General features: G+C 37.9%; 1 non-coding gene across 1 annotated transcript; it reads left to right on the forward strand.

The window, feature by feature from the left end:
* Window positions 1–26,622: 26,622 nt before the first annotated feature.
* On the forward strand, window positions 26,623–26,729 carry LOC114690871. The gene has a single exon (XR_003734142.1). It is a non-coding gene; the product is annotated as a U6 spliceosomal RNA (small nuclear RNA).
* The last annotated feature ends 45,360 nt before the right edge of the window (window positions 26,730–72,089 follow it).

Raw genomic sequence — 72,089 nt, forward strand, 5'->3', positions numbered from 1 at the left:
GCTCAGTGATGAGGTATTCGAGGTTGTGTAGAAGTGTTCTAGTTATGAACAGGAGTGTTGGGGGAGGTTGTAAAGGGAGAGGAACAGTAGGACCTAAGTCATCAGAGAAATATAGGACACATGGGAAAAGAAGAAGGAACATGGAGTTGCTTGACATGGATGTTTTTCTGAAGACAAGTTAAAATGAAATGAAATGAAATAAAATAAGAATCAGCCTCTAAGAGAAAGGGAAGTTGTCAGATTACTCCAGAATGAATGCTATATTGGTCTGATTTCTGCCCACATAATGTAGCATCACAGGCTGGGGAAAATGTGAGTAATGGAAAGTTATTTGGTTTATGGTTCTAGAGACTAAGAATTCTAAGACAGGGGCTACAGTTGGTCAGTGAATAGAAGAAAACATCACATCTTAATGTTAGCCAGCAAGAAAAAAAAACCCTTCTCTTCCATAACATACCCATTCATTAATAGCCTTAATACATTCATGACCAGGTGACCCGTCTAACTGACCATGTAAGACTCCAACACTCCCCCCCCAAAAAAAAAAACTGCTGCCACAGGCATTAAATTCCACTGTGAATTATAGGGGTGGTATTCAAATCATGACAGTGGCTAAACCTGTGGAAAGGTTTCAGTTCTAACAAGAAGAGGTCTTCTTGCTTTTCTGGAAAGAGTCAATGGAGTCACAGTTCTGTGTCTGCTCATTGTGCATGAATGTGACTCAGAATAATTAGACCTAAAATCCTGGGGGTCTAGTTAGTAGTTTGACCATAAAGTCCAGTCATATCACAGACCCCAGTTTTCCTTTACACTTTGAGAAACTGTAATAGCCACGAGAATTATATATTTTTAGGTGGAAAATGAGATGTATCTTAAAATATTTCCCCAAAGACTTTATTTTGCTAAACTTTCTACTTTCAATTCAAACAGCACTGTTCTAAAAATCAATTTTATTACCAAAAAATAAAAAGCAATTTTATTTTTAAGTTTGTTTTGCCAGACAATTTAGCATGGATAAGGAGGAACTGTGAAAAGAGCATAGATTTCTAAATACTTTGGTACAATGTTCTCCAAGCATCCTGAAGCTGAAAAAGAGAAGGAAGATGACCTTAGGGCACAGAGAATGCACAGTCCTGGGGAGTCACTTACATACACCACAAAAGAAGCTTCCAATCTCTTAAGGGCTGAGTTTTCAGAAGATACTATTTCTTCCTAACAGAGAAAAAGAGCAAGAATAGAAAAGGGGCTAACCCTACAGTTCCTATTATTTTGCCAAGTTCTAAAGAAAGCATGCTTCCTTAATGCCGTTCATTGATACATGGAATCTGCAATATATTCCATTTTTTCTTTTTCTTTCCTTTTCACCCATTCTTTTCACTCCCTTCCTTTGTCTTTTCTCCCTGCCTCTATTCCTTTTACCAAGAAGTGGCCAAAGTCAGCATGAGAAATTTGCAGTCATAATATCTAACTGATGCCTCTAATGGAATGTGAAGATGCTTCCTGTCAAAAAACATACATAGACACCACTTCACAATTATCTTGATGAGGTCCATAAGATGCAAATCCTCAGTATCCTAGGCTCCTTTTTTTTTTTTTAACTGACCCACACAAGCTCTGGCAAATTATAGAGCCCCTTTAGCTATACACTGACATAAAAATATTTTCTTTTAAAAAAGCTCTAACACAAACCTGCACATCCAACATGCACACCACACACACACACACACACACACACACACACACACACACACACACACACACACGAGGGGGGGCATCTCATACTAAAAGCTAAGAAAGCAATATATCAACCAAGTGAGAGTAATTTATGCCTCAAAATGTTGAATCGTGTCTCTAAAAGGAAGAGACCATTGCACCCAGGATGAAGCAGTGGCAGCATGGTCAGATTGATGACTTTGATGAAACCACACAGCAATAGATAGCAGAGCTAGAATTTGAATCTAGTGGAGTAAAGGGTCTTGGAGTCTCATGCTTGCACCACACTGTCACAAACCAAAGAACACAAAGAGATCAAGGCTGAAGTGTTGTACAACTAGCAGTCAGATGATAAAGAGGACATTTTATTATTTCAACTGGGACTTCATTGCTTACCCACTTGCCAGGGCAAACACCTGTCCCAACTCCAAAAGGTATATGAAATTTTACTATTCTGTGTCCCTCTACAGTTTGTACCTGAACGTGTACATAGGCATAACCCAGTTGTGAAATCACACTGGATTGTGAGGCTATGGAATACCTGGAATCTTTTAAAAGAGCGATTTGAAACAGACACAGACTAAAGAAGTTGATGTGAAGAGAGATGCAGAATTTGAATTATGGTGTCATAAGTCAAAAGATGCAAAGAATTGCTGTGAACAATAAGAACTGGAAAAGTCAGTGTCATATTCCTCCCTAGAATCTTTGGAGGGAGCATGACTTTGATAAACCTTCATTTTGAATGTCTAGCCTCCAACATTTACAGGAAATTTTTTCCTTTGGTTTTAAAGTACATGGTTTGAGAGTATTTGTGATAGCATCTCTCAGAAATGAACACAAATTCTAGTACTCGGGTTGAAAAATACATCCTACCTGTAGTGAGCTAATGATGGTTCCTAAGAATATGCACACATCCGGAATCCAGAATCTTAGTGCTGTTATTTGAATTTTTTTCAGATATGTTTAAAAATGTTAGATGTAGAAATACTGCTGTGTTATCAAGAGAGATCCTAACTGCTATCGTCTGTATCATTATGAAAGATAAGCAGAGGGGAATTTGATGCATATAGAAGAGAAAGTCGTATGAAGATTGAGGTTAGATAAGAAGGATATAGTCATGAGCAAGGTACACCAACAGTTACAGAAGCTGGAAAAGACCAGGAATGAACTCCTTTAAGTTTGATAGTGAGTGGAAGCATAGACCTTCTGACACTTTACATTGCTACATTTGACCTCCAGAGATATGAGGGCATAATATTTCTGTTCCTGAAGTTACAAACTTGCATCAGCCAAAGGAAACCAGTACACTCCAGTTATCTAAAGCAGAAAGATATTCAATATAGAAATATGCTGTCCACAAAAATTATGAGAAGAGCTTGACTGTAGATGTTAGGGGAGGTGTTCAGGTGATTAGAGGCCTGGAGACAAAAGGAGGTTGTTTTCCTCACTTGTCATTGTTCTTTAATTCTGGAACCAGTGACTAGATAGTGGAATAAGGACTTTGACCTGTGGCAAGGTAGAGAAAGACCTGCAAAAGGGAAGGAGAAGAATGCAACAAGCTAGATCCAGCACCACTCAGAGGATCTCGATTTAAATGTTATACAACTGGTGACTATAGATGCGCGAGGACAGAGGGCAATGGGCTATATACAACCATGCAGATTGGCTACATACCAGCTCCTCTCACATCAAAGACAGAGGGCAGTGGGATATGCACAACCATGCAGGTGAGTGTAGGAGGGCACAAGGTCCTTGTGCTCTCAGATAAGCACTAGAGAAACCCGAATTGTTAAACATGTAGGCTTTTTTTCTTCAGTGGAAGAAATTGACATCTGTTCATTGACATCCAGAAGTTTTAGATCAGCTTATTGATGAATCTACATCTTGGTTAGATATCCACCAATTCCATGCTGAGTTGGAATGTAGACTGTTAATATTGAACAGAATCCATCTGGTCAAAAATTTCCATATAAATGTTAAGTGTAAGGTAAGCTTTTCATGTACATACTTTTTTCCTTGCTTCTAAGATGTCATCCACTTTTTTGAGGTTTATTTATTACTTTGGATATTGTGTGTATGGGTGTTTTGCCTACATGCATGTCCATAAACTACATGTCTACCTGTGTCCACAGAAGAGAGTGTCAGATTCCTTGGAACTGTAGTTACAGATGATTGTGAGCTGCTATGTAGGTGCTGAGACTTGAACATGGATCCTCTAGAAGAGCAGCCAGTGCTATCAAACCTTAAACCACCTCTCCTGTCACCGCATGAAGCCACCAATTTTAAGACATCATTATTCATGCATCACTGAGAAAGAAAAGAGATGCTGTCAGTTAGCTTTGTGGGACTCATTATAATGCATATTTCAATTGAGATCTTAAAATGTGGAAAGGTAACTTATTCTTTTTCAAGAATGAAAGATGAGGAGTCAAAGGCAGTGTGAAATGACTCCTTTTTAATGACTCACTGAGCATGATTTCAATAGAAAAATTCTCAATAAAAAAGTCAAAACACAAAACAATATTGTTTCATTTTCATTCTTTTGTAAGTTTTATTTTTTATAATAAATATAATAGCTAATTATTGAACACTGCAAGGAAAGCAATCAAAATTATGCAAGTGGGTCTATGGGGGTCCTTGGAAAAATCATGGTGATGGAAACAAAACCAAGGGAAATAATGCAATTCCTGTTCCAGCTGTCTTCCTTTTTACTGCATCAAAGGGAAATTTTTCAAAAGATTACAAGACAGGAAGTATTGCTACCTTTGATTTTGCCTAATAAGTTTCCCTTGACTCCTGTTTCTGGGTAATGTAGGTCATTCTCTGAGCTACCTTCCTTTTAATAGATAGCTGAGTTTATAACACACCAGTATTATACTTGAATGAACACAATTTGACTGGTGTGTCAATTCTGAAAACACCTGCTCATTTGGCACAGCTAGTTATTTGGCTAGAACTATTTCTACATACTGCATGATTTCCCTTATCTTTGTATAGCCATATTGGTGTTTTAAAAGACATTTTTCTATTAGTAAAATAATTACTTTAAAAATTCTGATTCACAGCCTGCTGCAAAGGGCATGCTCATGAAATGGTTTTTAGTGCTTTTGAAAGAAAATGGCCCCCAAATGGAGTGGCACTATTAGGAGGTGTGACTTTGTTGGAAGAGGTCTGGCCTTGTTGGAGGAAGTATGTCATTGTGGGGGTGGGCTTTGATGTCTTCTATGCTCAAACTATGCTCAGTGTAGACACAATTCACTTTCTGGTGCCTGCAGATCAAGATGTAGAACTCTCAGCTCCTTCTCCAGCACCATGTCTGCCTGCTTACCCTCATGCTTCCACTTCCCACCATTATGATAATGGACTCACATCTGAATAGTAAGCCAGCCCCAATTAAATGGTTTCCTTTATAAGAGTTGATGTGGTCATGGTGTCTCTTCACAGCAATGAAAACAATAACTAAGCCAATGCTCAAATTGACAAAGTTCCCTATTTGAAAGGGCAGCACTCTGTAAACAATGATTTGAGAGCTGATCAGATGTAAATGCTGTGGCTTCTATGTGCACCATTAATAGCTGTGGAAGTGACCAGAGCTACATAAGCCTTGGCTTCCTTAGGAAGAAGGAACAAATTTTAAAGTCACTCTGAAACAGTCACTTTAGTAACGTAATGAAGTATATCAGCATGTCTAGAGTTGTTCCTCTTTCTTGTTTCTGTGATGGAAATGTTTATTGAATTTTGTAGCCAATGGGATAACTCAATTCTAAATATCATCCAGGCATGGGCTTTCTTCCTGCTATAAATTCAATAGTTAGAATGCTGCCTAGAGGAGGTGATGTAGTGAGAAAATGCTGAGAAAGCCGTATCTTATTGACTTCACTGTGAGGCCATGTCACAAAGATGAGAAACAGATTAAAAAAGGGCTGATGGAAAAATCAGGCACAAATATAGGCCTAGTTCTCTTGGTTATAAACTGTTTCTTGATAAATTGCTCTCAAACTTACTGATTTTACATAAAACCCCATGTTACCAAAAGCCAGAAATTGACATGTAGTTTTTCACACCACATATGGTATTATCCAGTAGGCTATAGTCAAGCCTTAGTGTGGTCTCAATCTGAAGGTCCTGCTGGAATCATTCAAGTTGCTATAGACAACATCTCACCCTTTTTCTTGAGGAAACTCTCATGCCATTGCAGCTACCTTTTGCTAAAGAATCTTAGAAAAAAAAAAAGGAATAAAACAGGCCAACCAAAATGAGCTAAATGTATTGATTCACAGTTCTGGGTGCTAGAAGTCTAAAAGCAATGTGTCAGCAGCTGCCTTTACCCTGAGGGCACTTGAAAAGAATCTTTTTGTTTCCATTTCTGTTGACTGTTGGCAAGTCCTGGGATTCTCCAGCTTATAGATTGTCCCTTCATGGTCATGCCCTGTGACTTTGTCTATATGTCCCTCCATTTACAAAGACAGCAGCAAATGGATTAGGCCCACTCTACTTCAGAAGGTCCTTTTCCCGACTTGACTCCATCTACAAAGACCCATTTACAATCTCCAGGGATTAAAACTTAAACACATCTCCTTTGAAGGTTATAATTCAACCAGCACACGGGACTGGGAACTATTTGGAACAAGGAAAATCTCTAAAGGGTTCCTACAATTATCTGTAAGTGTTCACTTTTGATTAAACACTATCTATGGTAAAAATAGATTTAAAAAAATACAAAGAAAACAATGTACTTTTTTCTTTGTGACTTCACCTCCTAAGAAGAAGACCAAAAGTGAAGGTAGAAGGATGTGAGTAGTTTGTGCAATGGGCTTTCTCTGGGTCCAAGCAGCTCAGTACATGGAAGCTTCCTTTGCTGAAAGGCACTTGTAGCAGGAAGCAGAGCCCTGGGCCTCTTCCAGTACAGAGACAGCACACTTTTTCTAACTTATAGACAGTCACAGATTTCCAAAGCAAGAAAGAGTACACTGGTTGTTATGTATCTATTCAACAGGAAGGTAACATTCTCAACACTTAGAGCAAATAATTTCCTTGAAATGTGTTTACCTAAGCAACAAGAGAATTTCAGAGAACTGTTGATTGATCTTTCTACTAAGAAAACAGTAGAACCATGGATTTTGAAGAGAAAAAAAATTTGAGAGTAATGAAAATGAAAAGCATCAATGCCATGGCAAAAGTAGTACACAATTATACTTACCTGGAGTGGGAGATACCACGATTACAGAGATGTTTTCTCAGATGGGAGAAAACTGGATGGTACCTTGTTTCTTTTTTACTTTTTTTTCATTTTTCTTTATTAAGAAATTTTCTACTCATTCCACATACCACCCACAGATCCCACCTCCTCCCACCCTCCAGCCCTCTCTCCCAAGCTACCCCATATCCCCCAAATCAAGGTCTCCCATGGGAAGCCTGCAGAGCCCGGGACACTGAGCCTAGGCAGGTCTAAGCCCCTTCCCACTGCACCAAGACTGTGCAAGGCATCACACCACAGGCACCGGATTCCCAGAAGCCTACCCATGCACCAGGGATGAATCCCGATCCTCTTGCCTGGGTGTTCCCCCAAACAGTTAGAGTCAAACAACTGTCTTCTTTATCCAGAGGGCCTAGTCCAGTTCCATGGGGACTCCACAGCCACCAGTCCACAGTTCATGGGCTTCCACTAGTGTGGCCCGTCATCTCTGCACGTCTTCCCATCATGATCTCGACATCACCCGCCAGAATCCCTTCTCTCTCTCATCAGTTGGATTCCTGGAGCTCAGCCTGGTGCCTGGCCATGGATCTCTACATCTGCCTCCATCAGCCCCTGGACAAAGGCTCTATGATGACAGGTTATTCGCTAGACTAGTCACGAGAATAAGCCAGTCCAGGTACCCTCTGGACCACTGCCAGCAGTCCAAGGTGGGGTCATCCTTGTAGACTCCTGAGAGCCTCCCCAGCACCCTGCCTCTTCCTATTCCCATGATATCCTCATCTATCATGGTATCTCCCTCCCTGCCCTACTCTGTCCCTGTTCCAGCTTTACCCTCCCATTTCCCTATGTTCTCATCCCCCACTCCCCCCACACACACCCTAGTCCACTCATGTAGGTCTCATCCACTTCTCCTTCACAAGGTCATCCATGAGTCCCTCCTAGGGTCTTACCCTGTTAGCTAGCCTCTCTGGAGCTGTGGGTTGCAATCTGGCCATCCCTTCCCTCACATCTAGTATCCACTTATGAGTGAGTACATACTTAGTTTGTCCTTCTGAGTCTGGGTTACCTCACTCAAGATGATATTTCCTCATTTCATCCATTAGCCTGCAAATTTCATGATATCATTGTTTTTTTAACTGCTGAGTAGTACCTTGTGTCATAGTGTGCCTTGCTGCTGCTATGACATTTTATTCTCAGATTTCCCTGTGCTACCTGTGGTCAGTATTCGATTTTTGTTGAGTCAGATTAACCCTTAAAAATACCTCCTTTTATTTGTTTTCTTTTCCACTCTCCTCTTCTGATCCTCCCATAATCCATAATTTTGGTCAGCTTGATGATATCCCGTAATTCCCTTTAAAGTTAGTCATTTTAAGCCCCCCTTTTCCTTTTTGCTTGGGTAATCAATACTGGTCAGCTAGGGCTAAAAATTGCTATGACTAATAAGAGATCAGCATCATTGAGGCAAAATCTTCTGGGAAGTGTTTTGTTGGGGTCAGAACATAGAAGCTGTGGTCCCAGAGGGTAGCAAGACTGTACCTCATGCTGGCTATTGAATTTGGTAATATATAAGGCTTTCTCATGTGATACTCAGTTTTTAAGGCATGGAAGGGCCATGTAGAGTTGCTGAGGCTTGTCTCTATGAGAGGTCATTGGTGAAGGTACAGCCTCAGTTTCAGTAGAAGCCCAAGAATTGAAGGGGCCATGGAGAATTGGCACCATGTAGTATCGTCAGAGTCCCTGAAGAGAGCCCATGAAAACCTATTGATGAATGTGCAGGACAGTTGCTATAGAGAACTCAGCATACTCAGCATATTAGAGATAGAAGTACCTTGGGATGATCACCAAGAACAGACAACCTTAGGAATGAAATGGAGCTTGTCTGAGCTTAGAGACAAGCTGTATGTGCTGTGGATGACAGAGCCAGAGAAGTGGTATTGTCTAGATCCATTGGAGCCCAGGTGATTATGAGTTCAAGACATTAGATATAGACTTTTTACACAGATGCACTTTGGATTTTCTTTGATTTGAATGCAAACCTACCCTAGTTCTTCCCTTTTGGAGTAAGAATTATTTAATTCAGTTTTGATTTTGATTGAAATCCACAATAAAGAGGCTTTGTATATTTTAAAGATACTGACCTTTAATGTGCTTGGGTTTTGATAGACTGGGATTGCAATATTATCTGTGTTTTATGTGGTGATATTATTAAATATGAAACCTTGAGGATTAAAAAAGAGGAGAGATTATGGTTTAATAGTGTGTTTGTATGTCAACTTGACAAATGGTCAATTGTTCTGGCTGGTTTTTGTTTATTTGACATGAACCTAGACATTTTAGAAGATGGGATCTTAATTGGGAAAATGGAGCCATCAGACTGGCCTATAAAGTAGCCTATACAGCATTTTCTTGATTATTGATTGGTGTGGGAGTGCCAAGATCAATGAGGGTGTTGCCACTCTTGGGCAGGTGATCCTGGATGGTATTAGAAAGCAGGATAAGCAATCCATTAACAAGCAAGACAGTAAACAATGATCTGTGATGGTCTCTGCTTCAGTTCCTACCTCCAGTTTCCTGCTTTGATTTCCTTTCCTCACTTCCCTCAATGAAGTGTGACCTGGGATATGTAAGGCAAATAAATCCTTTTCTACCCCAGTTAAATATATAGGCATAATGATATATGGTTAGGAGTTGATTTAATACTATGGCAATTTAGCAGAATAATACAAGTAATTCCTCCTAGGTCCTGTGACCTCTATAGTCAGAGGTTCTTGGGACCAACAAAGGTACTAGGTATCTGTTTCAATTTGTGGTGCAGATTTTAAATCCAATAAGAAAGTAGTTGATTATTTCCATGATATTTGTGCCACTATTGTACTAGTGGACATCTTTCTAGGGCCTTCAATTTTCAAAGCTTGAGGTGTTCAAACCTGGGATAAGACTGATGATTATTTTTCTCTTCTGTTAGCATGCATAGATTCAAATTATTCTTCACCATTTTTGAAAATTGCTTCTGTCTAGATATCTTGACTGGATAGGAAAAAAGATCCAGCAATTAAAAATCCTTTTCTAAAACAGCAGCACTGCAAAGTAGTTAAGGAAATTGATGCAAACCAGTTGTATAATATAGAATGTTAAGCAGTAAACTTGTCTCTTTCTGGACAAAATTGATTTTAAAACTCTTCAAATAACCAAGAACTTTAAACAGTGTTGGAGGTACTATAACACTTTGGTGCCCAAATGCTTTCATGCTGAAAATTCAAAAATTGTTGAGTATCTGTTTGGACTTGGAGCTACTTGTTCATCCATTACTGGCCTAATATCATCATCAAATATAAAGTGTCTAATGAAGCTCTAGTACTAGCCCTGAGTTTGAGCAGAGGGACTCATGTCAGTAAATAGTGAAAATGCAATAGTATTCACAACAAGATAAATAGTTAGGGTCTTGTATTAGTCAGAGTCCTGTAGGGGAACAGAAAATATAGAATGAATATAAACAATGGCTATCTGCCAGGGGAAGGTCTAAAAATCCAGTGCTTGTTCAGTTCATGAGGCTGGATGTCTCAGATGGTATTCAGCATACAAAGAAGTAGACTATAATGCCAATGAAGGAATGGATTTCTAATAAGAGAAAACAGTGAGATAGATAGATAGATAGATAGATAGATAGATAGATAGATAGATAGATAGATAAATAGAGGGCAAGCTTCCTTTTTTTATATCCTTTATGTAGGCTACCAGCAGATGGTGTGGGCTAGATTAAAAGTGGATCTTCCCACCTCAAAAGATCTGGATTAGAAGTGGGTCTTCCCTCTTTACATGATTCCAACAAGAAAAAGCCCTTCTCAGGTGTGTCCAGTCATTTGGGTTCTAGCTAATTCAAGCTATAGTCAAGTTGACAATCAAGAGTAGCTACTTGTCAATTTGACATGCAATCATATCTCCTTATGTCATACTTAACTTGCAAATGAAAACAATAACCAGGTCATAATAAGCCTAAAATGATATTACTAATCCTTGTACAATTGCAAACATATTATATGATTTAACCAGGACATAATTACACCTAACTATTCCTTATACAACTGCAAACTCAATATAAATTTAGAATAGGTGGTAATGTTTCTTGAGGGGCATTCTTTTAGTATCCTAAACTTAAATATGATAACTGTGTGATGACTCATTCCTAACAGGCTTGAGGGCCAGTCAGTCCAAACCAGTAAAAAAGATATTTATTGAGAGCCAATCTGGGTCTGTTTAATGGCCTTAGCAATACCAGCTGAGACATGATCTGGAGATGACCTGGACCAATGAGAGGCAGCCATGTCACACCAGCAGATGCATATTCATCAGACCTTCCCCCAGGGAGTTGTTGTTTCAAAATTCTGCTAGAGTCTGTGTGGTTTGTCTCTGGGTCTACTTGGCTCCTTTCCTCCCCCCCCCCCAAAAAAAAAAAACCAGGACAGGACCCTGCCACAGATAATCACTGATATTCTCATACTTGATGTTCTGTTTATTATGAAATCAGAAATCAGGTGAAGAAAGCACAAATATCTGTACAAACACAGTCTTAACAAAATATGATAGAAATACTAATGTAAAATTATAATCCTCATTTCTGCAACTGGTCACATTGCCTTAACTGGTATTTACCTCCCTGTACTGCCCATCCTATATTTCCTCCATGATGCAATATTGTTTTGGTTCACTATTTCCCCTGGCCAACTATATAAACTTTCATTTATTCTGTCCCACCTCAATAGCCCTCACCAATGGATGAATCAATGTGAGAATTCTGCCAATTTCTAAGCATATCTCTCCCAATTATACATTCTGGGACTGGGGCAATAATCACAGGATGAGTTCGGGGACCTACTAGACTTAGTGTGAGTTGCGGTTCAGGCAAAACTCTATTAATCATCTGACCTCCAAATACCCCTACTTTAACTGGAGGGCCACAATGTTTCTTTGGGTCTCCTGGAATCAGCATCAATTCAGAACCAGTATCCAAGAGAACCTAGAAAGTTTTATTGTCTCTTTTCTCCCAGTGTACAATTACTCTTGTAAAATGCTGTTGGTACCTCTGGGGAAGGACTGGAGAAAGGCTGAAAGTAAAACTTTTAGGTATTCTATCAAGGTCCTTCCTTAGGTCAAACTAACCATCTGTTCATTCAAGGGGTTCTGGGTCTGGAAACTGGCTCATGTTTGGAAATTGGTTCACAGGCTGAGATTCCCTTTTGCCATGATCCAATGGAGTCTTTCTTTCATTTGTTTGAGAATTTTTCTGATTATATGGATCAAACAAAAATTCAATAGGCTTCTGATCTTTTCATGCCTGGAGACCACATGACTGACTAGGCAGTACCAAAAATTCTCACATGTCCTAACACCATAAAATTCACTTTGCCTGTGCTGATCGTTACTGGTCAGGCCAGTATGGACATTGCTTTGTCTATGCTGCTCATTAAGGTAACTATGATCATCTTGCCTTTGGCTGTTCAGTGATGCCACATGGTCCCTACTATTTCAGACACAGTTAAAACCACTGCATGTAATCCATCCAACTGAGCACCATAGTCTGTAATCCTAAGGTCTGCCACAAGATAAAGAGCAAGAATAAAGCTCTTCAAATGTGTTGGTGCCCCTCTTACCATTTTCTGTGTTCTGTTGAAGGGCATGACTTCTGGGTCTACCCATTGAGAGAGATTAGATTTTACACAGTGTACATACTCTAGTATTGCAGTTTCCCTGGGCCTTAAAATCCCTTCACCCACACTAAGACAAGGGTAATGGGCATCTCTAGTTCACTTTCATGAGGCCATTTTTAAACAAAAATTTCAGCCAACCATTAAAACAAACTTTTGATATCTTTTTTAAAACTGTGTGGGCTTCCATAGCAAACCTATAATCTTCACTCAGTGGGCCCATATCAATAAATTCAGCCTGATCCAATCTCATGTTCTGCATACCATTATCCTATATCCTTAAATTACATTCTAACACATATTCCCCAGACTTCTACTTGAAGGCATTGTCAAACTAACTATGGTCTTTAGTAGTGTAACATACATTCTCATGGACTACTCTTTTTATTTCCCCTCAAGAAGCCTATTTAGCCTTAAATATAATTACAGATTTAGAGGCCACTATTGGTGGGCCCCGAGGGATATCAATATTATCTTGCCTAGCATCTCTTTCAGCAAAAGGCACTCTCGTTTAATAAACTTCCTCAGTCAAAAGTGTAAAAGGCATTGTTTTGGGAGATAGGGATGTAAGTACATCTTCTGCTGAGGGTGGAACAATCACTTACTCGGGTAAGATAAAGTCAAGATTCTGAAGGCTCCAAGTTCTCAGCTTTGATAGAGTCCTCCCACAGATACCATCTGAAGTCATAAGATCCCATTCTTTAACAATTAATGCATTACTTTAACTGCTGGCATACTCCTTGGCTAGGACCTAAATTTTCACTGTAATTCAGCCACCCTTACACTGAGGGCTTTGGTTTGATTTTCTACAACTTGAATTCTGTGGCAGCTGGAGAAAGTATCCTCATTCAGAGCACACTTTAGAAACCTTTAGACTGTTTATGAACATCTGGAGCCAGTCAATTACATCACTGAGTGTGTTGTTGTCTTTCACCCTATTCTGAGAGGTTTGAAGCTGGTTAATTTTATCACAGAGCTCATTCTTTTCCTTTGTCAAATTATCTGGAGATGCTAGGAACAACCAACCAGCTTCATCATTTTCCTTATTTGTTCATAAAATGTCAAAAGTTTTATATTTAGAGTTACCAAATCTGTTGCCTCTCAAAATTGATGAATCAGAATAACCGTATACATTTATCTCCTCATGTTTGTAAAATAGTTCACACCATGGGCTTTTAGTACTCTCCAAGCTTTCAAGTGAGGCTTCAGGAACTGAAGAGACTTCAGTAACTGTAGGTGTTGGCGAGTTGGAAAGCCTATTCCAGATACTTTAAAAAATCATCCTTATACTTCTGTGGCTCTAAAACCCTACTCCTGGTACCAAAATCTGTATTAGTCAAAGGGATTTATTAGAATGGCTTATAAGCTGTAGTCCAGCTAGTCCATCAATGGCTGTCTACAAATGGAGCATCCAAGAATCCAGTAGTTGTTCAGCTCATGAAGCTTGATATCTCAGCTGGTCTTTCAGTACACAGCAAAATCCCAAAGAAGTAGGTTCTAATGTCAGGAATGGATTTGCTGGCAAGAGTGAGAGTAAGAGTGAGCAAAAAAAAAAAAAAAAAAAAAAAAAGAGATAGGAATCTTCCCTTTTCTATTTCCTTTATACAGGCTGACACCAAAATGTTTGGTGCCTGGATGTTTATAAAAAGTTGTTCATTAGTGAATGTGAGAACCATAGGAATATAAAGTTGGAGAACCAAATACTCAGGAGGTCAACTGACCTGGAACACAAGATGGTTTCTAACAAGAAATCATGCCTGCTCCCATGAGTGCTTTGTTGGAACTCAGCAAATCACACCAGTGATCCATTCATCCAAGAGGCCATTATGTAATAGCCTCACTGAAAAATATGCCAGAAAGCAGGTACTTCTAAAGACACTGATAATCTAACATAGGTGAGTGGTAAGGCATGTTGGTATTATGCTTTTTTCTTTTTTAAGGAAATTGCCATTAGAGTCACACCCTTCTAAATTTGAAGTTTTGACTGCTACTGGTTTGCTCCCTCCTCTTTAAAAACAATTGTTGTCTGAGACAGATTTTTAATATGCAGCCTGGGCTTTCCTGAAACTCTCTATGTAGACTAGACTGGTTTTGAACTGGTGGCACTCTTCTTACCCTTGCCTCCAAGTGCCAGGATTATAGGTATGAACCATGATACCTAATGATTTTCATATTTTTAATGGACAGGGTAATAGTATATGATTTTTTTTCTAAAATCTATTGGACACACAATGGGCATCTGACATAGTTTTGTTTGTTTTATTTTTCATATTACAAACACATATTTAACAATTTAAACCAACATCATCTTCTTTTGTGTAAGAGGTGAGTCATCTTTAAAACTGTCACAGAGAATAAATGTGGTGTTGTTTTTGTTTGGTACTTGTGTTGTGGGTTTTTTGTTGTTAGATTTTTGTGTCACTTTAAAGTCACATTTCACATTTCTCTAATTTTTTGATGTCTATTAATAAGTCTAAACAGATTTATATCCATTTCTGATAGCAATCTCTTTACGACCATGTTGCCTTCACTGACCAATCTCACTCACTTTGATATCATGTTTTGTTGTAGCCTAGAACTACTTCCCTTGTGCAAGATATGGGCAGCTTTCTATTACTGTGATAGAATCAACTTGGAACAACGGAAGTTTATTTCACTCATAGTTTTCATATGTTCCTGTCCTTAGTCATCACTCCTCTTCTTTGAGCCTGTGGCAACATAGTACCTCATGGTGACAGTATGTGACAGAGGAAACCTAGTGACCTCAGGGTGGTCAGAAATTGAAGAGAGAAAGGAAATGAGAATAGACCATCCAGCAAGGGTATTCCTTAAATAACTTAATACCTTTCTACTTGGCCCTACTTCCTGAAAAATTCCACCACCTCTCTCTGACACAATAGGGGGACAATCAAGCTGTTAATACTGAAACTTTTGGGAGATGTCAAAGTCCAAACTATAGATGCGACTTATGCTGAGAAGGGTTAGAATTTGCATTCAGAAAGACAAGGAGTATGCTATGTTGCCTTGACAGATTAATGGCATCCTATTCTGAAGGGTCAGTCAGGAGGGGTAGGCTTGGGCTCCACAATGCCAGTAAGGCTAACAAGAGAAATGCTGATTGGAATGAAGCAGGAAGAAGTTATATGGTGGTGGGTCCCAGGCAAGAGAAATGAAGAAATAATAAATATGAGCTGGTGAGATATGTTATGCTCACACATGATATCTCCAGTCTATTTCATAGAACTGAATTTCATTCATGTCCAGTGTAACAGACTGCCATGCCTACCATAGGCACCAAGAAGACAGAAAAGCAGTTGTAAGTGTACACCCTGAAGGTCCAAGGATTCTTAGGATCTGGAAGTAAAATATAAGGTCAGATTGTGAGTTCTATCAAAGTAAGCTGATGTCTTATCCTTATAGTAAGAAAAGAAAATTGATTCAAAGACCAAATGTTCAGGTTTTGTATTTGAGAACCCAACTGACTGGCAATTAATCAGGCTTAGTGTTCCAAAACCAAACTCTTATCCTCAGAAATAATGTTTGCATAAATAATCTGCTCATTTATTCATTAGCTACCTTTCTGTGGCTGGAATAAAATACCATGATCGAGGCATTTATAGAAGAAAGGGATCTTTGGCTGTGGTCCAGAGGAATAAGAATCCATCATGGTGGGAGGCATGCCAACAAGAAGAAGACATGGGACAAAGAGCAGGAGACAGAGAACTCACAACTTCAAACCTAAGTACAAAGCAGTGCTCAAACTGGAAATAAGACAAGGCTTTATACACTCAACCTCCTTTCCACCTACCCCTAACATACTTCCTTCAACAAAGCTACACCTTCAAAGCCTCCCCAAACAGCACCACCAACTAAGAACCAGGTATTTGAATATTATGGGAAACTTCTCTCATTCAAACACTGTAATTACGACCAAGGATTATGTTTTGTCTTTCACATCATAAGCACCTATTGGATGCCCTTAATATTGATTGAATTGCAGCTAAATTTAACCCAACTCAATATTCAAGAACAAATTCCATTTTGTCATGTGTTTTGTTTTTTTTTTTTTTACCTCGGAATTTCTGACTTCAAATTCTGCAGAGGAAAACAAAAGTGACTCTTTCTATTTATTTATTTAACTATTTATTTATTTATATTATAAGCTTGATACAGTAAATTTTCTTATTCTAATAGTGAAATGTTTCATTGAGGCTTGCCCATTAATTGAGTAAAATCAAAACTTATTATAAGCCACAGTCATCCTAGGGTTTCCCCCTGCTATATAGCCTCCCTGGTTCTGTGGGTTACAGTTTGATTGTTCTTTGCTTTATATCTAGTATCCACTTATGCTGTGGATATTGTTCTATATAAATAAAACACTGATGGCCAATGACCAGGCAGGAGGTAGGTGGGACAAGGAGAGAGGAGAATTCTGGGAAGCAGAAGGCTGAGGGAGAGACACTGCAGCCGCCGCCAGGACAAGCAGCATGTAGAGACTCTGGTAAGCCACCAGCCACGTGGCAAGGTATAGATTTATAGAAATGGGTTAATTTAAGATCAAAGAACAGTTAGCAAGAAGCCTGCCACGGCCATACAGTTTATAGGTAATATAAGCGTCTGAGTGATTATTTTATACGTGGATTGTGGGACTGCGGGGCTTGGGGAACCTGGAGAGAAGCCCTCCAGCTACAAATGGCGCCCAACGGCTCGAGTTTCCACCTTAAACCTGAGAATATTTAATAACCAATTCTAAACAGAGCCAAAACCAGGTTCCTGCTTCTTGTCTCATACGGCAGCTAGACGCCGCAAAACGCAGGTTTGAACACTGGCGGGTTCCTGGCCAGTGCGTTTGACCGGCAGTATGGCAGAAATGAGGCGTCTGCCAGCGGCACATTACGCTGTGTGGTAGATTTAGTCTTTACTATTAAAAAAAAAAAAAAAGGTTTCTGGGCTACACGCTGCTTTGATAAAAGCTTAGACCCACTATTTCTGAGACTTAATGACTCACAGAACTGGCAGAAAACGTACAGCCGCCATGTTGGGAAGCTGAAGTGGGCGGAGCCAGCAGCCACAGCGCTGTTTCAGGCTTAGAAGGATGCAGTTTAAAGCAATAGGCTCACAAAAAGACTGATTCAGATAACATCGTTTACAATGTGTGTAAAATATACGTAGGCTTGAAAGAGACAAAAAATTAATGTAAAAAGACACGTAAAGATGAATATTACACAGACAATCTGGATTGTGTTGTCTTTGGGATTTTTAACTGCAAAAAAACATTTGATCAAAAAAGATGTTGAATTAAACCAATATGTATATTTTAAAGGTAACTTGACTTCAAATTTTGGATTTAAGGATATGTTGCTTTGGAAAAGAGGTTCTGGTTTTGTTTCCACAGAAAGCCAGAGGCTATGGATTTGTTCCAGATTAAGATACATCAGGTTTCACCAGCCAAGACCCCCTGAAAGGTCTCCGATGACACCATGGCCCAGATGATCCAACATCCAGAGCGGTTTCAAGGCAACTGGTTCAAACAATACAGCCTCACGGACTACCCCATAGGTCTAAAATTTTCTTTGCATCCCCATAAGATACAGCGCCCCCCTCCAGCAGGAAGTAGTAAGAGATGCTACGCCCAAATTCCCAAATATACCAAGCTGGCTTTAGAGGTGGAATTGGCTCACTCCCCCTCTAAACCCAGACATATTGCTTTAAAAAAAAAATGGTTAAGAGATTCTTGTGTCCCAAATCAGAAGAGCCCTCTGGTGTGGGACAGAGAGAAACCAATATTTTTATTTAAAACAGGTTGATTATAAATGTGATCTCTTTCTAAAAAAGAAAAGGGGATATAATATAGATATATAGGAGGATATGGAGATGATAAGATAAAAGGGTAGATTAATGAACCTACTTTTAAAGAACAACTTGTTTAAAATGTTTTACATTGGTATAGATTTTAGTTTATGTTTAAAATGTTTTACATTGGTAAAAATTTTAGTTTATTAATACAAACTTAAAGTTAATTTTGTTATACTGTATATATATATATTTCTATTCTTGTTTGAGGTATTATGTTTAACTCATTTAAAATTGTAATGGATGATTAAAAATAGATTAATAATCAGTCATCTATGATAATCATATTTGTAGCCATGTTAGTTAAGTCTTCTAGGTATACATAGATATATTTCAGATAGATAGGTAATCTTCAAACACTTCATAGACCTAGAGAATATGGCATTTAAATAACTTAAAATTCTGTTGATGTGAGACACAATTGCTCCTGGCTGCACCAATTGATCCCGAGAGAATGTTGGGCTTCTAAGACATTTCCATTTGGAAGTTTGTCTTTTTGGCACAAAATGGCCTACTGGGCAAAGAACTGCCCTTGCCTTGATGGCTGACAGTACAAATGCAATGCTGTCCTTTCTGGACAAGTGAGACACAAGGAAAGCGACCACTGTACTCTGCCAAGACAGGGTAAGATGGTCTCTCAGAATTCCTGCTTCTGAAAATGGTCTGTCAGATACTCTAGGCCTGTAGCCAATTTGAATGCACCAACAATGCTGAGAAACATCAGGTGACTGTCCAGGCTGCCAGCTGTCTTGGTCTACTCTTGCAAGATTCCCGAAGTTGCTTGCATCCGTCTACCATTTCTCAGGTACCATTATGTTCCTTCTCAGGTCTTTGATGTGGTTGAAAACTAGATAGTTGTAATTTCCTCAGTTATGATAAAAGATAAGTTAGATATAAAACCTTAAACTCACAAATATAAGATAGATAGGACATCTTCTTTAATATTGTAACTATAATTCTTGCTCGGTAATTGTTTTGTTATATGTAATTTTACCATGTTAAAGTTAAAACCTTCCTTTTTAAAAAAAAGAAAAAAGGGGAAGTGCTGTGGATATTGTTCTATATAAATAAAACACTGATGGCCAATGACCAGGCAGGAGGTAGGTGGGACAAGGAGAGAGGAGAATTCTGGGAAGCGGAAGGCTGAGGGAGAGACACTGCAGCCGCCGCCAGGACAAGCAGCATGTAGAGACTCTGGTAAGCCACCAGCCACGTGGCAAGGTATAGATTTATAGAAATGGGTTAATTTAAGATCAAAGAACAGTTAGCAAGAAGCCTGCCACGGCCATACAGTTTATAGGTAATATAAGCGTCTGAGTGATTATTTTATACGTGGATTGTGGGACTGCGGGGCTTGGGGAACCTGGAGAGAAGCCCTCCAGCTACACACTTATGACTCAATACATACTATGTTTGTCTTTTTGAGTCTAGGTTACTTCACTCAGGATGATATTTTCTAGTTCCATCATTTACCTGCAAATTTCATGATGTCATTGTTTTTATCTGCTGAGTAGTACTCCACTGTGTATATGTACCACATTTTCTTAATCCATTCTTCAGTTGACGGGCATTTGAGTTGTTTCCAGGTTTTCGCTATTACAAATATTGCTGCTATGAACATAGTCGAGCTTGTATCTTTGTGGTATGATTGAGCATTCCTTGGGTATATGCCCAAGAATGGTATGGCTGGTTCTTGAAGTATATCGATTTCCAATTTTCTGAGGAACTGCCATACTGATTTCCACAGTGGTTGTACAAGTTTGCATTCCCGCCAACAGTGGAGGAGTGTTCCCTTTGCTCTGCATCCTCTCCAACATAGGCTGTCATTAGTGTTTTTGATCATAGCTGTCCTGACAGGTGTAAGGTGGTATCTCAGAGTCATTTTGATTTGCATTTCTCTGATGACTAAGGATGTTGAGCATTTCTTTAAATGTCTTTCAGCCATTTGATACTCTCCTTTTGAGAATTCTCTGTTTAGCTCTTTAGTCCATTTTTATTTGGATTGTTCAGTATTTTGATGTCTAGTTTCTTGAGTTCTTTATATACTTTGGAGATCAGTCCTCTGTCAGATGTGGGGTTGGTGAAGGTCTTTTCCCATTCTTTAGGCTGTCTTTTTGTCTTATTGACTGTGTATTTTGCCCTACAAGAGCTTCATGATAAAGGCCTTAGAGAGATCAGGAATACAAGGAACATTCCTAAACATAATAAAGGCAATTTAAAGCAAACGAGCAGTCACCATCAAATTAAATGGAGAGAAACTCAAAGCGATTCCACTAAAATCAGGAACAAGACAAGGCTGTCCACTCTCTCCATATTTATTCAATATAGTACTTGAAGTTCTAGCTAGAGCAATAAGACAGCAAAAGAAGATCAAGGGGATACAAATTGGAAAGGAAGAAGTCAAACTTTCACTATTTGTAGATGATGATAGTATACATAAGTGACCCCCAAAATTCTACCAGGGAACTCCTACAGCTGATAAACTCCTTCAGTAAAGTGGCAGGATACAAGATCAACTCAAAAAAATCAGTAGCCCTCCTATACACAAATGATAAAAGGGCTGAGAAAGAAATCAGAGAAACATCAACCTTTACAATAGCCACAAATGACATCAGATATCTTTCGATAACACTAACTAAACAAGTAAAGGACCTGTTTGATAAGAACTTTAAGTCTCTAAAGAAAGAAATTGAAGAAGATATCAAAAAATGGAAGGACCTCCCATGCTCATGGATATGTAGGATTAACATAGTAAAAATGGCAATATCACCAAAAGCAATCTACAGATTCAATGTAATCCCCATCAAAATCCCAACACAATTCTTCACAGACTTGGAAAGAACAATACTCAACTTCATATGGAAAAACAAAAGACCAAAGATATCTAAAAGAATCCTGTATAATAAAGCAACCTCTAAAGGCATCACCATCCCTGACCTCAAGCTCTACTATAGAGCTATAGTAATAAAAACAGCTTGGTACTGGCATAAAAACCGACATACAGACCAATGGAATCGAATTGATATTAATCCACACACATATGAACACCTGATTCTTGACAAAGCAGACAGAACTATACAATGGAAAAAAGAAGGTATCTACAACAAATGATGCTGGCATAACTGGATGTCAATATGTAAAAGATGACAAATAGATCCATATCTGTCACTATGCACAAAACTCAAGTCCACATGGATCAAAGACCTCAACATAAATCCAGTTACACTAAACTTAATAAAAGTGAAAGTAGGAAGTATTCTGGAATGCATTGGTACAGGAGATCACTTCCTAAATATAACACCAGCAGCAAAGATACTGAGAACAACAATGAATAACAATTAATAAATGGGACTTCTTGAAACTGAGAAGCTTTTATAGGACAAAAGTGACTCTTTCATAACAGGAAGTGAACTATATTCAAAGCCAATTCAGTGTTCATGAGCAAATCATATATATTGTTGTACTCTTATCACATTTATCTATGTATAAAACTCTAAAGCTAAGGGTTTTGAATCTTTCATAATAATAAGTGTGGACTGGAATGAATCTTGTACCTGGAGAAAGTTCTCTTAGATTTTACATTAGCTTTGTTAGTTATTTCCTTTCATCTTTGGGGAAGCATCAAATAAGCTTTATTTGTACTGTTGAAGCCTATCTTTCTCAGCATGCTGGTTCTATTCTGGGGCAACTCAGTGTTTACCTGGAGCTTCTTTTGAAATGTGGATAAATTCACACAGACACATGCCTCCACTAAATCCAGAAGAATAGGAAAAGAAAGTCAATATGATTCCAGTCCTAGAGACTGTTGCTTTGTTAGTGCTCACGACTATTAACTGCAATGTGGGTGCAGCAATGATGCTGTTTTCTGCTTTTGAGAAGTTGCTTCTTAAAAATAGAAGCAAAATGGCTCAAAAGCAGACAAAACCATTTCCCAGTCCAGAAGTTATTATCTGTGGAGTAGGGTATTGATAGCATTGAGAACAGGAGTGACAGGCCTCTGTGGACCAGGCAGCCACAGTGAGGAGTGCAGCCTTCATGAGCTCGGGCCTTGAGGCCTCATCCTACTCAGGACAGCCTAGGGGACGAGGGCAGTTTGATGTGCTGAACTACCCTTAATGATGGACCACTGCTTGTGAGAAAAGATAAAAATCGCCAGATACATGTTTAAATGGCAAAGTCAACTTGAGGCATATACTTAGAAATGTAGTTCCTAATGTCTTCAAAAAGGATGGATTATAAAGCATTAAGAAAAAAATAGAAATGGGGAAACACTGCAAGCTGGTGAATTTTGCACACACACACAAAAAGAGCGAGGATGAGCACAATTCCACATTGTCTAATAACTTGTCAACTGTAGAAGCCACTGTGCTGAAACAGCGCAGATTTATTTCCAGCTCTGGCTGTCCTCAGTTTTCTGGTGATGCTGCCTGGATTCTGTTGCCCCCATCCACATCTTTCCTCCAAAGCCAGGAACCAGTCACCCATGACCAGTGCTAATGAAGCAGGTGGTCATGGGAGGAGAGAGAGCAGGCTGGTAAAGAGGATACAGGTGACACAATAGGGCCAGCAGGGTGTCTAGCACAAAATGGAGCCAGCAATGACCCACACTCCTCTTTGCTTTTCCCTTCCTTGTCTTAGGGGCCACTATCCAGTTGCCCACTGGACCTAAGTTTGAACTCACATTTCAGTTCTGAGTATTACTCCAAGAGGCAAATAGTCAGTATTTCTGTATTTCTAAGATACGTCCCTCAAGTCCATTTGCTCTCAGTCCCCCTGCAGTTTCACATACAAGTTGCATGTCTGTGAGCACAAAGGTCAAGAGAACACATAGCAAAAGAAAGGGACCATGTTCTCAGGGGAAATGACACAGGATTCAGGGCTGATGGTCTGTGGTGGATGGAAACCGATGAATGATGAATGTTTTTTTTTTTTTTTATTTTTTTTTATTTTTTTTTGTTTTTCGAGACAGGGTTTCTCTGTGTAGCTTTGCGCCTTTCCTGGGACTCACTTGGTAGCCCAGGCTGGCCTCGAACTCACAGAGATCCGCCTGGCTCTGCCTCCCGAGTGCTGGGATTAAAGGCGTGCGCCACTACCGCCCGGCAGATGAATGGTTTTTAAAATCAGTATGAAGTCTGCCTTCTTTCAGAAAAATTTGAACAGGTAGGTCCTTGTTAGGATGATATGAAAGAGGGCAGAAAATTGAGATAATAGGACTGTGCAAAACAGAGACCAATGATACATGCTTATAGTCATAACATGTAAATTACTTTTGTTCTTTCACCCATGGGATTCTTTTATGAATACGGTGATAATTGCTGCCAAGTGTTTGATTGTCTCTTAATTTAGTAAGAAATCAGATATCAAAATGGGCATTTATAATTTTGAACTTACATTACTGTTTCTGATGTAATAAATGCCCTCCCTTAAAAAAATGCATCACTTCCCTTATTTATTGTATTAACTAACTAATGCACTTTAATATGGGAAAGTCAATTGTGCACGAAGAAGTAGACTCCAGGGCTAACTTCATACAGCTCTAACTTTTCCATGCTGCTTAAGAGCTACTGTCTTCTTCAGCAAGGAGCACAACGTACACTGTGGCAAATTTTAGGGACTACCACTTGAGCTTCTGACTCCTCCATGCTACAGACTTTGATATCACAGAGATAAGCTTGCCTGCAAAAAGAGTGTACTGGCCAGTTTTATGTCAACTTGACACAAGCTAAAGTCATCTGGGAAGAGGGAACCTCAATTAAGAAAATGCCTCCATAAAATGGGGCTATGGGCAAGCCTGTAGAGTAGCGGTTCTCAACCTCCCTAATGTTGCAACCCTTTAAAAAAGTTCATGCTGTGGTGACCCCCAACCATAAAATTATATTTGTTTCTTCATAACTGTAGTTTACTACTGTTCTAAATCATAATATAAATATCTATTTTTTTTTATGGTCTTAAATGACTGCTGTGAAAGAGGCATTCAACCTCTACAGAGATCAAACCCACAGGTTGAGAACTATGGCTGCAGAGGGCATTTTTCTTAGTCATTGATGGGGGAAGCTCAGGCCATTGTGGGTTCTACTACCCCTGGGATGGTGATTTTGGGTTCTATTAAAAAAATAGGCTGAGCAAACTATGAGGAATGAGTCAGTAAGCAGAACCTATTCCCTTATGGCCTGTGCATCAGCTCCTGCCTCCAGGTTCCTGCTCTGTTTGAGTTCCTGTCCTGACTTCCATCAATGATGAATAGTGGTAAGGAACTGTAAGCCAAATAAACCCTTTCCTCACCAACTTGCTTTTTGGGTATGGTGTTTCATTGCAACTACAGAAACCCTCTAACTAAGACACAGAACTAGAAAAGCAGACCTGTAAATCGTATAGAATCTCTTCATTTATGATTACAAACTCAGTCTAGTCTAGCAGATTCTTTCTTTCCTTTGACTTTTTAAGCTGTTTTGTTTGTACATAGGAAGACAAGTCATTAGAATATCAGAAAACCCAGTGAGTACCATGTTAGGTATCAGAATTGGCATCTCTTTAGTATCCCTGATGTCCTCATCACAGACCTCGTGGGTGTAGCATAATCTCCCTGGAGATGTCAGTGCTGCTTCCTAGGGACACATTGCACTTATAGAAGTGAAGGGACTCTAAAGAATTGACTCCATTTATGAACTTAATTGGCTTGAGGCTCAGGATTTATCTTTACAACCCAAGAAGCCATCCAATATACTTTATGTTTCTTGGCATATTCATCAAAATTGTCCTGAACTCCTCTATTTTTATCACACTGATTTTTATGAGACACAAAATATATGCTCTTTCCAAACTATCTCACTTATCTTCATAATGTTCTAAATCATAGCAAATGTTGACCTGATTTCAGTTTGCTGGAAGGATCTATATCCTATGCTATTTTGCTAGTACTTAGCCATATTTTAATTCAGTACATTTCTTGTACTGGTATTAAATTTTTTATATTTTATACTTTCTAAATATAGAAATAATATTTTTCTTTGACAGCTACATGTAGGACAGTGCATATACATATGTGTATATGTGTTTGAATGTATACATACACACACAAACGTATTTCTGTTGCTGTTGCTGTGACAAAAACACCCTCATAAAAAGCAACTTAGGGTATAAATGATTTATGTTACTTCATAGTTTATTTCAAGATATTATCCATCATATGAAGAAGTTAACTCAGCAAGCAGGAACTTAAAACAGTTAGCCACATCATATCCACAGTCAAGGCAGCAAGATAAGTATATATGCAGCTTTTTTTTCCAGGCTTTTTCTGTGAAGATTCATTTCTCTACTCTTATACAGTTCATGTTCTCAAGCGTAGGGAATGGAACTAACCATAGTGGTTTGGTCTTTCCACATCAATTATCTTGATGAAAACAATCCCCATACACCTGCCCACAAGCCAACCAAATGTAAAAAAAATTTCCTCCTTGAGACTCTTCTCAGACAATTTTAGGTTATGTCAAATAAAACCAACCATCACAAATGCATACACACATGCTAGGGGTGTGTGTGTGTGTGTGTGTGTGTGTGTGTGTGTGTGTGTGTGTGTGTGTGATCTTTACTACAGTACATTATATTTCAACTCTGGAATATTAGAAACATTTAAGTACACTTTTTATTCTTGAAAATTAGTAAGACTGTACAATATATTAGAAAAAGGAGGCATGTTCCTAAACATTGGTGAAATTAGAAAAGCCATTTCTTTAGAAACCCTGAATATGATGCTTCTCTGTTGTATATTTGCAAGCTTTACAGGTGTATATGGTACAGGTTTGTTCATCAGTAAGATGCTTTTCTTCTATGATCTAGCAGCTGTCTGACAAAAAAATACGTAAGTCCCAAGGCTCTCAAGAGGGAGCCGATGAAGCACTCAGAAATCTCACTTCAATCCCACAGCAGCTGGGGGTGTGTTCACACTTATTTCACACCAGCCTTCTTTTGCTCTCTCACTGTTAGTGTTGGTTTTTTTTGTCCTATACAGCTTACCTCCTCTGAAGAATATATTACAGTTGTCTCTAATTTTTAATTATTTATATTTTCCCTATCTATATAGCTTCAATAACAGGTTGAGCTCTTTTAACACTATTCTACTCTTATTTAATCTTTTTATAAAAAAAATCAACCAAGTGTGTGCTCACTTCAGCAACACATATACTAAAGTTGGAATGATACAAAGAAGATTAGCATGGCCCCTGCACAAGGATGACATACAAATTTGTGAAGTGTTCCATATATTTCTTTGACTGTGTTACCTTTTCAACTGTTTTTCACTGTTTTCTGTTTTCACTCTTGATAAATAAAAAGCTTTAAAATCCCCCCCCAAATCACCAAGTACATACATTCCTTTTACATTTTTAGAAGAAAGATGAAAAAACTGAATTTATTAGCTCCCAGGAAGAGGACTAAGGGCACATCTTCTGTGGTGTTTTGCCCAGAACATTGTATAATTTTTTAATACAATACTAAGTATTGAAACTGAGGCTTCTTGCATGCCAAGACAGTGGTTTTACAACTGAATCCTTGCCCTCTTTTTACATTTTATTTTGAGTCAGAGTCTCACTGAGCTACCTAGGTTAGCTTTGACCTTGGGATCTTCTGCATTAGCCTCCTAAGTAAATAAAATTACATTCACTGTTTCCCTTCTTTTTAGCAATTCTGTTTCCTAAACTATTTTTTTCTGGTCTCTACTTACATTGAAAATCTAAACCATTATGAAGCACAATTACTTGGTCATATCAAGAACAAGATCTACAATATCCTGACCATGTTCCTTTCAAGTGTGTGGAATTAAAGAACTACAAAGTGCTTCCATTAGAAAAGCAAGGCTCAGTTGGGTTGTGTTCCTCAAACGATGATATAAAGTACATCTGAGTAGACAGTGTTGGTTTAAATACAATAGGAAATATTAGTGCTGTCAGAATAAAAGTAATGTTGAAACAGGGTTGTTGGTGTAAGAGTTATTTCTGGGATCTGGAAGCCATAGCAAGATGGGCCTGGTCATTCATCTTTAATTAGCCAATTAAAAGAGCTGCTTTAATACTGAAAAGTGAAAAAAGGAGATTCAGGCAACAAAGGCAGTTTGGGAAGAGTTACAAAGAGATGTAGTGCCTATCCCCATATCACCTTGGCACCTTTATATTTAGTTAAGCAGAAGGCTAGGGGTACGCATAGATGAATAGTCCCAGCTAGTTGTGGCCCTAACTATCATTGTCACGGCTCCAGTCTCTCCCATATGATGTTCTAACCAGTTGTCAGCACTCTCTAAAACTTCTTTCAGAAGACAAGCTCCTGGTCTGACTAGTACTGGGTTCCAGCTTTTTCTTTCTTTCAGTAAGAGATTCCTGTGGTGACATTGCTGCTCTGTTCATAATGTTCATGATTTGGAAACAGTTTATATGTCTGTCAATGGGTGGATAAAGAAAATATGGTATATTTACACAATGAAATGTTACTCAACTGTTAAAACAAAACAAAACACCAAAATCATCTGAGAAAGGTAAGCCAGATCCAAAAAGACAAGTGTGGTATGTATTCATTTATGCCAATGTTAGCTTTTAAATTTTTGATAAGCAGGCTACAAATCCATATAACTATAGAGGTTAGGTGTAGAGTAAGGAACTACAGGGGAGGGAAGGATCTTTGAAATACAAAGTTATATAGAGATGGGGAGAGGAGACAGAGGTTGGAGTAACAAACTTAGGGGAAAGGAAAAGATTGTTAATGAAGGGAATATAAGGAGGGACAAATAAAACTAGTGGCCACCTAGGAAGTCATATGGAAGCTTACTGCTGTAGAAGGGTTTTGTCATACTACATATATGAAAGAACTCTAAATGGAGTCACCAGATAAGAGGGGGGACAAAAAAGAAAATTCCTGGGAGTGTTCCAGTTCCTGGGGGTGCTTTGTTTCAGTCTGATAGTCAAAGTAAGAGAGACAAATGTCTGCTTAAAATTCTCTCATTCTTTTGAAACAGACTGGTTTGCACGAGTATAGAATTTTGAGGATTAATATTTAAGTTAGAGTTAATTGAAGATCAAAGGTGATATTTATTTTTAATCATAACATTGAGAGATTAGCAAAAGTTTGAAAGGTTGAATCATGGACATTGTGTTCAGAGCTGAGAATGAACTGGCCAATAATACCTTCATGTAGCAAAATAGGCATGGCAGTTAAAGCGAGAGCCTTATTGATTGGGTCAACAATTCAACCTGATGAAATCAGTGTCTTTCACTGGAGATGTAGAACGATCTTAATGATGCACAAGAATCAACTGAGGCCAGTCATGAAAGGTCCAGAGGAATACTTGCTTACATGTAGGATGTGTGAGTACTTTATGGAAGGCTGGTCATAAAATATTGAGAGTGAACAACATGAAGAAAACTGTGTTAACAGCAAATAGCTCAAAAATCAGAAAACAAGAGAATAAACTCAGATGTAGGTCTTGTGAATGTATAGACACTAAAAGGACTGCCATGAAAACTGAGGACTAGTGTGCATCGGGAGAAACTGGCCTCTGTGAATCCTGCAGGCTTGGTATGTGCAGGGTTATTTTTCTGTTTTGCTATTGGCTTTTCAAATGGTAATGACAGTATCTTACCATTTAGACATTGAACATCAATGGGGGATTTTCAGTTCAGAAGCTTTCTCTAGGCTAGGGGCTAAAGAAACAGGATGTGGAAAACCAGTGTGGAAGTGCAGAAAGGAGGAAGATTGGGCTGGATTCTTGAGGATGGTGAGTCCTTTTACATACTGGGATCCTAGTAAATAGACAAGTGAAAAAGTAGCTTTGAAGACAGAGAGGGAGAGTGTGAAAGAGCTGAGAGAAAGCAAGTTTTGGAGACCACCCAACTCTGGAAAGAATTTCATCAGACACAAACAAGTCTTGGCCACTGGGAAAAGATAGAAACAGAACGGCAAACAAGTTCAACATGGGACACACTGGCTTCACTTACTCCAGTGGTCCTGTGCATCCAGGCTGTCCTGTATCTAAATGCTGAACACATGAAGAGAAATTTGTGACTTATACACTACACCAACTTATCCATTTACATAATTGTAACATGCTAATTAATAAAAAAGAATATTAGACCTCTGAAATCATCAAAATTTTCAAGGTTAACAACCTTCTCTGATCTTGTTTTTCTGTTTGTTTTGTTGTTCTGGTTTTTTTTTTTTTTTTTTTTTTTTTTTCTGTGATTGTGAATTCAGCCACTCTGTCACCATGAGCTGGCTCCCATGCTGATAAATAACAGAATTAATGGAGATGTATTGACACAAATTTAAAAAAGCCCATTTCAACCTTTAAAAAAATAAGAATAAGTGAAACTGATGCTTCTTAAACTACTCCATAAAATTTAAAAAGGAAGAATGCTTTTAAATTCTTTTTATGAAGCCAGTATTGCATTGATATCTAAACCATATAAAGAAACAGCAAAAAGAGAAAATTATAGACCAAATCTCCAAGATGAACAGAGATGAAAAAAAAGTCAACAAAACACTTGCAGAACAAATTCAAGAACACTGAAAATATCGCTCACTATGATTAAGTCAGCTTCATTTCAAAGACACAGGGGTAATTCCACATATCTAATCCACCACATAAACAAAGTCAAGGACAGAAACTATATTACTATCACAGTAGATGTAGAAAAGCCTTGGCAAAAACAAAACAAAACAAAACAAAAAAAAACCTTAGTGCTAGTTGTTTTTTTTTTTAGCACCTTTTTGGTCAATCTTATAAAACCCCTAAATAATACAGGCTATTGCCATCAATCTTTAGTACCCTGCAGAACATGGTATTTAGACCCTATTGATAAAGACACCATATGCATATAGACATGGCAAAGGCACGTTGGCACTCACCTTGAATCTTTATCCCTGTTGTGGTAACGCCCTCGCTACTGCCACCCATTCACCATGTCCAAGCGAGGGGCTGTGGATTAAAACATAGAGACAAGAAACAGCGAGTCATTTGCCACAGCAGAATGCCGAATTGAAGGAGGGAGGAAACCTTAAATACAGGCTTACAGCACAATGGAGGATCCTTGGAGGACAGAAGTTCACTACCCAATGTGCATCTAAGCTGTTTACACCAAATGCAGGATACACAAACAAAGAACCTCTGGTGAGCCTTCAGGAAGAAGGAAACCAGCAGGGAATCAGCATAGGGAGGACATCTGGTCAAGGTCAGCAAGCAGGCAACAGTTTACTCAATATGGGGAGCCAGGGCCCTACACATCCCTAGTGGATAACTTTCACAGTGCTAGAAGGTATTATCTATACACAATACTGGGGTAGAAGAATCCTCAACAATCTTACTCAATCATTATAACTGAAAAGTTACAATAACTACATTAGCTTTCTGATTTGATTTAAGGACCAAGCCAGAAGAGCCAAGGGCTCCAAACCCATGACTGGGAGGTCAGAGATACCCAAGGAGAACCTACTGCTATTCATCTGCTAAGTGGATATAGTGTTAAATTGACCACTAAGTACCTGTGCTGGTTAGTTTTTGTAAACTTGATTCAAGCCAGGGACATTTGGGAAGAGAAAACCTTACGTGAAAAAATGCACCCACCAGATTGGCCTGTGGACAAGCCTGTGGAGCATTATCTTCACTGATGATTGATATGTGAGGGCCCAGACCACCATGATTAGTGCCATCTCTGGGCAGTGGTCTTGAGATAATATAAGAAAATGAACTGTGAAAGCTAGAAAGAGCAAGCCAGTAAACAGCATTCCTCCAATGGTCTCTGCTTCAGTTTCTGCCGCAGGTTCTTGAGGTCTTTCATACCTCAGCTTTCCTCAGTGATGAAGTATGACCTGAAAGTACAGCCTAGAATAAGCCTTTTCCTCCACAAGCTGCTTTTGGTCATAGTGTTTATCAAAACAATAGAAACATAAATAAGACAGTGCTTAACATTCATGCAGCTCTCATGAGAATAGTTTTTTGTTGTTGTTTTGGTTTGGTTTGGTGCCATAGATAGTGATTAACACAGCTATCCACAACTGCCCTAGGTGCAGGCAAAGAGACATAACAGTGTTCACCCCCTTTCATGAGGTATCATTATGGTGGACAGAATGGGACGATTGTTGGAGCTAGAGCTAGGGAAGACTGCTACAAGTCAGTGTTTTGTGGACATGTGGGGGCTGTTATCCATGAACTCACCAGACCTAGAGAAAGGGTTCTCAAAGTCCCATCACAGAATTATTTGCAGTAGATGGCTGCCAATGTAGAGGAGTCAGTTTCCTTTGGGTGTGGTCCCTGATCGGTTGCTCATGGCCCTACATCTATGCACTGGCAACACTAAGTGCTCTTGGTGGATTTTTCAAAAGTGTCCATGAAGTTGGGAGAGAAGAATTGAATGAGGGCTTAGGAAACATTTAAGGGAAGGGACCGAGAGAAGATTTTGATCAAAACTCATTATGCTCGTTTATGAAATTCTCAAAAATTCAGTTTTAAAAGGTTTTCATCTAGACATAACAGATTTGAAGCCCAATGTGATAAACTAATACAGTTCCAAAGTGAGGGAACTTTCTGAAGAATTTTGATTTCCTTACTTTAAGTGTTTATCCAAAGTTACTTCCTCAGCTTAAACATTTAACCATAATTTAAAGATGTCTTCTTTTTAGACGTAAGATTTTTTTTAATCGCAAAGTAAATTTGGTTTCTTACTTTTATAAATAAACATACTAAAAGTGCTGTTTCAATAGTTTTAAGGTTTGCAATATGCTGCCTTCTAAGGGCACTTGGTGAAATTTAGCAAAGACAAAGTAGATGCATGGAGGAATTGACTAGGAAATAAACCCACCTCCATTTCTTTTGTGACTTTATGACTTCAGAAGTAGATGTCCTTATACTCCTTTCTTTAGCAGTTAAAGTTAAGATGGATGTTAGCTTCTTTCAGCTCTTCACTGTGTGTCCGTCTCCCGTTTATGGTTATCATATTCAATTGACAATTATGTCTCATTTCCTGCTTCTCTGAAAATTTATGTCTTCAATATCCAGTCTAGTAGTCTCCTAAGTGGGAAGCACATACCTCAGGTTATACACAGGATGATTCTTCCCAATGAAGAAAACAGATTTTTTTTTTTTAGTTTTGAGTTTTGATTATGACATACATATAATTTGTTCATACCATAGCAGTAAATTATATGTCTTAAGCAAATAAACAAACTGAATCTATGGGTGGTATGATAAGGTTTTATAACCTGAAGTAATGTTGGCCTCCAGTCTCTCCAGAGCTGAAAAACCTTACATTACTTGAAATCAGTGTCTCATTTCAGGGACAAGAGCAATGCAGAGGCTTCCCTAAGGCCTGGGTGGTGTTAGTACTGAAGACATATATGTGGGACTTGGTGGGTTCTGTGTTCCTGTGCTTTATTCTAATTGGTGGTGAAACCTGTGAAGTCTTTAGTGAACTCATTTTTTTGTGGGTCTGAGATATACTAAAGCAGACAGTCTGAAGCGGGTTTCCCCTGGTTTAGATGTGATAGTGGTATTGGTGATTAGGGAGACAGAGAGAGGCTTGCAAGGTTTGGTGAAAGGTTTCCTTTAGCAACTGATGGCATAAACTGTAGAATTAATCAACATCTTGTTATTGAAATGACTGAATATTACATTCAAAGTACTATTCCTGGCCAGTGAAATATTAATGCAGCTTATTCTTGAATAATTGACTTTGTACATACATTTAAAGCACACCATTTGACAAATTTTGACATACTAGTATGCGATGTCTGTAAAAATTAAAAAAAATAGCAGATATTTATACATAGTGAACCAAGTACTACATGCCCTGTATATACTCCAGGTCCTTTTACTTGGCATAATCATTATGTGTCTCAGTTTTATTGCTGTGTACACCATTTGACTTCATAACATAAAGTCTTAAGAAATATAAACTACTCCCTTCTCCCCCACCTTTTGCTTCTTCTCCCCTCCCTAGTCCTCCTTCTCTTTCGGTCTCTCCTTCCCCTTTTTCTCCTATAAAGTATCCCCTGTGGTTCAGACTGGCCTCTAAAAAAATGCTTCCACCTCAGCCTCCCAAGTGCTGGGATTACAGGCAGAGAGCCCTACGCCCAGCTCAGCTTTCTAATGAACAGAATTTTTTATCGTCTTTGTATTCATCATTTAGCTATCTTTTTTTTCCATGATGTCTCTGTTCATATTTTTTAATAATTTCTTATGTTAACTTATTTGGAATCAATTTGTTTGGAAATCTCTTTATATATTTAGACTCAGGTGTTTACTCGATGCTTGCTACACTGATATATTGGATATATTTTAGACTCGTGTCCCGTATTGGATATATATTAGATCCATGGTTTGTCTGGATTGCCTGTGTATTAGACATGAACACTGTATTGGATGTGTTTGAAAATATTTTTTGTCATAGTCACTGTTTATCATTGTATTTGAAATTTCAGACATTAATGACTTTGGTGGTCTTCTTATTTTATGGGCTATATTTTGTGTTTATATGAAGTCTCTCTTAACATCACAAATTTTTTGTAACTTTTTCTAGAACTTTTATAGCATTTGGCTTGTATTTAGGTGTGAAATCTATTTCTAGTTAATGTGTGATGTGGTTTGAGACAAGGAATAAAGTTTGTAACAGTTGTCAAGAAGCACTTGATTAAAAGTTCACCAACTTATCTTTGAGCTTAGGCCAAAGCCTTAGTTGGCCATTTATTGTGAGTATATGTATGCTCTCTCCTTTATGTCCCATGTATCTATTGTCTACAAGATGTTGATCCCACACTATTGTGATTACTTCAGAGCTTGATGTCTTAGAATCAGGTTGTTAGAGATTTTTTTCAAATATTTCTCAAAACTGTGCTGGGTATTCCTTGGTATTTTTTCTATCACTGTATGAATTTTATAATCAACTTTTAATTTCTTGGTACATTACACACACACACACACACACACACACACACACACAAGCAAGCAAGATAAACATCTTACCAAAGCAGACATCTCTCAATATTCTTAAACGATTGGTTCTAAGACAGCCTCTCACCCCTGTGTATACCAAAATTCAAGAATATTTAGGTCTTATCTTTAAAGTGGTATAGGTAGTGTAGAAGTTACCCATGCTTTCTCATATACTTAAATAATTGTTAATGAGTCATCATACTTAGTAGCAAAATAGTCTGGACCAGTTAAGTACCAATGCAATTTTATTTCTAAAGAATTTTTATTCTATAATTTGTGGATATAGATTGTGTGACCACAGAGGACCCACTCTGTCATCCCTGACTCATAAACACAAAGTAGTTCCCAGGTTTTTAACTATGTTATTTTTTTCAGATGTCATTTTGTAGTTTTCAGGGCACACTTACTTCTTCCATGTATTTGTCAGTTACTCCTAAATATTTTAGATCGTATGTTCTTTTTATATTGGTGTTTCAACCTTTTACTTCAATTTCCATTTTGATTACAAACATAACCGTATCCTGCCAGGTTGCTAGACTGATCCCTTCCTCTCAGTTGCTCACTGCAGATGCACTCACCACATCTTCTCTGAAAATCATAATGTCTTCCATGAAGAAATACAGCTTTGCTTCTTTTCTAGTCCAAATGGTGCAAGTTTTTTTCCAGGCTTCCTGTGACTAGCTAAAAGTCTCTAGTCTGTTGTTGTTGACTAAAGGAGAAAGCTGACTTCTTCATACTGTTCAGAAATCACAAGGAAAAGTTCTTCAGATGTCTCCACTGATCTAATACAGCTGTGTGTTGTTTTTAAGAATGACTTTCACCACTTTGTTTCCATATTCTTCTAGCTTTTTATGAAATATTTCCTTGTGCATCTCCTGATACGATCATGTGATTTTTCTATTAGTAAATGCTTTATTACATTGATTGACTTTCAACTATTAAATCAACATTGTAGTGTAAAATCAATTTCAAGTGGTCATGTAGTAACCCATCTCATGTGTTCTGAAATAATTATTATTGCTCTTAATTAAATTAAATATTTATTTAAATAAATTAAATTTATATAAATTTAATTTAAATAAATATTAAATTAAATATTTATCAGGGTTGTTTATCTATCAGTGTTCTTCATTCCTTCCTTCTGTGTCTGGTGCTGGTATGATGATGATAGTCCCCCAAAATGGAGTGGGAAGTGTCCTCCATTTTCCCAGTTCCTCAGCTCTTATACAGACTTGTTCTCAGTTATTTCTGGCTTTAGTAGAGGTTGCAGGTGAAATTATCTGGATGCAGAATAATTTTCTTGTTGTGGCTGCTGTTACTTAGGGGATTATTTCTTCTTGATTGACTGATTAATTGAACTAAGGCTTTGGTATGCTGCCCAGACTGTCTGGAACATCTGTGTTGAAGTCATCTTTTTAACCTTACCTTTTTCAAGTAGCCGTGACTACAAGCACATACCTCCTAACTATATTTGGAAGACGTTACTGCAAACATTTATTTTAGTAGACATCAGAATGTTTAATATACCTATTTCTTCTCAAGTTGCCTTTGGATGAGATGGTTGTCTCAAGAAATGTGTTCATCTTATCTCAGCTGTCAAGATTACAGACATAAAACTGTTTGTAGTGCCTTATGGCTTTTCTTTTGGTGTCTTTAGAATCTCAACAGATATCTTTTCTCCCCTTGTGTTATTTCTTTGTTTCCTGTGCTATCAAGCAGGAGAAGGTCCATTGATTTTATTGTTTTTGTTTTAAGGTCTGGCATTTGGTTTTATTGATTTTTATTCATTGTTTCTCCTACTAATCCATCTCTAATACTCATTTGTCCCTTCATGTGCTTTAATCAGATTTAACAGTCTCTCATTAAGGGACAGAGTGTGGTAGTTAATTTGAGACTTTCCTTACTTAATATTATTTAATGTGGCAAAAGCCCTACTAAGTAATACACATACACTGCTCTGTTGTGTGGGTGGGACTTTTAATTTGACTTACAATGATTCAGATTTCTTTTTGACTTCTTCCTCATTCACATTCTATTTGAAAAGTGTTCTGTTGTGTTTAAATATTTGTGGGTTTTCCAGGTATATTTTGACTATTAATTTTTTGAGTTCCATGTGTAACTGAAGTTTTCCTGGTTCTGCCTGGCCTATGGTCAGGACAAATCTCTTTCATTGACAGTCCCACTGATGCTTGGACCTATTCAAACACACAGAGACTTATATTACTTATAAGCTGTATGGCCATGGCAGGCTTATTTTTATCTAGTTTTATATCTTAAATTAACCCATTTCTATAAATCTATATCTTGCCACTTGGCTTTTGGCTTACCGGTATCTTACATCATGTTTCTCATGGCGGTGGCTGGCAGCGTCTCCCTCTGCCTCAGCCTTCCATTTCCCAGAATTCTCTCCTCTGCTTGTCCAGCCTACACTTCCTGCCTGGCTACTGGCCAATCAGCATTTTATTTATCAGTCAATCAGAGCAACATATTCATAGCATCCCCAGAATCCATGTGGTCATAAAATATAATTCATATGGCAAGAAATCTTTAAATTTGCCAAGGTTTTTTTTTGCTTTGAAATATTGTCTTTCTTTGTATATGATTTCTTCGTACATCAGAATCCATGTGGTCATAAAATATAATTCATATGGCAAGAAATCTTTAAATTTTCCAAGATCTGTTTTTTGTTTTGAAATATTGTCTTTCTTTGTATATGATTTCTTAATACATCAATAAAATTTTTACTATATTCTATATCTTTAATATTTGTGTATGTGTTTGGAAGTGTATTGGAAACAGTGTCACTATACTCCCAGGTTGACTGCCTACCATGTCTACCTTTCTTAGCATCCTGAGTAGCTGGGATTACACACATCATTGTCATTTCTGTCTACTTGTTTAATTAACTATTGAAAGTGCACTGCTGACATGTATACAAATGGATCTGTCTCTCTATCCTATTGTACCTGGTTTGCCTCATGAATTTTTAAATTACTGTAATTAGCAAGACATTACTAAGCATGCATGGTTAGTATTTTATCTCAGTGTTGTGATTTTTGTTGTTTGTTTATTTGATTGAGACAGATCAGGCAGACCAGAGGGGACTCGAATTCACTGTTTAGCGGGATAATCTTGAATTACTGATGTTACTGTCTCCACCTCCCATGCACTAGAATCCCAGATGTGTACCACCACATCCAGATTCAGTGAGGAGATCTTTTATCATTATGAAATCATCTTCAGTATATAAGATGATTGTTATAACCATCACCACTTTCTTTCAGTAAGTATTAGCATGGGATATTTTGTATACTTTCAATCATCTGCATGATTTTTTTGTTTGTTTTTTTGAGATAGGGTTTCTCTCGATTTGTAGAACAGTCTGGCCTCAAACTCAGAGATCCACCTGCCTCTGCCTCCTGAGTGCTGGTATTAAGGTGTGTGCCACCACACCCAGCATTACCATCTGCATGATTTTATTATCCATTACTTGTTTTTATATATGCCTTGCTTATCCTTAGCCCCAATGTCTCTCTAATCTCCTACTGATCTCTTCCATGTCCTCTTCTTGTCTCCAAATAGTCCTCACTTCAGCTTTCACTCATGACATATATATTTCACCACACTCTCTATTCCCCTTCTCTCTTCTCATTTAAGATCTCTTCATGGCTGGGCGGTGGTGGCGCATGCCTTTAATCCCAGCACTTGAGAGTCAGAGGCAGGCGGATATCTGTGAGTTTGAGGCCAGCCTGGACTACCAAGTGAGTTCCAGGAAAAAGGCGCAAAGCTACAAAGAGAAACCCTGTCTCGGAAAAAAAAAAATCTCTTCTTCCTCACTTGTTATGCTCGTGTGTGTGTGTGTGTGTGTGTGTGTGTGTGTGTGTGTGTGTGTGTATGTATGTGTGTGTGTGCCTGCATGTTAGAACCATGTATTGACTGAATGAATGAAAGTATTGTTTTGCACTTAATATTTAGTGTCCTTTATATATTCTAGTTAGCTGGAAAAATTTCCCCCCTTCTGTAAACTTTCTCTCCACACTGAAAACTGTTTCCTTTACTGTGAAAAAGTTTTCAATTTTATATAATGTCACAATTCAATTCTTAAGATTAGTCCTGTGCTACTGGAATCCCTTTTGGAAGATCCTTGTTTATGTCTGTATTTTTAAGAGTTATATCTATGTTTTTCTCCAGCATTTTCAAAGTTTCAGTTCTTACATTAAATTCTTTGATCCATTTTAAATTGATTTTTGTGCAGGGAGAGAGAAACAGACCTAGTTTTATTTTTTCCGCATGTGGATATCCAGCTTTCAAAGCACCATTTGTTGAACAGGCTGTCTTTTCTTCCAATGTGCTTTTGACACAATTATCAAAAGATAAATGGTTTTAGCTGTGCTGGTTTGTTTACAGGTTTCATAACTGGGATGAAACCAAGGTGGTTTGAGATCTATGGTCTTCTTAATGTGTTCTTGAATTCAGTTTGCCATACTTTGTTGATAATTTTTGACTCCATGTTAATCACGGAAATTGGCTGGTTTGGGTTATTGTATTATTATCTGGTCTTAATTGTAAGGATAACAAAGACTGTAGAATGAGTTTGGTACAATTCATTCCCTTTCCAGTGTATGTAAGAGATTTTATACAAGGAGCACTGCTGCCCAGTTTTTCTTAAAGGATTGGTAGCACTTGGCAGTAAATCCAACTGGTCTTTGATCTTTTTTTTTTTTTTCCTGAAGAGGCTGTATTACTAATTTTTCCTTCTTGCTGCTTGTTATGGAATTTTTAAGGTTGTTTATCCCATTATTTTATCTAAATAACCATGTGTGTCTAGGGATTTACCCATTCTTCTATATTTTCTTATTCTGGGAATGTAAACTATTGAGGTATGTCTTATTACTTTCAGATTTCACAGAATCTCTCTGTTGAAATATCCCAATTCTGGAGTTGGTTTATTATTTTGGATTCTCTCTCTGACTAGCTTGGCAAAGGATTTGTCAGTATTATTTGTTGCTATAGTGAGTGATTCTGTGTGTTATTCCTTTCCTCTTCATTAATGTGTGTGCTGTTCTAGGTTTGTTTATTCTTGTTTCTCTAAAGAACTTAAAGTGTCATGACATTTGAGAATGCTCTCTCTCTGTGTTGTTGTAAGCACTCATGAACTTTGTACTTAGAACTTGGTTACATCTCAAAGGTTCTGGTAAGTTCAGCTTTCATTTTTTATTTAGTTTTTCCCTCCGTTTTATTCAATGATCATTGTTCTTTCAAGAGTCTATTGATCAGTCTCCAGATATATGTGACATTTCTGTGCTTTCTTTGTATTCATTTTTTAAGAATTTCATGCATGAGTACAATATATACACATCATTCCCCCACCTCTTTATTCCCTATCCAATTCCTCGTATGTGTCCTACCACCCTATGAATTCATGAACACTTTTAGTGTTACTTGTGTGTACATGAGTTTAGAACTGACTACTTAGGATTGGCTAACCCATCAGGGGACTTGTCTCTAGAGAAAACTAATTCTCTGTCTTTCAGTAGTCATTGACTGCTTATAGCTCTTCATCTAGGGATGGGATCATGTGACTCCCACACCCTGGCAATCCATATTGGCATGCCAGTTGGCATGCCCATTGTGCATGTCTTGTGTAGGTAACCACGTTAGTGAGATTGTATTGGTACAACTTCTATTTTTATGCCTAGAAAACACTATCTAGCAGTAAGCATCCCAGTCCTCTGATTTTATAGCCTTTCCATCTCTTCTTCCATGATGTCATCTAAGCATTGGTTATAAAGGATGTGCTGCAGACAGACCAATCAGGACTGGGCAATTCATACTTAACTGTATTTTGGCTAGTGGTAGATCTCTGCAGTTGTCTGTATCTGTGCAACAAAAAAGCTCCTTTGATAAGGGGTGAGAGATACACTTATTGATCCGTATAAGGATAAGTATTTAGACTATAGTTAAAAACTATATTGATTTAGGAAATAGGCTGCAGTAGGTTCTCTTCTAGAATTGATGACCTCCCTTTTCATGGACTTTCATGTAGATTTATAGTTCCAGGCATAAGTACCTTCCTATTGAGTGATCCTTAAATCCAATTAGGGAACTGTTGATTACACCCACGATATAAGTGTCACTATTGCATCATTGGGAATATCTTACCAGGCTACATTGTTGTGACTTGCAGCTTTATAGCTGGGTAGGTCTATTGGTTATTTTTCTTCATTGGTAGCTTACATAGCAACTTATGATGCTGTCAGAACTCAAGCCCAGGGAAGAGGCTTTTGAGTCTTTATCAGTTTGACTCTGTCAAGTCCTATATCTGAACTATGTGGTGTCTTCAACAATATGGTCATGCCTAAACATTGTGGGAGGCAATCAGAGGCAATGGCAATAACTTATAAGTCTCTTGAACCCTATTAACCAGTTAGATAGTAGGTATCCTTTGCCTGGCACTGGAGCGTTTGTTAGTTTATGGCACCTTAGGGAGTCATTATAACCCTGTATGAAGTAACTGCATTTAAAACTCACAAACACACATTATACATATGAATATATTACATACATATTAATATATTTATATATTTATGTTTAAATAAGCATATAATCTAATATGCTCTTTTCCAAATTTTTCTAATACTCTTAGTGTTATTTCTTTTTTTCTCTCTCCCTCTGCATTTGTATTGCCACTCCTCTCCACTCCTCAGATATGTCCATCCCTCTGTTTTTCCTGTTCCCTCCTCATAGCAACTGTGCCTTACCATCCACCTCTCTAGAGCTCCTTCTACCTACCTCTCCCCATGGTCTCTTTCGCATTCCTGACTTCTGTAGCTATTGAAGCTATATACTCAAGTGGAACTATTTAGAGCTAGGTTAAGAAAGAACATGTGGCATTTGTCTTCTTGAGTCTTGGCTACTTTACTCTATAATATTATCCAGTTCCAACAACATATCTACAAAGGCCAGGATTTCATTTTTCTTTATGCCTGAGTAGAATTATATATATATATATATATATATATATATATATATATATATATATATATATATATATATCATATTTTCATTATTCATTTAACACCTTTGATGAACATGTAGACTACCTTCACTGCCTAGCTTTCATGAATAGCAATGAAATGTCCAGTCCTAATATATGGTAAGGAATGATGTAGCTCGATCTACACAGGATAGAACTATTTTTAGCTTCTTGAGGATTTTCCACCCAAATTAGCTGTACCAGTTTGCAATATTACCAACAGTGAATGAGGGGTCCCCTTTATTTGTACCTTTGTTAGCATTTGTGGTTACTTGCTTTCATGACCATAACCATTTCAACCAAGAGAATGATGAAATCTCAAAGTGGTTTAAATTTGTATTTCCTTGAAGAGATTTACACGTATTTATTAGCCATGTTTTGTCCTTTGAGATCTGTCTGCTCATATTCATAGCCTGATTAATTGGGTTGTTCATTTTCTTCACTTTTTTTCCAGTTCTTTGTATATTCTCAATATTAATCCTCTATCGGGTGTATAGCTGGCAAAGATTTCCTCTCACTCAGGTGACTTCCTTTTAACTTGATGAAATGTTTCCTTCACTGAACAAAACTTTTCAGGTTTTTGACATACTGTTTGTAATTTGTTGTTCATACAACCTGAATGAATGAAGTTCTGTTCAGAAAGTCTTTCCTGTGTTCATGTCTCGCAGTTTTCTTTGGGCAGTTTGCACATTTCATGTTTCACATTGGGGTCTTTGATCTATTTGGAGTTGGTTTTGTGCAAGGTAATAATAGGAGTCTAATTTTATTCTTCTATAAGATGTCATGCAGTTTTCCCAGCACCATTTGTTGAAGATACTGTATTTCCTTTGATGTGGTTTGTTGTTTGTTTGTGTTTTATTTTCAGTTTTGATATCTTTGTCAATTATCAGGTGACTATAATTGCATACTGCACTAGTAACTTTCTCTGGGTTTAATAGACTACTCTGATCTAAGAAGCAAATAAAAGAAAGGATTTATTTTGGATTATAATTCTAGAGGGGTAAAAAGTTCATCATGATAGGGAAAGCATGGCAACAAATAGGTGTGTCAGAACAGGTAGTGTGGACATCACATATCAACCACACACAGGAATCAGAAAGAGCACTAGAAGAGGAAGTTGAGCAAGGCTATAACACTCAAAGTCTACCTATGGTGGTATGTTTCCTCCAGCAGGTTCTCTTTCCTGAGTGTCTATAATCTCATCAGGCAATGCCACCTACTGGATATAAAGTGTTCAAATATGAGCCGATGAGGAATGTTTCTCATTCAAACCTTGACATGTGCACTTAGGTTTTGGGGTTATTCTATTTGATTAATCTGTATATCTGCTTTTGTGTGAGATTCATGATGTTTTTATTGCTTTTTCTGTATAATACAGTCTAGAATGTTGTATAGTGATTCTTCCTACATGCCCCCTCACCCCAGCCTGCTGTGGCTATCTGGGGGTCTTGTGTACTTCCAAACAAATTTTAGATTTTTTCCATTTCTGTAAACAATGTCATGGTGTATTCATTGGGATTGCTTTCTATCTGTAAATTGCTTTTGAGAGGAAGGTCATCCTCACAAAATTATTTATACCAACCCCTGAGTATGGGATGTCTTTGCATCTTCTGTCTCATCCTAGACTATTGTCTTCATTGATTTAAAGTTTCCATTATAGAGGTCTTCCTTCTTCACTATGTGTGTTCCTATTTTGTTTTTATTTCTATTTTTGACAGTGTTGTTAATTGGAGTGTTGTCAGGATCCTTTTCTCAGTTATTTCTTATATTGATGCAATATAAGAAGCAAGGCTACTGATTTTTATAGAATGATTTTGTATTCTGCTACATTAGTGAAACCATTAATCATTGTGAGATGTTTTCTGGTTGAATTTTGAGATCTCTTATGTATAATATCGTATCATTTGCAAATAAGGATACTTTGACTTCTTTTCCTATTTTTAACCATTTAATTTTCTTCTCTTGTTATATTATTCTAGCTGGTGCTTTTAAGAATTATATTGTAAAGGAATGGGATAGTGAACAGCCCTGTATCATTTCTGATTTTAATAGGATTGCTTTGAGATTTTCTCTATTTAGAAGGATGTTGGCTCTAGCTTTCTCATATATGGCCTTTATTATGTTTAAATAAATTCCCTCCAGTCCTATTGTCTCTTGAATGTTTATATTTCTCAAGAAGGAAATTTGGAATGCCTAAAAATATAGGATGTGACACAGGAATGCCTGTGACCTCAACTTCTGGAAAAAAGTTAGGGTAAGTGATATTCCCATACCTCAGATAAGTTTTGAAAACAAATAACATTGTTGTGCTTTGTATGACCTTGAACATGCTGCCTGTGAAGTAGGCTTCTCTGATGAACTGTAAACTCATAACTGTTATGGAAGGGTGTATGATAATAAAAATGAGCCTTGCTGTGCAAGTTGATTGGCTGCCATGACCCCTCTGGTTTCCTGCTTCAGTTCTGGCATTAATCAGAAGCACCTTGGCCAATCTCTCCCACCAGCTGTGTGGAACAAACTTGGAATTGTCTCTTCTGCTTCTGGTTTTGCTGTTGCTTTGTTTTGCTTTTGATTTTAAAGTGTTGATTGTAGTTCTTCTCAAAAGTCTAGTAGAATTCTTCTCTGAATCTACCTGGAACTGAGTTTGTGTCCTCAGAAGGGTTTTAATTACTGTTTCAATCACTGTATTTGTTACAGGTCTGTTTACATTGCTGATCTCTTCCTGATGTAGCGGTCAAATTCCTCTAACTTGTCTTCAAGTTCTATTAATGTTTATCTTCTAATTGATTCTTTCAACTGGTCAGGTTTACCCCTGAGTTTTCTAGAAGAGTTTTGAACTCCACTTTCATTTCCTCTTGATCTGTCTTCATATTTCATCTTCACACATAATTCATTTTTGTAATCCTGAATTGTTTTTGTCATTTTTTCAGCTGTGTTTTTGTTTTCTTGAACTCCAGCTTTTTCTTGCCTTCTTTAAATTTATTCAAATGTCTGTGTTCTCTTTAAAGTCTTTATGTTCTTTTATGGTGTTTCTTATTATTCTTTTAAATTGTGTGTCTACAGTCCTTCCAGTTAATTCTCATTGGGGACCATATCTATAGGAACACTTTTTTTGTTGTTTTGTTTGCTTGTTCTTTGAGAGACATACTGTCTCAGTCTTTAATGTTATTTGTGTTTTTGCAATGGGACCTAAGTATGTGGATATATTTTATTGGTTATGTTTCTGATATGTAATTCCAGCTTACCCCTCTTTAGTGAAACCCTTCCCCAGTGTCCTTCCTTGCTTCATTTAAATCAATAAATTGTTTTTAGTTTTGCCCTATCTAATTTTATTTTCTCCTTAATATATGGAAACTGAAAAATGTTAATTAATCTGAGAATAAAAGGGTGATTACTAGGCACTGGGGAGGTAATAGTGGGGAGAGAAGGACAAAGGTAGAAGAAGGGTTGTTGAGCATGATCAGTACACACACTATACTCCTGTGTGGAAATAACATACAGAAGCCTATTAATATGTACAACTGATGTGTTAACTGAGAAGGAAATATTAACATGTCTGCCATTTCTTAGGGTGAAAATGGGATGCTAATAAGTGTTTCTTCTTTCACATATTTGTTAATGATTTACTTCACCTTTCCTAAGAAATAATGCATGTACTGAGGTATGATTCATGATTCATGTGCTGCGAAGATCATCTCTTTAAAAATATAATTTACTGCTTCTTAATATATTCAGTGAGATGTACTTCCATTACCACTACCTAATTTTAGAACATTTCATCAGGTGGAAAGAGATTCTATCCTTATCAATAATGAGTACTCATATCTCTGTCTCTACCTCCTGATAAATAGTTGACTTTCAATCTGTGTTATTTTACCTAGTCTATATACGCCACATAAATGCATTAGCCAAATATGACCTTTGTATTTTATAAACACATCCAAACTTTGACTGTGGATCCCACTTAGCCTAAGCTCTTCATGGCCTATGTGGTGAAATGCATCTGTACTTCCTGTCCTCCATGGCTAAGCATTTTTGGGTCAATATAGACCATTTGCATTCATCACTTCATTAAGTAATAGTTACATGTAGATTTTTTTCAAATTGTCTTGGGAATAAATTCTTACAGATCCTTTGTATTCACAAGATCAGTTAACTGTAGTATGGAAGAGCTCATTTATTGACCCTATGTTTTCTGTTTTGTGAGTTACAAAATAATTTCTAAATAGGCTACATTCTTAACAGTAATGTATGACACTTCCAATTTCTGAATGGTTTAATTAAAACTTAGAAATTTTCTGTCTTTTTATTGAACTGTATATTTTGTAGTTTGCTTGGATTTCTTGTCATGGCTAATAATCTTGACTATTTTTTATTGGCCATTTGTATGTCTGCCTTGAGGTTCTGTTTTCATTTGTCATAAGGGTTTCTTCTGGATGAAGATCTCTGGGTTGGTGTGACTTTTTTTTCAGTAGATTATGTCACGTCCTGGGGTCATATGTTCCCAGGAGTAAATCTTTTTTTTTTTCCTTTTTTTTGAGACAGGTTTCTCTGTGTAGTTTTGGTGTCTGTCCTGGATCTTGCTCTGTAGACTAGGCTGGCCTTGAACTTACAGAGGTCTGCCTGGCTCTGCCCCCCCCTTCCAGTGCTGGGATTAAAGGCGTACACCACCACTGTCTGGCCCCCAGAAATAAATCTTCTGCCACCTTTATTTTTGCTTCTTTATGTGTGTATTTTTTCCTCTAGTTCTTTTAATGATAACTGGTATTGAACAATTTAATTTCTAAATTACAGATTTTGAACAATTTATTAGGTGGCTAGTTGTATTTTTCATAGTTATTTTAAGTTCACTGAAATTTGTGGAATTTATGAATTTTAAAAAGTTCAGCCAGCACTCAGGAGGCAGAGGCAGGCAGATCTTTGTGAGTTCGAGGCAGATCTTTGTGAATTCGAGTGTGTGGTCAACAGAGTGAGTTCCAGGAAAGGTGCAAAGCTACACAGAGAAACCCTGTCTTGAAAAACTAAAAAAAAAAGTTCAGAAAATTTTCTGCCATGATTTCAATGATGACTCTTTCAGCTGGACCCATTGGTGGTGGTAATGCAACACCCAAACACATATCTATTTTACATATTGTATGTGTGCATATTTATATATGTTCTTGACTTTATCCTATAGCTCAATAAAGCTCTTTTCACTTTTCATTCTTTTTTCTCATCTTCATTACCTAACTGGATTAAATTCATCGATCTTTTCTTTTATTATGGCCAACATAGTGTTGGTACTATAGTTTGTGAATGCTGTTCATAGTATTTTTGTGTTATATTATATGCTTTTCTCTAGGAGTTTGACTTTGACTTTTTTATATATTCATTATCTTTATGTGTATTTGGAGCATGTGTAACAGATATAATAACTGCTTTGGTATCCCCAGTTAGTCTTTGACATTTGAGTCATTTATGGATTGGTTCAGTTGAGTTTTTTTCTTACTATATTTTGTGTTTTATTGCTTCTTTTATATGCCATTGAATATGTTTTGATATCAGATACTGAAAGATGTATAGTGCTTCATAAAGTATCCATTGAATGTAAAAGGAAGACATGAAGACCTTTTTGTGGACAAGGATTGATTGAACAAGCCAGGAAACTGGTGATTTAAAGCTGAAGGAATGGGACCATGAGGCAGGCAAGGACACCCCAAGGCTGCTTTAAGTGATGGGAAAGCAAAAGAATCACAATATGCTAATGTTTGGTAGCTGTATAATTGAAACTCCTTGAAGAAATGGACTCCCAAATAAAAATCTCTTGTCATAATTCCACTGCTTAGGAAAGGTAGAGGAGGTTAAGGAGAAGGTCTCTAAAATGTCACCACTCACTCCTCTCAATAGTCCTCCTATGGCAGTACCACAGTATGGATCTCCCAGACACTTACTGCCATGCTGATGAAGTGGCTCATCAGGGAAAGGCACTTGCCACTAATCCTTCTAACTTGAACTTGACCCTCAGGAAAGAATTGATTCCCAAAAGTTGTCCTCTGAACCACAAACACACAAACACACACACACACACACACACACAACTACTACTACTACTACTACTACTACTAACAATAATAGTAATAATAATTATAATAATAATGATAATGATAATAATAATAATAATAAATGGACTAGGTTTAGAGCTTTGATGTGAGCCACACAATTGCTGTGTATAGTATTCACTATATGTTTATGAAATTCAGTGTTAGGAAACAATGAAAATAGTCTAATGGGGTCATCTTTGTGGATTCCTAGGATTTCCCTACCACCAGGTTTCTCCCTTACCCCATAATGTCTCCCTCTATCAAGATGGCTCTTTCAGAGGAGGGTCTATATGAGCGAGAATTGTTGAAACCAAGGTTGGATAAAGCACAGGGACAAATAACCAAATGAATGGAAACACATGAACTATGAACCAAAGGCTGAGGGGCCCCCAACTGGATCAGGCCCTCTGAATAGGTGAGACAGTTGATTGGCTTGATCTGTTTGGGGGGCATCTAGGCAGTGGTCCCAGGTCCTGGGCTCATTGCATGAGTTAGCGGTTTGAAACCTGGGACTTATGCAGGGACGCTTGGCTCAATCTGGGAGGAGGGGACTGGACCTACCTGGACTGAGTCTATCAGGTCGATCCCAGTCCTCGGGGGAGACCTTGATCTGGAGGGGGTGGGAATGGGGGATGGGCTGGGGGGAAGGGGAGGTGGGCAGGAAGGGAGAGAACAAGGGAATCTGTGGCTATTATGTATAACTGAATAGTATTGTAAAATAAATAAATAAAAAAGAAGAAGAAAAAGATGGCTCTTTCATTTCTCTCTGCTTCCATACCTCCCACAGCTTGACCATTCCATTCCCTCATGTTCTCATCCCCCAGCCCCTACCTTCTATTGCCCCCCATCCCTAGTTTACTCATTGGGATCTCCTGTGTTTCCCTTTCCCAAGGTCATCTGTACATCTCTCTTTGGGTCCTCCCTGTTTCCTAGCTTCTCTGGAGCTATAGGTTGTAGTCTGATTATCCTTTGCTTTACATCTAGTATCCACTTATGAGTGAGTACATGCCATGTTTGTCTTTCTGAGTCTGGGTTACTTCACTCAGCATGATATTTTCTAGTTCCATCCATTTGCTTGCAAATTTCATGATGTCATTGTTTTTTTTATAACTGAGTAATACTCCATTGTGTATATGTACCACATTTTCTTTATCCATTCTTTGGTTAAGGGGTATCTAGGTTGTTTCCAGGTTTTGAATATTATGAATAATGCTGCTATGAACACAGTTGAGCAAATGTCCTTGAGGTATGCTTCAGCATCCCTTGGGTACATGCCCAAGAGTGGTATAGCTGGGTCTTGAGGTAGATTGATGCCCAATTTTCTGAGAAACCACCATACTGATTTCCAAAGTGGCTGTACAAGTTTGCACTCCTACCAACAGTGGAGGAGTGTTCCCCTTGTTCCACATCCTCTCCAACATAAGCTGTCATCAGTGTTTTTAATCAGATTGGTTAATAACCTAAATGTCATCATAGAGCCTTCATCCAGTAACTGATGGAAGCAGATACAGAGATTCACAATCACACACCAGGCTCAGCTCTGGGAGTCCAATTAAAGAGAGGGAAGAGGGATTATAGGAGCAAATAGGGTCAAGATCATGATGCAGGAAATCTACAGAGACAACTGAACCAAACTCAAAGGAACTTACAAACTTTAGACCCACAGCTGTGGAACCTGCATGGGACCAGACTAGTCCCTCTACATATTGGAGACAGTTGTGTAGTTGGGTCTGTTTGAGGTGCTCCTGGCAATATGACCAGGATCTATCCCTGGTGCATGAGCCAGCTTTCTAGATCCCATTACATATGATCAGATACTTTACTCACCCCTGATAAAGCAGGGAGGGGCTTGGTCCTGCATCAACTGAATGTACCAAGCTTACCTGTACCCCCATGAAAGAACTTACCCTGTTGGAGGATGTGATGAGGGGTGTTAGGAGGGAAAGGTGTAGGGGGGAGCAGGAGGAGGGTGAGAGGCAGATCTGTGGTTGGTATGTAAAATGAATAAAAAAGAAAACAATGAAAATAGTACACAACGAAAATTTATTAAGTCAGAAGATATCCATGTAGGGAAGCTGTCTAGAAAGCTGGTATTAAATAGCTCAGCTGGAAGCCCTCTCCAGGTCATCCTGAGAAACAAAGCTGCCTTACAAAATGTCAAGGAAAATGCTCCTCTCACACACAATGCTGGAATACAGGGATACCAGGAAACATCAAGAGGGCCTTTTTAATCTCTGTTCACCCACATGTCAGAAACCCAAGAACACTGAGGTTTCAGAGAACAATGGCTCCCACTCACCCCTCTGCACACAGCAGCACCTGGAACTTGCTACCATCAGATAGATCTAAGAATGCCCCCTTTTAACCCAGTGCAGATGTGCCAGCAACTCACTCCATAGGTGTTCTTTTTCCTACTCTTTCACAGAAGTCTCAAGATGATTCTGTTCTTGTTAACATATGTCTTAAGTTTTAGGACTGTTTATGTTTTTCTACATATTTTAGAGTGCACCTTTCTTAGATATAAAAAATACTATTTTCTGTGACAGTAGTGTTCTGTGTTATATATGTCTTGATTGCATGCACAACATCTAGAACTGTGTTAATTAGGATCAGACAGGACCATGGTCTCTGTGCCATAGGTGATTTCTAAAAAAAAAAAAAAAATTCAAACAAAATATGATTGGAGAAACTCTTGTGTAGCTCAATAGCTAAGCATTTGTATAACACATCCTAGGTACCAGGTCCAATCACCATCACCACAAAACAAAATAAAATAATAGAACCAATGAAAAGAAACAAAACTCCTGTGGTGATATGAAAGAAAGTGGCTCCCAAAGGGAGTGGCACTATTAGGAGGTGTGGTTTTGTGGAGTAAGTGTGGCCTGGTAGGAGGAACTTTATCGCTGTGGAGATAGACTTTGAAGTCTCATATATGCTCAAGCCATGCCCAGTGTCTCAGACCTCTTCCTGTTGCCTGTGAGTCAAGATGCAGGACACTCAGCTACTTTTCCAGCACCATGCCTGCCTGAATGTCACCATGTTACATCATAATGATAATGGACTAAACCTCTGAAAATATAATCCATCCCAATTAAATGTTTTTCCTTTACAAGAGTTGCCATGGTCATGGTTTCTCTCCATTGCAAGAGAAACCCTAACTGAGATATCATCTAACTTCTCACAAAGGAAGTCATTAATCATTAAGCTATGGATCTGACATGTCTGTATGGAATGGTATGTTCTCTAGATTATCACTTTGTTCCACTGGCTCTGTGTTCCTCTCTATGCTACCATTTCTTATCTTGTAATTGATGACCATAATTGTAGTTAGCCCATGGAGCAAAAAGAATGTCATGCTTTAGAAAGTACCCAAGAAACATGCACATAGTGACTTCTGCTTTTTCATAAAAGCAAGCAAACAAACAAACAACAAAACAAAACAGAAACCATTCCAACACACTGGCTATTGGTGCAGTAGATTCCTGATTCCCTTCTCAAAAAGTTTTTGACAGTGGGGCTGTCACCACTGAAAATGTCTATGCTTTCTAGTGGGAAGTATTTTATATGTTTCAGAGAGTAGTTTTGAACAATGATAATATCTGAGGACCTAAGAAGCTGACTTCTAGGACTGTTTCAGATGCTACTTACCACAAGGTTTGACCCAATTAAGCTTCAAACCAGAGACTTCTATATTTCTTCATCCTTACCATATTCAACAGTTTCTAAAGTTGAAAGTATTCCACAAAGAAATATTTTTTAAAAAATGAAACCGGGTCATGGGATCCACTTCACATTCTTGGGAACTGTGCTAAGTAGATGGACACAGCACAGTACAGACCTGGTGACTGGCCTCTGCTGATTAGAAGCCCATGAAGAGAAGGGCTGTGACAGATAGGAACCTGACCAGTGAAGGGCACAAACACCTTCCCAGAAGTAGGAATATTCTGCAATATTCTTCAGTCCCCATTTTTTGACACTAAGTATCTTATTTTCTTTCTCTTATGACTTTATACTTGAAATACTTCCTTAGGAGATAAATGAGTGTTTCTGGCCTCAGGTCCTGGACCTCCCCATGTCCCTAGCTTCCATCAACAAAAGAACATCATGTATGGAATAATTTTCCTTGGTTGTTGTTTGCACAAATTATTTTTATCTTTACTAGCCAAAATAGTGTTATAATTCATTACAAGGGAAAGTAAAGCTGTGCTTTTTCTCACCAAAGTATCATGTTGTAATGGTTCATGTGTTTGTCTGCTGAGAAAAATATTCCACAATTTTTCATGAAAGGAATGAATTTATATGCTTTACTTTTTCCTGAGCACACCAATTCCAGTTCACAGTTTCAATAATATAAAGAATTTTGAAGGTTCATAGTCATCTTGAGACAATAGATGATTTCTGAACTCAACAGACCAATATGGACCAATCTAAGGTCTTTGGGGGCACTCCACCACCTTTGAAACCTTCCACAGACAGCCCAAAGCTGACACAGTAATTTGTCTCAATGCTTAGTGGCAAAAGTCTTCATGTTCCCATAGGCTAGTTGCCAGTGAAGCCCAACAGTCTGCTCTTAGGTGTCATGGAGCTCATCTGTGGATTAACAGTCCTTGGTTTTCAACTTGCCAAGCAGGAGTGGTTATGGTGGGAAGGCAGCACTCAGGGTAAAGTAAGCAGAAAACCTTCCACTCCAAATCAGAAGACACCATCAACTCAGCTCATCTTGCCCTCAGGAGGTTGATCATCAGGTCTTTTGTTGCAAGTAGTACTTCTGTGCAAAAATGGGCAGTCAGCCATGCGGTTCTTCTTCTCAGCAGAGAGAGAGACTAGCTGGTGTTTCTGCTTATGTAAGTATCCACAGATCCCTTTAGTCAACACCTTCACATGGTTGAAGGGGCTAGATCACAGTGTAACAGAAAGAGTTGGTTCTTCCTTGTAAATCGTGAGGGAATTCCCAGTAATAATGAAAATTAGTGTATGATGCAAGTTCCCCATACTTTAATAAAGTTTCTGGTTTGTGTATTTTTTAATTATGAAAAGAAAGCATTCTACACAAGCATATGATATACTTTGGTCAAATCTACCCATATTGCTTTCCCTCCAATTCCTTCTATACCCATATTGCTTTCCCTCCAATTCCTTCTATACCACTTACCTCTTTTCTCTTCCAATTTCATTCACTCTTTTTATTAATATTATTTAACTTATATTTATATATAATTAATTTTATTAATATTTATAATTAAATATTATGACACTATATAGAGAGAATATATTTGTGATACATGTTAAACTAGGTTATGAAACTTTGACTGTAATGTTATACAGAAGAGCCAAAGCCTAACAAAAATCCCAGTACAAGGCATGCAAAACCTTTGTTTGAGTTGTTGGCTTGTCCAAGTGACTCCTAAAATTCTGCAGGTATTATTGTTGCCCTTGGTTGCCTCTCAGAGGTTGAAGGTAAGTCCCTAACACTCCTCCATGTTATTATAATATAATATAATATAATATAATATAATATAATATAATACAATACAATACAATACAATACAATACAATACAATACAATACAATATAATATAATATAATATAATATAATATAATATAATATAATAACAGAGGAAGGGGGACATATCTCATAGGGTCCCATCATTAGACAAAGAGCTATAGGTAACCAATGAATGCTAAGAAAACTTAGTGTCTATAAGGCATAATCCCTCTAATTGGATTATCTGATACAAAGTAATCAGTTCTGAAAAACTATACATGCAGCAACAAAAAGGACTCAGCAGGTCATATTTATATATTCATGTATATATGATATATTTATACATGCACACACACACACACACACACACACACACACACACACACACACACAATAACCAAAGAAAAAGAGGTCATCAATGTTATAAGGAGTGAGGAGAATATGAGATGGTTAATTGCTAGCACCTCACACCTCAGGAGATTTGAGCTGTATCTAACCAGAAAGCCTCAGTCCTGTGGTCTGTTTTTATCTAAAGTTATGCCTTATGATTTTACCAATAATGACTCAGGAGTCAGAGGCTAAGGTGAAAACCTGCTAGCTCAGAGAGGTTGAGGAGCAACTAGATGACCTTCCTCCTTAGCCAGCATCTCAGAAAGAGGGCTCTTTTTGCACTGTTCCAAACCAAAAGGGACCATTGAACTCTAAGATCCTTCCTTTTCCTTCCTATATGTTTCTCTATCTGTCTTTCTGACTCCTTCTTTACTCTCAAGGCTACTTCCTGTCAACTGGTTGCTGGCTCAACCTTTTGACTTCAGGTATTTATTTAATTAATGCAATCTTTTGGTTCACAGTCTGATCAAATAGCACACAACACTATGTAGCTGTGATGCCTATGAACTGCAAAATGTCAAGATATCGCTAAAGCTGCAATAGTGGTATTCATATCTTGATGTCAGTCTAAACAACTAATTGGACTTAAGGCCCACTCAGCAGCAGGGAAATCATTCTTGCTACTGGAAACCTAGCCGACTACCCAGGTCTAGTGATGTCATGAAACTTAGAGGTGAACCTTCTACCACCATTTCAGTAGACCAGTGTAATTCCTGATTGCATTGTGAAACATCGCTTTTACCCACAGATAAGTGTTGCTCTCATGCTTCATGAAAGTAGTATCCCTTTGCAGCAGGAGACAATTTCAGAAAACCATAACTGGTCAGAATGCAGAGATCAAGTGATCATGTGGAAGACAGCCATGACAGATGCATTTACAACACAAGTCCTGAGCCTAAGGCTCAGGTAACATTATAGATGAGGGGAGTGGAAAGACTATTAAGAACAAGGAGACTAGGAAGTCTGCTATGAGATTGTGTCTCCTAGAAATGATAGGGAAGCCACACCTATGATACCTCAGCAGTATGGCTGCCTAAACAATTCCTCATCAATGAGAATACTAGTAGGCATGCTAACAGAGGAAGGGGGAAATCTCACAGGGTCCCACACTTAGACAAAGAGTTATAGGTAACTAATGAATGCTAAGCAAAATTAATGTTTCTCCAAATTAAGCCCTCTAATAGGGTTATCTGATGCAAAGACCTGAAAAAAATATACACTCAAGCAACAAAATTGGAATCAGTAGGTCATATTTACATATTCATTATATATGTGATATATTTATATGCACACACATATAGAAAAATAGGTTATCAATTTTACATGGAGTGGAGAGAACATAGAAGGGGTTGGAAGATGAGCCCATTGGAAGGATTGGATGATAGTATATGAAAGGGTTGGAGGAAGGAAAGGAAGCAGGAAGTGATGTAATATGTTATATACATTATACATATATATATACATACATACATACATAATGTAAAATAACATGATTCCTTGAGGTTTTACAAAACATCCTTTGTATTATTTCTTCCTCCTCCCTCCCCCCTTCTAAACTGACCTCCCCTTTCCACAATTTAATCCCTCCTCTCTGTTTTTCTCATTTTCCCAATCACGTATATTCTACTAGTCTTCTCTCTACACAACCCCTGGGTCCCTTTTTACTTTCCTGGTTTCTGTGGTTACTCCAAGTTATATATTTACTTTGAGGATTTGGAGCTAGGAACCTCTGATGAAAGAGAACACATAGTGTTTGTCTTTCTGGGTCTTGCTTACCTCATCCAATATGAGAGTTTCTAGTTTTATCTATTTACCTACAAATTTCAGGATTTCATTTTTCTGAGCAAACAGTATTCTGTCAGGTATCAAATTCTCATTATCCATTCATCAGTTGAAAGATATTCATGTTGTTTCAATTTCCTAGCTATTGTGACTAGAGTAGAAATCAAGATGGCAGAGCAAGTATCAATGGAGTAGGGTGTTCAGTCCTTTGGGCATATGCCAAGGAGCAGTATACAGATTTTTAGCTTTTTGAGGATTCTCCACTTTGATTTTCAAAATGGCTGCAGCAGTTTTCATTTTCACCAACAGTGAAGTTTCCACGTTCCACACATCTTCACTAGCACTTGTCAGTTGATTTGTGTATCATTGCCATTCTGGCTGATCTAAGATGAAATCTCACAGTTATTTTAATTATTATTTCCCTAAGTGCCAAAGATAATGAAAACTTTTAAAAATATTTCTTAGCCATTTTTGTTTCTTCTACTGAGAACGCTCTGTTCAGATACACCATTCATGTTTAAAATGAGACATTTGGTTTCTTGATTCTTTGCTTTTTGAATTCTTTATATGTTATGGATGTTCTGTCAGATATATACCCAGCAAAGATTCTCTTCCACTCTGCCTGTTTTTTCTTTACTTGACTGTTTTCTTAGCTGTACAAAAAATATTTTACTTTTATGAGCTCCAACTTGTCAATTGTTGGCCTTAATTTCTCCAGCAGGGCTTAACAATCGCTAAGCACTTTGAAGATGAAGTGGCACTCAGTCCTCCTCACAGCTTCAGAGAAATGATGACCGGAACCCTGTACTATCCTCTTGCTCCATCACATTACACACCACTCAGTGGCAGGAATTACAGCCACTCAGTGGCTGCCTGCATCTTATGCAAGGGCTCAGCAAAATTTTCTTTTGAGATTCTGCCCATTAAAGATAAAAGATGGAAACCAAGGTAATGTAAACACTGGAATATGTTTTGCCCCTATGAAATGAAAACACCTAACCATGATAACAACATTGTGACTTTAAAATGCATATTTGAAAACAACCTTCAAACATCAGCTACACTGGTCATACTCTATAGTAATGTACACTGTGCTGCCTGGAGATCTGCATAGGAGAGTGACATAGTGACCCATATCACACAGTGGCAGCAAGCTACAATTTACTGTGTATATGAGCTATGCACCATACTTAACAGTGACACAGTGCCCTAGACCCCTCACTGCAAAGCAAGGTACATTAGTATTGGCCCTACTTTTGGCAAACGGCACATTTTATTGGCTCCGCTCATGTCAGGTCACTCTTTTGGAAGACTTAATAAGATAATGCTTTCAAACAAAACTCCCTACTTTTCCTACCTGTGTTGATCTTCCATCTTTGAATTTACAAAGAAAATTAAGTGATCTCATTGACTTTAGTATAGATCATTTTATTTAATGATCTTAGTCATTAGTAGGAACATATGGAGTGAACTTATCAGGGTCAGGAAACACAACGCTTGTTTCTGAATTAAAATAGGCAGAAAGGTAGCTGAGTTCTGGCTGATGCACTCTGAAGCCTTCTTTCCTCCAAGATTCTAAGCCAATTATGCTCTGTGAAATCTTCCAGATGCTTCTCATACTTGTGTCCTCATTAGACACACTATCTAAATACGATCCATTCTTGACCTGGTGTATAAGACAAGGGGCCTTCATCATTGCTTTATGATTTGTCACTTTTCATGTGGGCAAAATCTCTCCTGGATTCTCTTATGAGAAGAGGATTGGAGAAATCTGTTTTCCTTTCACATGAAAGATTAATCAAAGCTAAATATTAGTTTTTTACCACAGTGTGGGGATACAGTTCAAGAATAGAATCATGGGAGAATTCGGAGTGCTTGTGAGAATATTCCAAGAAAACTAGTGTCTTGTGATCTCAATTTCTTCAAAACACAGAATTGTTCTCAGAATCTGTTTTAGTATTCCTCCCAGGTGTAGCAGGTAGGAATGGATTTATTTCAGATTGCTCATTATTGCTTGTACTTGTTACTCAATTATGCCTCTACGGAAAAATGTTTTTGCTGTGTACAGCTTGTCCTTGTGATTGTGTACTTATGTAACTCATATATATTATATATTAATCTAATATATGTTATAATTAACTTGATTTCACGTATCAGTCACGGATTCCCCCATCTTCCCTCCTCCCACCCCCCAGCCCTTCCCCCAATCCATCCCCCATTCCCACCTCCTCCAAGGCAAGGTCTCCCCTGGGGAGTCAGCCCAGCCTGGTAGACTCAGCCAAGACAGTTCCCATCCCCTCCTCCCTACACCAAGGCTGAGACTCCTCTTAACACTTAGACTACAAATTGCCTAATCCTATGAATAACATGGGCTATCGCATGTGTCTTTAGTCTGCCTCATTTTTAGGTTCCATTCTCCCATGTCCCACCACCTCTAGAGTAGTGTCAGCACAGAAATCACCAAATACCTGCTATGTGAAGAGAGGCCTCCTGAAACTTCTGCTGGGCTAGAGGGAGCACAAGAACTTAACCAGTATAGGCTGTGATAGTGTCTCAAGTGGCAGTCCTGGGGAGTGGTGCTTTAACTAAGAGTTTTAAATTCTTCCAAACTACCCATTGAAAACTTAGAGAAAAGTTGACAACCAGCTACATCCTAGACTTCAACACGCTTTCTCATTCTTCATTTGTTTCAGAAGAACCGACCACTTCCTATTTTCAGTATTAAACATAGAAATTTGTGACTCTGTAGTCATAGGCAAGGGTGTTTGCATTTTATGTTCTCACTTCAATTGAGTAAATGTGATTCCTGGATGCAAGAGTCACTTGGTGAGCCAGCAAGGTATGATTTGCCATTTTTGTCTGTATAAATAACTCACTATCAGTTATTTCTGCACATTCACCTTTCCATTTCTGAAAACTGTAGAGATATAAACCCAGAATCATTTATGTAAATTGACTGGAAAAAATGAAATTGTGCTTCAGCTGAGAATATGCCTTGTTGAAAGGAGAGTAGAATCAGAGACAATATTTAATATTTTAAAAAAAGACATTTCAGAAAATGATTGGAAGTACTAGTCATTTGTGTTCAGATAAAGTTTTGCCTGGGTGTTTGAAGTTTCTGGTGTATGGGGAAAACTTTAAATTATATTAGCTATTTTTTTGCCTTCTTTCTAATACATTATTTTATAGCTAGAATGCTCTATTTATTCAAATGTATGAAGTGCTGCAATGCTTGATATTTTGAAATAATATCCATTTACATTTCCAGTCTTTTTTATAATACATATTTTAGAAATCTAAGTATGTTTGGATGTTATGGGACCCAAAAAGCAGAAAGATGGATTTGAGTGTAGGAGTGCAGGCACTGAGACTACAGCTTTGGAGCATGTCATGGGAACTATGGCCAATCACAGTCAAAATACAAGATTTTCATCATTATCAAACCAGATGATTATACATTCTACAGTGTTTGTGCTCTGTGCACTGTGCTAAACACCAATGAAGACTAATTCATGGTGCCTAACATTAAGAATACCTCTGCATACCTCGCATCATAGAAAGAAAATAACAGTGAGAATGACGATCCCATCTCTGACACAGGAGTAATGGTGATGAGGGTGTGGTAGAGTGCAGAGGTCAGACCCTCCTATGGTTGAGAATAATTCCCCAAGGTTGGCTTGGGTTACACTTTGAAGAAAGTCTATGGGCCGTGGCATGCGCCCCAGTTTTCATTTCTGTCATTTTTTTCTTCCATCAATCTGTTTGAATTTAATGTGGGAAATATAGACCATTGAATATCTGCTTGTGTTTTCAAATTTAAAAAATACAAAGACCTCACAGCCAGAGTCTGTTTCTTGGTCATTCTCTTCCTTTGGCAGAAGGTCAGCAGCATCCCTGTTTCCTCCATGGTTTCTAGAGGTTGTGTAGGCACAGATGAATGCGCTGCCCCCTACCCCCATTTTACCTGTTATGGTGTTATGCATTGCTCACTCATTGCCTTCAGTTAATGTAACTTGAGAATAACTTCACACAGATGTAAATAACTGCTTCATTCCTTTTTATTCCAGTTACATGATAAACTACGTGGGTATATTCTAACCCAAATTATATTTAACTCCTTTTTTCCCCCTTTTTTAAAGAAAAATTTAAATTTATTTTGCCGGGCAGTGGTGGCACACACCTTTAATCCCAGCACTTGGGAGGCAGAGGCAGGTGGATCTTAGTGAGTTCGAGGCCTGCCTTATCTACCTACAGAGGGAGTTCCACAACAGCCAGGGTCATTACACAGAGAAAGCCTGTTTAAAAAAAATAATTTAAATTTATTTTACATACCAATCAAAGTTTCCCCTTCTACCTCTCCTTCATTCCCTCCACCCACCTTCTTCCTACCCACCCCCACACCCCCACTAGCCCCATCCACTCCTCAGAAAGGGTGAGGCCTCCTATGGGACTCAGCAATGCATGGCATATCAAAAATGCATGGCATATCAAATTGAGGCAGGACTAAGCTCTTCCCTGCTCCATCAAGGCTGAGCTAAGCATCTCACTATGAGGAGTAGGTTCCAAAAAGCTAGTTCATGGGCCAGGGACAGATCCTGGTTTCACTGCTAGGGGTCCCACAAACAGATCAAGCTACACAACTATCACCCACATGCAGAGGGTCTAGGTCGCATGCAGGTTCCCTGGCTGGCAGTCTAGAGTACATGAACTCCCAAGAGCTTGGGACAGCTGTCTTTGTGGATTTCCCCATCATGATCTTGATTCCCATGGCTCATACAATTTTCCTCCCTCTCTTGAGCAGGACTCCAGGAGCTAGGCCCAATGCTTGGCTATAGATCTCCATGTCTACTTCCATCAGTTACTGGATGAATATTCTATGATGACAATTAGGGTAGTCACCAATCTGATTACAAGAGAAGGACAATTCGGGCACCCACTCCACTATTGCTGGGAGTCTTAGCTGGGGTCATCCTTGTAGATTCCTGGGATTTCACCTGGCACCAGGTTTCTCCCTATCCCCATAAAGGCTCCCTCTTTCAAAATCTCTTTCATTGCAATCCCTTTCCGTCCCTCCCCTAACTTGACCATAATGACCCCTCATATTCCTATCCCTCATCCCCTCACCTCTACCCCCTCTCTCTACCCCCAGTTTACCCAGGAGATCTCATCTATTTCCCCTTCCCAAGGTGATCCATGAAACGCTCTTAGGGTCCTCCCTGTTACCTATTTTTTTTAAATGAACATTTACACTGTTTAAAAATCATTAATAATATTATGAATGATGATTATTACACACAGACACATACACACACATTCATGCACAGATCTGTTGTTCTTATTGCTAACCAAATACACACAAAAAGTAGTGTTACTACTTTCAGCAAACAGTCCACATTGTTCCTTAAAAGCAAATCTATATATTTAAACAAAACCTGTGCTCAAAGACTTTCCTACAGAAGTTAGCTACATTACTCAACTTGACTTTGTCACTGGGTGTCCAGATGTCTCCTCAAATGTTATTCTGGAGGTACATTTGAAGGTATTTATGAATTATATCCAATATGTGAAAGTAAGTTGGATAAAAAGGATTGCCTTCATGGCCTACTCACAGAAATAGATGAAATGATGAAACAACTCAACTTTGGTTTGACTGATCAGGATCCCAGTCTCCTGTCACTGGACTGGAACACTTTTTTCAGCACTCCTGTGTCTCTAGCTTGCCCATGGTAGTTCTTCATGACCATATGAACACAGTAACTGTATTACGTCTCTTCATTCTCTATTTCCATCTTATACTGCTTTCTGGACACGGTTCAGGGACATATCTCTGGTGTTGCCTATGAACTGCTAATCTGGAAAATGTGCAATTTCAACATATAAATTGTAGTAAGACTTGAAAACAAGGGAGAGTCTAGGCCAATGGTTCTCAACCTTCCTAATGCTGCGACCCTTTAATACAGTTCCTCCTGTTGTGGTGACCCCCCAATCATAAAATTATTTTGTTGCTACTTCATAATTGTACTTTTGCTACTGTTATGAATTATAATGTAAATATCTGATATGCAATCTTTGTGAAAGGGTTGTTTGACCCCTAAAAGGGTCATGACCCACAGGTGAGAACCACTGGTCTAGGGCATATATTATGGGTGCTTACAAACCTTTTTCTTTCTTTCTGAGAGTTCCAGCAGTGTACAATAAGGAAGGCTCCCTAATTTCAACTAGAGCATATTTGGAAATTGTAATACATATTGAAAGTAGATATACTGGCCTGCTTCTAGAAAGCAAGACCAAAGGAAATTAAAATATTTTGTTTGTTAATAAACACTGATATTAATGTTACAAATGTCTACAATATCAATAGGAAAATGAAGAGAGGTTGTCATTTTGAAGGCTCAAATAAAGACCAGACAATTGAAAATTATTTATCATGCATAATCAAAGAATACTCTTGCCAGGTTCTGGTGATGCACGCCTTTATTCCCAACACTCGGGAGGCAGAGTCAGGAGAATCTCTGTGAGTTAGAAGCCAGCCTGGGCTACAGAATGAGTTCTAGGAAAGGCTCAAAGCTACAAAGATAAACCCTGTTTCAATGCCCCCACCCCCAAAAAAGAATTCTCTGGAAAGCCATTCAACTCCTTTAATTACAGAAAGAAATAGAGGGGGGAGGGAGGGAGAGAGGGAGAAGAAAGGAGGGAGGGAAGGAGGGAGGGAGGGAGGGAGGAAACAAAAAAGGAAAGAAAGGAAAGAAATTGATTTAATGAAATATGATCCAAATAGTATACATAAGTGAAGTTAATTAAAAAAATTAAATAGGGAATCTATAAAAAGAACAACAAAATGTAAACTGAAAGATGTATTAAATGATTTTGTTTCTTATGGGCCACAATAAAGAGCATAAATGATGCCTTAGGGAAAAATACTGAAGGAAGTGTTACAAAGTATGACATGCACAGACACACACACAAAAAAGTTAAAAGCCAAGTATCTTGACAGGTGTGTAATTCCAGTATTCAGGAGTCAAGGGAAGATGGTTAGTTCCAGGCCAGTTTGGACTACAGAATGAGGCTCTTATTTAAAATTTATATATAATATTATATATAAATAATTATATATACATATATATGTATATATATATCATATTCTCTGAAGAAGTCCAAATATTTTGTACTTTAGCACAAAGAAAGGGAATTTCATGTATCTGTCCTTTTTTTCATTGCATATTATGCTTCCCAAAGAGGATTGTGGGAGAGGATAACTGCAGTGGAAAGGTGCTGAATAAATTCCAGTGGATAAAGTTGACATACATAATCACAAGCACAGACACTGATATCCACAGAGATATGGAATGCTGTCCTTGATGTGATACAATGAAAGTGACAATCAACTACTGTGGCCTTCCTGTCAGAAAAAAAATAGAATTCTTTTCTAATTGTGACAACAGTATGAGACAAATTCTGAAGGAGGAGCATCATTCAAAGTAGCTGGCAAGTTTGGCCCTCAAAACTATAAAGTCGATGAAAAAATAAAAAATAAACAAAAAATTGCTAGGTCTAAGAAGATCCTTTGAAAGCATGACAAGAAAATGTACTGCTGTATGCTGGGTAAAATCCCAAAGCAGAAAATGACATTAACTGAAATCTAGGGGAATGTGAATAAATGAACTGTAGTTGCCCTTTATGCAACCACAGCAAATCATTCAGTGTAACAAGTACACATACCAGCCCTAGATATGTGAACCAGGGATTTAAAATTCCTTGTACTACAGTCTCAACATTTAAAAATCCTTCTAAAATATTTGCAATTCGTATTCATAAAGATCAAAGCCCCTGGAGAAAAATCAGAAAAGGTCACAGCCAAAAAGTTTTGGGAAAAGAAATATAAATAGTTCTTTCTAAAAAAATGTTGTTTCGTCTCACACATTAAAATCATGTTTTCACTTTTCAAGCTAGCAAAAATAAATGTTTGATAAGTCTACAGAAGTTGTAAAAATCTATTCAAAAATTCTTAGATTTTTTTCCAAGAGATAATTCTTAGGTCTCTACCCTCTCTTGAGCATGGGTTATATTTATTGACTCTCTTTTCATTAAAAAAAGTATTTATGCAATATAGATGTGAGGGTTTATGACTTCTAAATCATGAAGGGCTTGATGTTTTCTTTGTAGGAGCTGCACCTCTTTTATATCACTTTCTGTGAGAAAGCCTTTTGCAGATTCCATATGATGGGAACCGACATCTCTGCCAACAGTCTTTTTGGATGTTGATCCTGCAGCATCATTAAGCATTGTCCTCTCACATGTGTGAGGCAAAACAACTGTGGGGTGCGGGGACTGACTTGTGAGGGAGGAAGCAATGGAGAAGCTGACAGACACAGAGGATGGCAATGGAGTGTGAATATAAATTGAAGATGAGAGACACCACGATCTGTGGTATGAAAGTAGAATCTTTCCTGAGTTTTAAAATGTTTTATAGTATAAGCTAAAGCTAGAACATACTTCAACATGGAGAGGGGGGCCTTGGGCACTCAATCCTACCCTTAGTCCTGGAGCTATTGGCAATTGTGTGCTGCTGGGAAGAGAGTCAGTGTTCTCTAAGAGTGCAGTCCTTTGTGAATCCACCAATGTCCAGTTGAAGACCACACACAAGAACAGTTAGGAAGCAAAAAGGCTTTGAAGGAAAAGAACAAACGAGAAACAGGTTATTTCTACAGAAACTACTTGGCCTTTGAAGTTCCCTTAAATCACTACATGGTAGTGGGAAGAAATAAAAACACTATAGAATTAGGGGACAATGAACTGATGATACAATCATTTGTACCTAGGCAAGGTAATTGTTATCTTGGAAATTCTTATAGACTTGTCTTAGTAAAATACCTATATTTTATTCATGATCTTCATGGAAAAGTTGATTGATATGCACTTTGGTTTAGAAAATGAGCAATTAAGGCTACGATAACTGTTGTATGAAGAATTGAAATTTCTTCTCTGGATCTTAGAATATATGTTTATAAAATAATATCAAAAGTATGCTTAGATTGTTATCATATAGTATTGACAGTTATCTTTAAAATGACAGCTAGTATTGCTTTTGTAACACAAATGAGTAATTTTATTCTCAAATGACCTACAAGATATGAGCAGGATGTCTTGTCAATTACATGCTCAATAAACCAAATAAAATGTCATCTTAACAAGAAGCATTCAAAATTATATAAAAAGTTATCTCACTGATATCCCTCTCTTTTTAATATATTAAAATGTCAGTCATATAATTGCTTGGCAAAATCACAGAGTGCAGATTTATTTCTGAATTTTCTATTCTGTTTCATTGGTCTATATGATTTTTTAAAGATTTATTTATTTATTCATGTATTTTATGTATATGAGTGCTCTGTCTTCATGCATACCAGAAGAAGGAATCTGATCCCATTACTGATGATTGTGAGCCACCATGTGGTTGCTGGGAATTGAACTCAGGACCTCTATAAGAGCAAGCAGCGCTCTTAAGTGCTGAGCCATCTCTCCAATTAAGTGCCATGCTGCCTATGACACACTGGCTCTGTAGTATAATTTGAGGTGAGACAGTATATTACCTCAAGCAGTGTTTTTTCTGCTATGAACTACTTTGGCTATCATATGACCAAGCATTTTTAGCATAATCCTAAAAGAATCTTTTTCTACCATAGAGATATGTGTACATTTATGTTTATTGCTGCATTATTCACAGTAACAAGGAAGTATGACCAGCCTACTAGATGTTGATCCACACAGAAATGGACAATGAAAATGTAGTATGTATACACAATGGAGTTTTTTTTGTTTTGTTTTGTTTTTTTTTGTTTGTTTGTTTGTTTTTCGAGACAGGCTTTCTCTGTGTAGCTTTGCACCTTTCCTGGAACTCACTTGGTAGCCCAGGCTGGCCTCGAACTCACAGAGATCCACCTGGCTCTGCCTCCCGAGTGCTGGGATTAAAGGCGTGCGCCACCACCGCCCGGCTCACAATGGAGTTTTATTGAGCTGTAAATAAAAAAATTAAATTTGCAGGAAAATGGATCAATCTGGAAAGTATTTTATTTAGTGAGGTATTAATAACTTAGACTCAGAAAGACAAAATCACATGTCCTCACTTATGCCTGAATCTTAGCTAGTAATGTTATATATATGAAGTAGTATGGATATAGATTATGAACCTATAAGAACAGAGAAACAGCTGTGGAGGAAAGATGGAGTATGATAGGGCACAACTAACACGGGAGGGGAAAGAATGCTACTGGAGGGGTAGAGTGAGAGGTCAGGGAAATGTGGGAGGAAAGGGAGGGGTGAGAGTCAGCAAAATGAATTCTGTTTGAAATGCCATAAGGAACCTAATATCCTGTGCACGTTAATTAAAAGTTGAATGTTAAATAAACATCTCCTTTATAGGTTTCTACCTACTCTATAGCTACCTAACTTTTCAGTCATTTTCCTAAGTGGAACACTAAGAAGAGAACAATTAAATAGATGGTCTAACAAAATACACAATCACAAAGTAATTTTTCTCACAGAGTGCAGTGATTCCCTTTCTTTTCCTTACTATCCTTTGTGTATCAGACCTGTCCTGTTGGAGGTGACTTTTTCCCTGAGTATTAAACTGAAAACCCATTCATGGAGATTTAGCTAAACTTAGATAAAGGATAGACTGGGTGAAATGCCTTCCATGATGGTGTCTGAGAAGGGTTTATAGAGTCTTTTGTGGTGGTATTGTGTTCCCCAAAATATTGTGTACCTTAATAAATTTATCTGGGGTCAGAGAACAGACAGCCACTAGATACAAAGGCTAGAAAATGGTGGCACTCACACCTTTAATCCTAGCATTCCAGAGATAGAAATTCCTCTGGATCTCTGTGAGTTCAAGGCCACATTGGAAACAGCCAAGCATGGTGACATGCCTTTAATCCCAGAAAGCCAGCCTTTAATCCCAGGGAGTGGTGGTAGAAAGTAGAAAGATATATAAGGCATGAGGACCAGAAACTTAGGCATTTGGCTGGTTAGGCATGTGGCTGGTTAGGCATGTGGCTGGTTAAGCATTTGGCTGGTTAAGCATTTGGCTGGTTAAGATTTGGCTGGTTAAGCATTTGGCCTGGTTAAGCATTCAGGCTTTTGAGCAGTAATTCAGCTGAGATCCATTCCGGATGAGGACTCAGAGGCCTCCAGTCTGAGGAGACAAGACCAGCTGAGGATCCAGCGAGGTGAGATGGCTGTGGCTTGTTCTATCTCTCTGATCTACCTGCATGGACCCCAATAACTGGCCTCGGGTTTGATTTTATTAATAAGAACTTTTAAGATTCCTGCTACAGTCTTTAACATTTACAACACACTCCTATTTTACTTTTGGTTTTGACAACATGTTTCTCCTTGTATGGATATTAATATTTCTCTCCTCGTGGATTTAAAACATTATCAGGAAGTTCTCCCAAGGTTGTAAAAAACTTATGTCTGTTCTCCAATCATAGATGCTGAGTTTTAGAACAACCTGATGTTAATTTAAAAATTTTACATTATCAACAGATTTTAAAATATTTATAATTACAGGAGTCATAGATAGATGCTAAAGAGAGTTTTTATTTATTTATTTAGGTTTTTCAAGACAGAGTTTCTCTGTGTAGTTTTGGTGCCTGTCTTGGATCTCGCTATGTAGACCAGGCTGGCCTTGATCTCACAGAGATCTGCCTGTCTCTGCCTCCTGAGTACTGGGATCAAAGGCATATGCCAACTCCACCCAGTAAGAGATTTTTTTTACAAGTGAGTTATCTAGGGAAAAAATATTTCAACTGAATTTCTCAACTACTCACAGTGAAAAATTACTTAGTTTTCCATTTTATTATTTATTTTAAGTATTTTTTAAGTGTATGAGTGTTTTATTTGTATGTATATCTGTGCAGTGCATGTGTGCCTGGTACCCATGAAAGCTAGAAAAGGGCAGGGGATCCTTGGAACTAGAGATACATATGGTTGTAAGTGACCATGTAGGTGCTTGGAATTGAACCCAGGTCACCTATAAGAGCAGCCAGTGCACTTAACTAGTAAGCCATCTCTCCAGCCTCAGATATCTATTTCAGCTGACAGAGATATATGATGCAATAACACATAAAACAAACAAAAAAGATTGACAGAAGATGAAAATGAATGGAAAAAGTTGTTTATGGATAGGATGATTTTTATAACTGCTATAGAAAACATTCATTTAGAAGCAAGATAATTGTGTCAGTCTCAATCATATGACTCAACCATAACTTGTATATTTTTATTCCTGTGCCATTTTCCCTCCAATAGCAATGGTGGCAACTTACAAGTAAATTTAATCATCTAACAGTCTCGATTTTGGAGATCAGTTTTAGCAGGCAATTATAGGATGAAATCATTGAATCATACTTAAAACAAGTGAATTCTAATAGTAGTAACAGCTAATGTTTACTCTGGTCCAGGCTTATTAGAGACATTATCTATGCTAATTCATTCACCATTCAGAACACCTAACTGAAAATATTAATAACTATATTTTAAAGATGAAAAATATTACTGTTGACTGTAATTTTCCTGGATGTGTCTTTAGAATACTCAGCATATTGTATATATGTATATTGGCTATGTAAGGCTATCAGGAAGCAGACTGTACTAATTATAACAACTAGCTATGGAATAATGCATATAAGATGTCAATTATAATCCATAAGATGTGGCTACATACTTATTGAAAACATGGTATATGAAGTCTGCCACCATGAGCAGCAGATAATTATAGAATTTGCTGAAAAACTAAAAGTGGAATTTTCTGGAAAGATAGAGTTTTTAGAATAAAAAAGAAAAAAGTAATCACGGAGTGCATAATAGTTCATTTCCATTCTTATAAACAGTGTATAGAATTCCCCATTTTTCCACATTGATGACAGCATTTCACTATTTTATTGTCTTATTTATGATAGCCATTCTAACTGGGTAAGATCACATTCTATTATAGTTTGATTTCCATTTCCTCAAAGATTAGTTATTTTATTGTAGCACCATTCATAATAGCCAAGGAAAATAACTGTCTTAAGTATCTAAAAACTGATAAATGGAGCAAAAAATGAGACGCATATACCATGGAATATTGTAAAAACACATTGAACTTCTGCCATTTTTGGCCATATTCCAAAAGAAAGCTGGAGATTTTATACTAAGTGAAATAAATAGAGACAGAAAGTTAAATACTGTACGATGTTATGTAATCTGAACAAGCTGACATCATAGAACCAAAAATAAAAAAGTGACCAGAGGCTGAAGAGAGTCTGGGGAGACTATCAGAAGAAATTAGTCAATGAATGCAAAGATATCAGTCAGAAAGAATGAATAACTCCTCTGTACTCTTCCACAGCAGCATGGCAATGATTGACAAGCTGGTGCCCCATATTTAAATTTATACAGAACAGAAGGTTTTTTTTTTAATTTATTTTTATTTTATGTGCATTGGTATTTTGTCTACATGTATGAGGTTGCCAGATTCCCCTGGAACTGGAATTATAGACAGTTGTGAGCTGCTATGGCGGGTGCTGGGAATTGAACCCAGGTCCTTTGGAAGAGCAGCCAGTGCTCTTAACATCTGAGCCATTTCTCCAGACCCAGAAGTTTTTATATGTGAACTCATCAGTGCTTTTGAGGTTGTGGATGTTTATGGAAACATCACTGTACCTCATCTCCATGTGAGATTATTGTGACTCTTGTTTTATTATTATTAAGACATTTTCTATTCATTTTACATATCAACCACAGATTCCCCTGTCCTCCCTCCTCCCACTCCCCAGCCTTCCCTCTAACCTACCTCCCATTCCCACCTCCTCCAAGGCAAGGTCTCCCCTGGGGAGTCAGCAGAGCCTGACACATTCAGTTGAGACAGGTCCAAGTCCCTCCTCCCTGCACTAAGGCTGAGCCAAGTGTCTCAGCGTAGGCACTAGGTTCCAAAAAGCCGGCTCATGCACTAAGGACAGGTCCTGGTCTCACTGCCTGGGGGCCCCCTAAACAGTTCGAGCTAAATAACTGTCTCACTTATCCAGAGGGCCTGGTCCAGTACCATGGAGGCCCCACAGCTATTAGTTCACAGTTCATGTTTTTCCACTAGTTTAGCTAGTTGTCTCTGTACTTTTTCTAATCATGGTCTCAATATCTATTACTACACTTGATATTAGCCAAAAGGCCGAGAAGCGATCAATATCTATTACTAATATAATCTTTCCTCTCTCTCATCAATGAAATGGTTCTCATTAAATGTTAGGCTCACAACCAAAAATACAAGAGATTATTGTGTATACATTAAAAACAAAACAAAACAAAGCAGAATAGAACTAAAAAGAGAAAATAATTTGTTTTTATAGAGACACTATTCCAGAGGGGGTATTGTGCTTGCAGTATATTGATACTACCCATATACTCACAGAAGAATGTGCAAGGGGGGATGATGCCTCTGAAGTCATGGCCAGTGCATAATAGAGCAAAGACTTCCACTTCAACTTCCTGACTGGATCAAACTCATGAAGGTATCAGTAAATAAGTATGCACTGATAAGAAAGGCCCAGCATAGAACTTCCATATGATGTGGTTTTCCATGCAACTGTCCTCTCTATGCACCAATGCAGGATGGAATCTGGAGGTTAATGTCTCAAAGTATGTATGTTCTCTGCATATGAAGCTTGGTTCTCCAGCTAAATCAAGGGTTACCTTGAAACAACTATTTCTGGCTGTGGTGTGTGTGTGTGTGTGTGTGTGTGTGTGTGTGTGTGTGTGTGTGTGTTGTTTTGTTTTATTTTGTCACACTGGCTTTCTCCTGCATTCTGTGATCAATGCAGCACTCACATAGGTTTCCAATGTTTATTTTTAATGTAAATAGTCTAGAAAATGTTCTTTGATCCTCAAAGTTTGCTTAATTTTTTTTTGTTTCTCTAAATTCCATTTTTGTATTTACTCCACAAATTTGGTTTCTTTCATGAAAAGTACAATTTTGATATAGTTATGACTTAATTTCTTCTCTTTCTCCTTCAGATAGTACTGGCACATGAGTAGCATCTAACCCTGTTCAAATATTTAATATATGGCTTTTAAAATGCACACTGATGTTAAAGACCATTTGACCTTGTTTTATTCCATTTTAATTTCTAAATATACAGCTTTTTTTTTTTTTTTTTTTTTTTTTTGGTTTTTCAAGACAGGGTTTCTCTGCGTAGTTTTGCACCTTTCCTGGAGCTCACTTGGTAGCCCAGGCTGGCCTCGAACACACAGCGATCCGCCTGGCTCTGCCTCCCGAGTGCTGGGATTAAAGGCGTGTGCCACCACTGCCCGGCTAATATACAGCTCTTTAAATGTATACTAATTTGAAAGACTAATTGACCTTGTTTTATTCCATTTTCATTTCTAAGTAATTAATTCACAGATCAAGTATAATCTTTAGTAATTTATTTGATCCTGTATTTCAAAAAATTATTTCATTGCACAGTAGCACCTCATTGATTGCCAAGGCAATTAATTACACATTAGCTACAATGACCTTTTTCTTTTTCAAGTTTCTTTACAAAATTCTTTGGGAAGAAATTACTATGTTTACTATATCATCCTAAATTCTATGTATTTGCCATTTATCTATACCTAATATCTATGACCTACTTATCTCTCTATCATTTATCATTTGCATATATAAAGCTATGAGCTGGTCATATTCATATAGTAAATTAACAAAGGCAAGATACACACACACACACACACACACACACACACACACACCTTTACAGTATAAAGGGTGAGGTGAAAATAAAACATAAAAAAGATAAAATTTAAAAAAGAAAAAAAAAAACGTGGTAAGACATTATGAAACAACCTCCAGAAGATCCCATCAAGTTCATTTTCTGTTGGGCATCTACTGCTGGTAATGTGGTCAAATGTAGTATAGCTGTATCTTGAGGTAGAGCGATTCCCATCTTGCTGAGGAACTAATTTCTACAGTGGCTGCACAAGTTTTCTATCTATTTTTAAAATTTTATTCTTTTTTATTTTTATATATATTCTCTCTCTCTCTCTCTCTCTCTCTCTCTCTCTCTCTCTCTCTCTCTCTCTCCACCATTCAGATCCCTTGCATATATATATTATAGCTTCTGGTTTTGTGTTTTTATGGGAATCCTGAGCATGCGAAGGAGTCGATCTCTGTGTTTTTATCTGTTTCTTGTGCCTTTGGGGGCTCTATTTTCCTTCTGCTTTGTTGTTTTGTCTTATTCTGATGTGTCAGTTTTTGTTCTATCTTATTATATTTTATTATTATCCCTTAGAATCCTGTTCATTTTCTAATCAGAGACAGAAAGGGATTGGATCCATATTGGAGGGAAAGTGGGGAGGAAATGGGAGGAATCGATAGAGGGAAGGGAAACTGTAATCAGGGTATAGTATATGGAAAGAAAACTTTTTAAATAAAAGTTAAATAACAACAATAATAAAATGTTAGTTGACCAAACATGGTCATCTGGTAGAGGAGATATTATGCCAGGCGAAGGAATTTCGATTTTATCCCACAAGAATCACCCAAGGAAGTTTTGGCACAGAGAAAAACACAATGAAAACAGTCATTTAGAAATGTTTCTCTGATGGAGACCAAAATCAAGTTCAGAAGTTATTACAAGAACTGAGTGTGGGAATACAGGCCTGAATAGTGGCTGGTGAAAGAGGAATGGGGAATAAATGCTGAGAGCTTTAAAAAGAAGAGTTGGAGATTCTGTTGATGAGATAGAGTAAAGAAAGAAGCATCTATGATTACTGCAAGGACTACACTGGATGGAAGGAATGCATTGGCGGGGTTGTAGAGGGTCTCTCACACACTGGCACACCTCTCTGAGG

Source organism: Peromyscus leucopus, chromosome 16_21, assembly GCF_004664715.2.
Source record: "Peromyscus leucopus breed LL Stock chromosome 16_21, UCI_PerLeu_2.1, whole genome shotgun sequence".
In the NCBI taxonomy this organism is placed as follows: Eukaryota; Metazoa; Chordata; class Mammalia; order Rodentia; family Cricetidae; genus Peromyscus; species Peromyscus leucopus.